Source organism: Pangasianodon hypophthalmus, chromosome 10, assembly GCF_027358585.1.
Source record: "Pangasianodon hypophthalmus isolate fPanHyp1 chromosome 10, fPanHyp1.pri, whole genome shotgun sequence".
Lineage (NCBI taxonomy): Eukaryota > Metazoa > Chordata > Actinopteri > Siluriformes > Pangasiidae > Pangasianodon > Pangasianodon hypophthalmus.
Window position 1 is genome coordinate 8851534 of NC_069719.1, and position 72089 is coordinate 8923622.

General features: G+C 36.4%; 5 gene segments (V, D, J or C); all 5 read left to right on the forward strand.

Moving 5' to 3' along the window:
• The first annotated feature begins 31139 nt into the window (after positions 1–31139).
• On the forward strand, positions 31140–31907 carry LOC128319124 (T cell receptor beta variable 19-like). The segment is given in 2 exon segments: positions 31140–31450; positions 31536–31907. Coding segments are annotated over 2 exon segments (372 nt in total).
• Positions 31908–38543: 6636 nt separating this feature from the next.
• Positions 38544–39010, forward strand: LOC128317063 (immunoglobulin kappa variable 3D-11-like). The segment is given in 2 exon segments: positions 38544–38589; positions 38673–39010. Coding segments are annotated over 2 exon segments (384 nt in total).
• Positions 39011–44934: 5924 nt separating this feature from the next.
• LOC128319132 (T cell receptor beta variable 4-2-like) lies at positions 44935–45459 on the forward strand. The segment is given in 2 exon segments: positions 44935–45038; positions 45122–45459. Coding segments are annotated over 2 exon segments (423 nt in total).
• Positions 45460–49262: 3803 nt separating this feature from the next.
• Positions 49263–49786, forward strand: LOC117598363 (T cell receptor beta variable 4-2-like). The segment is given in 2 exon segments: positions 49263–49365; positions 49449–49786. Coding segments are annotated over 2 exon segments (423 nt in total).
• Positions 49787–58718: 8932 nt separating this feature from the next.
• On the forward strand, positions 58719–59718 carry LOC128319123 (T-cell receptor beta chain V region C5-like). The segment is given in 2 exon segments: positions 58719–58887; positions 58982–59718. Coding segments are annotated over 2 exon segments (402 nt in total).
• Positions 59719–72089: the final 12371 nt, after the last annotated feature.

Genomic DNA, 72089 nt, shown 5'->3' on the forward strand with positions numbered 1-72089 from the left:
TTAATGTGACTTGTGTAGTAAAGCTGTGCCTAACACTTTTTTCTAGGTTCTTTGATATGCAAAGATGTTCATCAAAGTCCTGCTGATGTGCTGTGTTTGCCTGAAGAGAATGTAACTCTAACCTGTAACCACAGCATCCCGAGCTATTACACAATATTGTGGTATCAGAGAACACATGGAGACACACACCTAAAACTCATTGCATATATTACTAATACCAGTCCAAAATATGAGGGAAATTATGAAGGTAATTTTACAGTGAGTGGAAATGGGAGATCATCAGCTTCTCTACAAATTCCCAAAGCAAAACAAGTGCTGCACAGCGCTCTGTACTTCTGTGCAGCTTATTACACACAGTGTCACACGCGTCCTCTCCTCAAAACAAAAACCTGTCTTTAATCAACTCTAATGTCTCAATGTCTCACACTAAACACCAAACTACTGACATCATTACAATATTAAACCACTCTGTCAATATGATAACAGTTTGTGATGTCATTTTTTCTTCATTTAACAAAAACATAATGTCTTGATCGGAGAAACCTTACATGACAGAAAAAAAATGGAGGAAAATGTAAATGTCTATAGAAAATAGCTCATGCCATATATTATTTATAATAAAATTGTTTCACAATATAATGCCCTTTTATATGTACATAGCTTAATTTTTTTTCCAGCCTAAGTTCTTTAAAGTTGGGATTAGCGGTTTTATGTCAAAACACATTGCAATGTTTGCTCTGTGAAAGGAAGAAAAACAAATGATGGGAATTACCAGTTAGAACCAGTCAGGACATCTCTCTCTCTCTCTTTCTCTCCCTCTCTTGCACTACACATAACTTCTGCTCTTGTCATAATAAAGATGTTGGCCGAAATCAGATGTACTGGTAAAGACTGTGCCAAAGAGAGAATATGGAGGTCATAGTGTACACGAGAGCTGGTAGTGAACCAGACATTAGTTGTGTTGACAAAAATTAATTTCCTACTTGTAAAGAACTGCTACAAATTTTTAAGTAAGAAGAATCTGGATACAGAGGACAGCACTGTATATTTCTGTGCATTGGAAAAGTAACTACTAAAACAGACAGGAGGATTCCTTGTTTATGTAATGAAGTACATGAAGGTCACCCAGTGTAATACTACCTTATGTGACATCATTTGTTTGTTCTCTCATCTGTTTTTTCAGCCATGCTGTTTCAGCCTCTCCCATATGGGGGGCGTTTTGCTCCATAATACACTGAAGAAACTCTGTAACAGACTCTCAGAACATACACATGTTGCCTTTGATTCAGATGAAGAGAGAAGATGAACATCGTTCTCATTACCTTAACTGCATTATTCCTTAGCCATACAGGTAAACACTGACCTTTCACAATTTAATGCATTGTGGGAAGCATGCGTACAATTCAGACAGAAAGCAGTGATTATTTCATATGTACAATAATTGATGAATTAATTCAATCTTTTATTTTCATACAGGAAGGTCTTCTGCAGGCAAAACTGTTCACCAGACTCCTTCTGATTTAATCAAGGATATAAAGGAATCCTCAACTCTTTCCTGTTCTCACTCCATACCTAACCATCAGTACATGCTGTGGTACAAACGATCTGAAAACAAACAGTTACAGCTTCTTGGATATCTAAATTCCAAGTTCTCATATCCTGAAGATTCCCTGAAAGCCAAAATCGAGTTGGATGGAGATGGAAGCAAAGAAGGGAAACTTACCATCAAAAATCTGCAGCCGGATGACAGTGCAGTTTATTTCTGTGCAGTGAGATTAGACACAGTGCTACAGGAGTCTGTGATCTCTGACAAAAACCTCCTCCTTCAGAGCAGCACAAATCTTCCACCTGCTGTAGGCTTCCACACTACATGTTCAACAACCACCATTAAACTACATTACAGACATGATTATTGGTTCTGCAGTTTGATTTTTGACATTTATTTACTGTTACATTACAAAAGTGCAATGAGGCCTGTGTTCATACTTGAATTTCAACACAAATATGCAATTAAGGCAGTTAAAGCTGTAAAACTCACTACAGCACTGAACAAAGAGTGATCACAATGTGTGGCTATTCATCTGGTCTTTAGGTGGTGCTGTAGTTTCACTCATTTATTTAGTGGGTGCAGGATGTGAGCTGTTGTTTCTCATGCCTCACAATAATCTTCTACATTTGGCTTGCAGTATTTTTGTTTTTCCCCCATGGTTAAAAAAACCCTTTGAGATCTGTTTATCATTCATTCATTCATTCATTTATTCATTTATTCATTTATTGATGTTGTTTACTTAATTTAATTTTAAAAGATCAACCCAAATCATTCACATTTTCATTGAAAGCGAATCCTCCAACATACATGTGAAGTTGTGTGATGGTCTAACATGTCCAGTGAATATCTGAACTTTCTCTAAATTAGAGTTTATAAGAAAATCTGCTTTGTACTGCATAATTAATAGGAAAGTAATTCATATTCATGATGTAGTGCTCTCCTATATGACATTTGAAACATTTCACAGTAGTGGGTATGATCATTGTGTTCATCTATATAATGACATCACATCCTGTATAACCAGTGCTAATGTCATACCAGATCCTGTGTCAAATTGTAAGAAGTTGCTGATTATAGTTTACCAGCTTAAATCAATTAATATGATCAGATTTTCCTATAAATTCATCATCGGTGTGTGCTTCCTCTTAATATATGAAATACATACAGTATATCAAGAATGTAATACATAACTGTTACCCTGTGTAATACATAAGTAGTGCTTTATCAGTGCGAATTGTCTACTAAAGCTGTGTCTAACACTTTTTCTAGGTTCTTTATTTTGCAAAGATGTTCATCAAAGTCCTGCTGATGTGCTGTGTTTGCCTGAAGAGAATGTAACTCTAACCTGTAACCACAGCATCCCGAGCTATTACACAATATTGTGGTATCAGAGAACACATGGAGACACAGACCTAAAACTCATCGCATATATTACTAATACCAGTCCAAAATATGAGGGAAATTATGAAGGTAATTTTACAGTGAGTGGAAATGGGAGATCATCAGCTTCTCTACAAATTCCCAAAGCAAGACAAGTGCTGCACAGCGCTCTGTACTTCTGTGCAGCTTCTTACACACAGTGTAACACACGTCCTCTCCTCAAAACAAAAACCTGTCTTTAATCAACTCTAAAGCCTAATACACCTGTTTAACCACATCACAAGTCACACTGAACACCAAACTACTGACATTATTCCAACATTCAGACTGTAAATTCAATTACACTTTTTGGTGGCTGATCATACTACTGAAATTTTACTAAAGGGTTGGCATTACATCCATTTCATTTAACTGTAGCATATGTGTATTATACATTCATTAATTGATTCATTCATTCATTTATCTTCAGTATCTGCTTGATCTTGTTCAGGGTGCTTACCTTACATGACAGGCAAAACATTTGGACATTAACCACATTAAACCACTGTTAATAATGATAACAGTTTGTGATGTCATTTTTTATTCATTTGACAGAAACATAATGACTTCATTATGATATTCTCAGCAGCAGTAAGCTGTTGTGTTGTTCTCTAAAGATGAACATTTTTTAAAATAAATAATCAAAAAGCTGACACTGATCATGAGCTGTCAATATTTCACAGAATAATCACATTTTTCACAAACACGATCACTATGTTTAAATGTGTGCTTACTGTCTGGTAATATCTGTGCTGTGATATTTATTTCATGTATGAGTTTCCTCTTGTTATTAAAAACACACATAGCTTTTGTGTTGTATGTCTGTGACTATGGACTCAGATGTGATGGCACTTAGGATCAGGAACAGATGAATCATTTGCTTAGTCAGAGAAACCTGGCACGACAGAAACAAAAATGGAAGAAAATGTAAATAAGTCTGTGTATGGAAAGAAATACTGGATTCAAAGGAACCAACCTGTGCCATATACTATTTATGATAAAAAAATAGCACAATATAATTAATTTCATATGTAAAAATAGATACTACAACTATTTAAATCTGTTTTTAAATTTTTTTCAACCCTCTTTCTTTAAAGGTGGGATTAGTGGGGTTTTCCTTTTACTTTTCTTTCTTTTTTTTTTTTAATCAAAGCACTTTGTAATGTTTGTTCTGTGACAGGAAGGAAAAAAAAGATGTGGACCACCAGTCACAACACAGTCTCTCTCTATCTCTCTCTCTCTCTCTATCTCTATCTACAAAGTAGACATCGTTACTCCTGCTGACTGATTAGATGTTGGTGATCCTGACTCTTTTTGCCCTACAAACCTGCCTGACCCATCCTAATGCTCTAGAGCCTAAAGATATTCCTTACTTAATTCATTTAACATCTCTATCATCTTCGTATTGCATTTTCAATGTTTAAGAAGACGTCTTAATTACAGGAAAGGAGCTAAAACAAAATTCAGCATGTGACAGGAAGACTTGAAATGGGTTTGATGTCATTTCCTCCAGTCTGTGGTCTTCATCTCTTGCCACTTCTCTTGCCACTACTAACCAGTATGATCAGTGTTACAATCAGTCTGACTTTGCTGCTTTACTGGACTCCAGGTACTGTATGGTAATTTACAAACTGAAAAGAAATTGTGAATACCAATGAAGTCATTATTTTAAATCACTTGTTGTCCTTTAGTTTTAGCAGAAGAGAATGGAGTCATTCAAAACCCCAGTGTTGCCTGGCATCTGAAAGGAAAATCTGCTGAAATGAACTGCAGTCATAATAAAGATTTTAGATATAATCAGATGGATTGGTACAGACAGCGCCAAGGAGAGAGTATGGAGCTCATCGTGTACACATCAACCAGCAGTAAACCAGAGTTTGGCTCTGTTGATAAAAAGAAATTTTCTGCTGTTAAAGAAATTGCTGCAAATGGATCTTTAACTGTGAAGGATGTGGATACAGAGGACAGCGCTGTATATTTCTGTGCAGTAAGAGAACACAGTGTTACAGAGCTACTGCACTGCTGAACAAAAACACCTGCACTGATGTTACTGCACTAACTAATAAAACAGACAGAGGGAGTCCTAATGTAATAAATAATCAGAGGAATCTCTTTTCCTTTTTTCAAAACTGGGTAGTGGAACTCAAAACATGTCTCACTATTCCAGACTATTATCATATAGACTGTCCACTGGAGATGGAACAATAACATTAATAACTCAGTTAAATATTATTGGAGTGCAGTGGAATCCATGTGTACTTTTCAGCTGAATACATGCCAGGACATGACTGTATAATACTTTATAATAATTCAGTACAGAATGGTTATAAACCTTTACTATCATCCAGAGAAATAGCATTTTATAAACATTGCAGCCAGCTTAAGCTCATCCTATAATATGCAATTGACTTCTGCCCTCATTTGTTTGATCACTCATTCGACTTTGCAGTGATATCATTTAGCTCTGTTTCAAAAGGAGGGATTTTGTACAACATTACTGCATCAGTCATACCATAGCATAGCACACCAGTAATCCTACATTTTCTGTTAATCTTAAGTTATGAAAAATAACATGATAAAGCTGTTATGGAAAATGCTAAATAAACGTTTCACAGAAACCTTCATGATATCAAAAATTACACATTTTTAACATGTTTATATGGAGCATCTTCCATACAAGTCCCTGTGTAAGCTGTTACTAAAGTAATGATAATATATTTGAATAACATTCAGAATTTAGAATTACTTTCATATAAACCTTGTAGCTGGCACTACTATCAATACCTTCTGACTAATCAAAATCAAGCATTAAATAATGCTGAGGTAATTTTTAATGCATTGTTAGAACCTTTTTTTTTTTTTTTTTGGACAACCACCATTGAGCTAATCTGTACAAGTATTGTACATCAGACACTGACATTAAGCAAACTTAAGCAAGGACAATGTTCTTTCCACTTTGGCCTAATTTCTGTACTTCTCAACACAGATGCAGTTCTTATTTTCCTCATATGTGGCGCTGTGCTGTTAAATTGTGGGAGGAAACCTGATCACATGTTTTACTACATCAGACACTTGTGCAATATCAGCTCAGTTTAAAACAGACATTCAGACTTTCAACATGATCCTAGCTGCCAGTGTTATATGGGTTTTAATGATATGTCCCGGAGGTATATTTTTGTGTATATTGATGTTATTTAAGCAGTGTCATATTAATTTCATTTGATATCATTCCAATCAATATTCTCTCTCATTACAGGGTTAATAAGAGTAATCGTGTCATCCAGAAACCTCCTGATCTCTTTGGAAACCATAAAGATTCTGTTATAATCCAGTGTGAGCACAGTGTACCAACTTATAATCAAATCAACTGGTACAGACAAAGTCAAGACCAGGGACTGACCTTTATTGGATATCAATATCGAAAGTCATCACAACAAATAGAAGATGATTTTAAGCTTAAAGTGGAAATGGAGGGGGATGGAAACAAAAATGTCTCTTTGACCATCAAAAATCTTTTATCCAGTGACAGTATGGTGTACTTCTGTGCTGCGTATTACACAGTGCTGCATATCTGCTTTCTTCGGTACAAAAACCACTGTGTAAAAATTTTCAACAGCTCATTAACACCTGCTCCTGTGGCCTGGATCTGACACATTGCCAGTGTTTTTTACAGAAAAATCACACTTACATATTTAGAAACAATTCTATACGCATCTAAACTATGAGCAGCTCTATTAAGCTCAAACATGCCTTAAACAATGAAGTAACACCTGTAAATATAAATGTGATAATTTATCACATTTCCTTTTATCCAAAGTAATTAGCAGGTAAGCAGAGACCAGTCTAAGCACAGAGCTGAGCAGTTAAGGGTTAAGGACTGTTCTTAAGGCCAAACAGCAATTCTCTGGCTAACAGTCACAAGGGCAGAACCTTAACTGATGAGCTACTATGTTTCTAGATCACTTAAATATGAGCATTCAAGCCCTAGGATAAGATCAGTCATCTGTACTCCTCACAGCAGTTTTAAAACAAATCATTTCCTGAAAAATAGTCTTTAATCAGTGATGGCTGGATGTGATATTAGATGGGAGCTAATATTAATGGGCTAATATCTAATATCTATCAACAGCTTGACAATGAATCTAACATGGTTGAGCAGTTTTCCTTTATTCTTTTTCTAGAAAAACTTACATACTTACATTTTTAATCGATTAGAAACATATGTTCATTCTAGTATTAAAAAAAACTACTTCTGTTATTGAGAAGTTAGTATAACGAATTTCAAGACAAATATGCAGTTAATTCTGTAAAACTCCCTACAGCACTGAACAAAGAGTGATCACAATGTGTGGATATTCTTCTGGTCTTTAGGTGGTGCTGTAGTTTCATTCATTTATTGAAGTGGGTGGAGAATGTGAGCTGTTATTTCTCATGTCTAACTACGATCTACACCTGACTTATGGCTTTTGTTGATTAAAAAACTACTTTGAGATCTGTGATATATAAGCATTATCATGATAAACATATGTGTTTCCTTGTGCTGTCATGTTCTTGTTTTTTTTTTGTTGTTTGTTTTCTTAGTGCTCATCTATGTTGTGTTAATGCCACGTGTTAGTATATAATGCCATTAAGTCATGTATCTCCACTGCTAATGTCATACAAGTTCCTGAGTCTAATTCAAATTTTGTTAATATATGAAATAGATACAGTATATCGACAATTGCTTTATTAATGTGATTTGGCTAGTAAAGCTGTGTCTAACACTTTTTCTAGGTTCTTTGATTTGCAAAGATGTTCATGAAAGTCTTGCTGATGTGTTGTTTGCCTGAAGAGAATGTAACTCTAACCTGTAACCACAGCATCACTGCTGTCATAATTATTATATAAGTTGTATTTTCTTTCCCTTTTGTTGTTAAAAACATTCACATTGCTTTTGTGTTGTATGTTTTTGACTATTGACTGATTTGTGATGGCACTTAATAAAAATGCTTAAAATAAGCATTTATTTGATCAGAGAAACCTCACATGAGGAGCTAAATGTAAATAAGGTTGGAAAGAAATCTCTCAAGAAAAACAAGAAAACAACTTATGGCATATACTATTTATATTAAAATATAAAATAATATAATTAATTTTATATTTAAAAATAGATACCAAAATGTAATCTGTTTTAACCTTTATTTTTCAATCTGCTTTCTTTAAAGGTGGTATTAGCAGTTTTTAAGTGAAAAGTCTTTGTAATGCTTGCTCTTTGAAAGGAAGAAGAAAAAAAATGATGTGGATTACCAATCTCTCTCTCTCTCTCTCTCTCTCTCTCTCTCTCTCTCGCTCGCTCTCTCCATGTTACTCCTGCTGACTGATTAGATGTTGGTGATTCTGACTTGTACCCTACAAACCTGCCTGACCCATCCTAATGCTTTACTTCTGCTTGGAGTTTCCTTCACCTGAGAATCACTAGCTGCTGGTGAGGATGCCCCCACATATTTCCTTATTTAATTCATATTATTACTATCACCTCTTCATAACCTCTTTTATTATTTTTTTAATGTTTGAAAATATGGTTTAATTACAAGAAAGCACGCTAATTCAGTATTCAGCATGTGACAGGAAGACTTGGTTTTGATGTCATTTCCTCCAGTTGATCCTCAACAGGATGTATTTGCTCCAGTCTGTGGTCACATCTTGCTACTTCTCTTGCCACCAGTATGATCAGTGTTATAACCAGTCTGACTTTCCTGCTTTACTGGACTCCAGGTACAATATACATAATCTAGAAACTGATAAGGACTTGGGAATCCAAATGAAGTCATTATTTTAAATCTTTTGTTGTCGTTTAGTTTTAGCAGGAAAGAATGGAGTCACCCAAAACCCCAGTGTTGCCTGGCATCTGAAGGGAAAATCTGCTGAAATGAACTGCAGTCATAATAAAGGCATTAGATATAATCAGATGTACTGGTACAGACAGCGCCAAGGAGAGAGTATGGAGTTCATCGTGTACACCACAGCCAGTAGTGAACCAGAGTTTGGCTCTGTTGATAAAAATAAATTTTCTACTGTTAAAGAAATTGCTGCAAATGGATCTTTAACTGTGAAGGATGTGGATACAGGGGACAGTGCTGTATATTTCTGTGCAGTAAGAGAACACAGTGTTACAGAGCTACTGCACTGCTGAACAAAAACACATGCACTGATGTTACTGCACTAACTAATAAAACAGACAGGAGCAGTTTCAATGTATTACAAAAAAAATAAATAAAAAATTCAAAATCAAAATAATTTCTTTTACTTTTTCTAATCCTGGCAGTGGAGCTCAACACATGTCTCACTATATCAGAACATTACACAAGATTATCATATCAGCTGATCAGCTGTCAATCTAAATAACAGAATATTGATCTCATTGCAATGCAAACCACTTTTAGTTTCTACTATGTTTCAATGAAACTATACATCGTGACTTTTTTTTTTTTTTTTAACATTTTTTCTAAAAATTTGGTTTATTTATCATAATTTTCATCACTAAGTGACAGAAGAAAATATGGTCATTTTTCTAAATATCTGAGAAATAATAGTAAACATGTGTGTGTGCAATACTGCACTGCAGATTTCTTAACCTAGGTCAACTTTTGCCCAATTTTCATACTTAAAATATGGAATGTTTTATGTTTTTTCTTTATTTTTTTAAGTTACAGTAATAAAAAACAACATATTTTTCACTACTAAACTGTGTCAGCTATAAGAGGAAAAAGTTTTGCAATCAGCTCTCTGCAAGACACAATTTAAAGTAATTTAAAATAATTTGTAAATTATCAAGTAATATGTACATTATTTTAAATTATTGAGAAGTATGTAAATTACTGCAGACGACAGAACAATATGTAATCTTCAATCTCAGGGGCAATGTTGCAGACCTCAGTGGGTTAAATATCAAGATTACTATTCACTGGATGTAGTACTCATGTTCCACTAATTCATTGACTACATGTCTTTTTTTTAGTGATGCAGTTTGTGTCTCCCTCTTATGGGGGCGTTTTGCACCACTGTAACTTTACTCTGACAGTCTAGCAGCAGGTTCACACTCAGAAAAAGAATCAAGATGATCACTGCTCTTGTGACTTTTACTGCATCATTCATTTGCCATATTGGTAATCACATACCTTACACATTTTTATTTCACATTGTGGCAACCATGCTATACAATATAGGTGGAAAGTGGTGAGTTAATGTTGGGTGAGTTCATATGTACAATAATTGATGAATTAATTCAATCTTTTATTTTCATACAGGAAGGTCTTCTGCAGCTAACAATGTTCAACAGACTCCTCCTGATTTAATCAAGGATATACAGAAATCTACAAATCTTTCCTGTTCTCACTCCATACCTAGCCATCTGGTTATGCTGTGGTACAAACAATCCGAAAACAAACAGTTACAGCTTCTTGGATATCTAAATATGAATTTAAAATACCCTGAAACATCCCTGAAAAACAAAATCGAGTTGGATGGAGATGGAAGCAAAGAAGGGAAACTTACCATCAAAAACCTGCAGCCAGATGACAGTGCAGTTTATTTCTGTGCAGTGAGATTAGACACAGTGCTACAGGAGTCTGTGATCTCTGACAAAAACCTCCTCCTTCAGAGCAGCACAAATCTTCTACCTGCTGTAGGCTTCCACACTACATGTTCACTGCAGACATGATCATATATATAATCGTTCTGTAGAGGTTCTGCAATTTGGTTCATGACATTTATTATATGTTACATTTAAAAAAGTGCAATGAGGCCTGTGGTCAAGAGGATATGTTTGAATTGTGGAAAAACATGTTGGTCTCCCTCAGGCATCTATGTGAAATCCAACATATGATTGGATGTCAATGTATAACAGTATGATTAATTAAATTCTGTAGATACTTAATTATGTGCACATGTACACAATTTCTCTAAAATACAATCGATTAATTTGGTACCTTTTTTAAATTATATTATTACCAAAATCTATCTCATTAACATAGTTATTTTATGTTAATTAATACATTCATGCATTTTCATTGTAAACTTCATATGTACATTACATGTACATTATATCTTAGCTTGTAAAGATGCCTTAATGATTAAAAAGATGGCTTAAGTAGAAGAAAGTGTGCTAAATCAAAATTCAGCATGTGACAAGAAGACTTGAATTGCTTTTGATGTCATTTCCTCCAGCTGATCCTCAACAGGATGCATTTACGGTCCTCATCTCTTGCCACTTCTTTTGCCACTACGAACCAGTATGATCAGTGTTATAATCAGTCTAACTTTCCTGCTTTACTGGACTCCAGGTACTGTATGATAATTTACAAACTGATAATCAATTGTAATTCCAAATGAAGTCATTATTTTAAATCATTTGTTGTCCTTCAGTTTTAGCAGAAGAGAATGGAGTCACCCAAAACCCCAGTGTTGCCTGGCATCTTAAAGGAGAAGATGCTGAAATGAACTGCAGTCATAATAAAGGCATTAGATATAATCAGATGTACTGGTACAGACAGCGCCAAGGAGAGAGTATGGAGCTCATCGTGTACACATCGACCAGCAGTGAACCAGAATTTGGCTCTGTTGATAAAAATAAATTTTCTACTGTTAAAAAAATTGCTGCAAATGGATCTTTAACTGTGAAGGATGTGGATACAGAGGACAGCGCTGTATATTTCTGTGCAGTAAGAGAACACAGTGTTACAGAGCTACTGCACTGCTGAACAAAAACACCTGCACTGATGTTACTGCACTAACTAATAAAACAGACAGGAGCAGTTTGAATGTATATAAAAAAAAAAAGATTACTTTTTCTAATCCTGGCAGTGGAGCTCAACACATGTCTCACTATATCAGAACATTACACAAGATTATCATATCAGCTGATCGGCTGTCAAACTAATTAACAGAATATTGATCTCATTGCAATGCAAACCACTTTTAGTTTCTAAAAACTTTTAGTTTTTTTTTTTTTACCTTTTTTTCTAAACATTTGTTTTATTTATCATAATTTTCATCACTAAGTGACAGAAGAAAATATGGTCATTTTTCTAAATATCTGAGAAATAATAGTAAACCCCAACTCATAATGCTTGAGTGCTAAAGAGAACCCACTGGTACTTCTTAGCTAGATACACGTGTGTGTGCAATACTGCACTGCAGATTTCTTAACCTAGGTCAATGTTACGTTCTGGGGTATGTTCGCGTGTTTTTTGTGTTTTGTTTTTTCTCTCTCTCTCTCTCTCTCTCTCTCTCTCTCTCTCTCTCTCTCTCTCTCTCTGCGGCGGTCGCCCCATTGGATAACGTTCCTGTCTGTCTCAATTAACCCCGCTGATGTCATCGACCGTGACATCCAATCAACCTCTGACCCCGCCTATTTAAACCCCGCTGCCATTCACTCAAAAAAAGTCGTTGTCCTGGTTATGTTAAACTAAAACGCTGTTGTGTCTCTGTTTGTTCTGTGTAAAGTTACGCTGCCTTACTGTGTTTGTCCTTGTATGTCATTTGTTCCATGTTCACCCGCTTTGTTCTAGTCACTTGTTTGTATGGTTAATTAGTTGTTTGTTACCGTGTTTGTGACTCTGTTAGTGTTGGGGAAAAGGGGACAGGTAAGTACGTCACGTGACATACATGGTGCAACACGCAGGAGGTCCGTTTGTATTAGACACACTAGGTTAGGAGCGAGCACCACCCTCTGTACTTTTGGTTTGGCTAGTTAGTGTAGGTAGTTAGAGCGCCCTGGACGCTGAAGATTTACTTTCTATCTTTGTCTGTAGTTAGGTTAGAGGGCTAAATAGGTAGACTTGTTTTGTTTTGTTCATTTCTTTGCTTTGGTGCCGCTCGCGTCCCTTTTTCCCCTTTGGTGTCCTTTTCTGTCTTACTGTAAATAGTTTGTAAATATAACCACTCTCACCCGACACTACACACTTCACTACTTGTATATTGATAAATAAATCACGTGGATTGTTTTGCACTACTCGTTACTGGTCCGTGATTACCCACACACCACTCATATTTTAATAATCAAATAAGTGTTATTCCCCACATACCTCCTAGTCTAATTGGGGTTGTAACAGTCAACTTTTGCCTAATTTTCATGCCTAAAATATGGAGTGTTTTATGTTTTTTCTTTATTTTTTTAAGTTACAGTAATAAAAAAACATATTTTTCACTACTAAACCGTCAGCTATAAGAGGAGAAAGCTTTGCAATCACCTCTCTGCAACAAGACACAATTTAAAGTAAAGTAAGACTCTATGCCAGTTTGTAAATTATCAAGCAATATGTACATTATTGTAAATTATTGTGCAATATGTAAATTATTGTAGATGATAGAACAATATATAATCTTCAATCGCAGGGGCAATGTTGCAGACCTCAGTGGGTTAAATATCAAGATAAATATTAACTGGATGTAGTACTCTTGTCTTGTACTTAAAGTTTTTACATTTTATTCGAAAGAGAATATCTATAATATGCAGAAAAATATGTTGGCCAACCTCAGGTATGTATCCTGAGTTATATTAAACATTTTGTGTCATAAGCCATGAAACTTATCAATGTCAATAATGCAATTTGCACAATTATGATATTTAAAGTAATTTGTTTATTGTAATTTTTTTTACAAATACCGTGCCACATATTGATTACTCACACTATGATTAATTACAATAAGTAAAAAAAAGTATGCATTTTTACACAAATAAAACTGTCAAAATCATGCTGATATTTTGATTTCCTTTTATGACTGTTGTACGGCAGCAAGGTACTAAAAAAGAGTCGGTTCAAACAAACAAACAAAAAAACAAACAAACTAACTAACGAAAATAAAAAGTGAACATTAAATAACAAAATTAACTTAGGTCTTAATTACAATAAAAGGTGCTAATTCAGCATGTGACAGGAAGCCTTGATCACAGAGAAATGGTTTTGATGTCATTTCCTCCAACTGATCCTCAACAGGATGTATTTGCAGCAGTCTGTGGTCCTCATCTCTTGATACCTCTCTTGCCACTAGGAACCAGTATGATCAGTGTTATAATCAGTCTGACTTTGCTGCTTTACTGGACTCCAGGTACAATATATGTAGTCTAGAAACTGAATATGACTTGTGAATCCCAATGAAGTCATTATTTTAAATCATTTGTTGTTCTTTAGTTTTAGCAGGAGAGAATGTAGTCACCCAAAACCCCAGTGTTGCCTGGCATCTGAAAGGAAAATCTGCTGAAATGAACTGCAGTCATAATAAAGATGCTACATATAATCAGATGTACTGGTACAGACAGCGCCAAGGAGAGAGTATGGAATTCATCGTGTACACCACAGCCAGTAGTGAACCAGAGTTTGGCTCTGTTGATAAAAATAAATTTTCTGCTGTTAAAAAATTAGCTACAAATGGATCTTTAACTGTGAAGAATCTGGATACAGAGGACAGCGCTGTATATTTCTGTGCAGTAAGAGAACACAGTGTTACAGAGCTACTGCACTGCTGAACAAAAACACCTGCACTGATGTTACTGCACTAACTAATAAAACAGACAGAGGGAGTCCTAATGTAATACATGTTTAGAATAATTCTTTTTTTCTTTTTCAAAACTGGGCAGTGGAGCGCAACACATATTTCACTATTCCACACTATTACACAATATTATCATATAGGTTGTTGACTGGAGATGGAGCAAAAACTTTCTTAAATACCCAGTTAAATTTTACTGGAATACATGTCAGGACATTAATGTGTAATACTTATGTAATACTGCATAAACATTGCAGCTGAATTAAGCTGTGATTTATGATTTGTACCCTCATTTGTCTGATCACTTATTTGACTTTGCAGTGACGTCAGTTAGCTCTCTGTTTCAAAAGGAGGAATTATGTACAACATTAGGGTAACAGACTACAGATTCTGCCATTGAATCAGAGTGAGCTTGCTTTTGTCACATTTACTGCATTTATCATGTAGCATACCAGAAATCCTACACTTCTTGTAATTTAAGGAAAAATAACATGATGGTGTTATAGGAAAATAATGAATGATGTGATTGCCTGATGCAGCCATTACCACCCTAAATTTGATTATTTTGTAATAATCCCTTACACGCCAACAACAATTACAACTCTTTCTTAATTCAAGAACATCATCATACCTTTCATTTGTTTATACTTATATTTAATGTTGTGGAATGTGATCACAGCAAGTTAGTTACTGTAATCACTTACTGTACAGCAGCTATAAACAGTCATCCCCTCACCAGCCTCTTTTTTCTTATGTTGTCTTATGCTGTGTCTTTGTCTTAAGTTATTATACCAAAAAAAAAAAAAAAAAAGAGCTTGTTATGATACAATTACATGTTTTTAACCTGTTTATGTGGAAAGTCTGCCATACAATTCCCCATGATAATGATATGATGTAATGATAATGATAATATATTAGAATGATAATGATAGAATGATAGTAATGATAATATATTAGAATAACTGCATTCATATAAACCTTGTAGCTGGCACTACTGTCAATACCTTCTGACTAATCAAAATCAATGCTGGGATTTAATCATTTTTAATGCATTGTTGGAACCACCATTTGGAAAAGGACTACCGCTGTTATTTAATAATGTGTATTTTACATCAGACTGTGATGTGCATCATTAAATTTGAAAAACTTAAGCAAAAGCAGTGTTCTTTCCACTTTGGCCTAATTTCTGTACTTCTCAACACAGATGCAGTTCTTATTTTCCTCATATGTGGCGCTGTGCTGTTAAAGTGTGGGAGGAAACCTGATCACATGTTTTACTACATCAGACACTTAAGTGCAATATCAGCTCAGTTTAAAACATTCAGACTTTCAGCATGATCCGAGCTGCCAGTGTTATATGGGTTTTACTGATATGTCCCAGAGGTATATTTTTATTTATATTGGTGTCGTTTAAGCACTTTTATACCAATTCCATTTGATATCATTCCAATTAATATTCTCTCTCATTGCAGGGTTTTCTCAGAGTAATCGTGTCATCCAGAAACCTCCTGATCTCTTTGGAAACCATAAAGATTCTGTTATAATCCAGTGTGAACACAGTGTACCAAATTATAATCAACTGGTACAGACAAAGTCAAGACCAGGGACTGACCTTAATTGGATATCAAATAGGAAAGTCATCACCACAAATCGAAAAGGATTTTGAGCTTAAAGTGGAAATGGCTGGGGATGGAAACAAAAATGGCTCTTTGACCATCAAAAATCTGTTATCCAGTGACAGTGTGGTGTACTTCTGTGCTGCATATTACACAGTGCTGCATATCTGCTTTATTCAGTACAAAAACCTCTGTGTAAATATTTTCAACACCTCATTAACACCTGCTCCTGTGGCCTGGAACTGACACACTGCTGGAGGTTTTTTTTTTTACAGAAAAGCTTACATAATTAGAGGCAACTGTCTATGTCTTCTAGGCATCCAAAAAATGAGCAGCTCTATTAACTTCAAATTTGCCTTTAATAATGGACCAACACTTGTAAATATAAATTTAATGATTTATCACATTTCATGATACCCAAACTGACTTACAGGTCAAGCAGAGACCAGTCTAAGCGCAGAGCTGAGCAGTTCATAACGCCAAACTATAGTTCTCCGCATAAAACCAAGATGAATCATCTGAGCTCTTCACAGATGTTTTAAAAAAAAAGCATTTCCTCAAAAAGTGATGGCTAATCATTGACAAAAATGTAATAATAATAATAATAATAATAATAATAATAATAATAATAATAATAATATCTACCTTGACAATGAAACTTCCAGGGATGACATAATATTTGATACACAGATACAAGTTAAAGGCAAATAGATATCTGCATTCATGATTACTATTTTTCGGGGGGAGGGGGGCGGGGTTGTTGGGAGCCTGCAGTTCTCTACTGGGTTCATGTTATGTTTCCTCTGAATATCACATTTGGTAACAGAAACAGAAACGTTTATTGAACAATGTGTGCTTAGTCTCTCTACTTTTAGTTACTCCTGTACAGGCCTTTCGGGAAAATTTTTTTTAATACATTAAATAATTCACCTCAGTCAGGTTCTTTACACTTGTGACTGTATTTCATGTGCATTTCACCTTTGCAGACAGCACCCACTTGCAGATGGAATTGCACAGGCCTAAACTATTCAGCTTCCTGACCAGTGCCCTCTGTCCTGATAGTCTGCATAAATCTGCACTCTGGGCTAGAAAGAAATCAGTCCCAAAGTTGCTTCTTCAGACCATTCTGTGGATTTTTCTTATTAGCATTGGGGGTGCACCTGCAAAAGAACAAAATAATCCAGTTTAAAATTTTAGACTTTGACAGTGGTGGGTCAGAGATCAGGGCTCTGGACTACTGACCAGGAGGATCAGTTGTGAGTTCAAATCCTGGTACTGCCTAGCTGCTGTTTTTGAGTCCTTGAGCAAGGTGCTTGACCCATATGTGCTCAGCTAAATTGGTTTGTACAGTATAAAAGTGTCTGCCAAATGAATAAATATAAATGCAGTTAACCTCAGTTCCTTGTTCACTGTATTCTCGTGTTGATGGTGAACCAGACTATGGGAATTGTGGTTCGACAAAAAAGCGTTTGCCCTATTATCTGTAAATCGTGGGTTTGAACCCTGATGATGCCACAGCCATCTGTGGACACTAGCCAATCATGGTCAGCTGTGAGCTCATACATGCGGAAGGGGATGGATAGCGCTTATATATTTCTTTCCTCTGCATGTGTTGGGCCATCCCCAGTGAGCCATTACATGAGCAGCAGTTTGAAAAGATGTGGTTGGCTGGCTTGGAGGAAACATCTGATAGCCTTCACCCTCCCTGGTTGGTAGCTATCATGTGACAGGGGAGAGATGCCTGATGGTGGTAATTGACCTTGACTAAATTATGGAGATAATCAGGAAAAAAAAGAAACATATTGTCATTCTAGTATAAATAGGTCAGTGTCTAAGAATTTTCTCAAGTTAACACCCTGTAGTGAGGAGTTAGAATATTGAATTTTATTCGTCTGGTCCTTAGGTGGTGCTGCAGTTTCACGTATTTATTTAAATCTCTAATTTCAGAGTAATGGGTGTGATCATAGTGTTCATCAGTGTAATGATGTCACATCCTGTCTCCTCACTGACATTATGAGGTCTGATCATGTGTCACATTTTACTGTTTTGAATTAAATGTAGATCATTTGTGTCTTTCACTGGTTTGAATAAATGAATATGATTATATTTCCATTTAAATTAATAATCTCTCTGAGCTGCCTCTCAGGTAATATTAGAGTTGATATGTATCTATACAAAAAGTATTACAATAAATGTTTTTTACTGTTTTACAAATGTTTTACTGCAATTTATATAATTTCCATATAGGATTAGATACATAAGATAAATCAATGTTTAACCCTCTTTTTTCAATGTAGGTTTTTTCTTTTGCAAAGATGTCCATCAAAGTCCTGCTGATGTGCTGTGTTTGGCTACTGAGAATGTAACTCTAACCTGTAACCACAGCATCCCAAGCTATTACACAATATTGTGGTATCAGAGAACACATGGAGATGCCAGTCTGAAACTCATTGCATATGTTTATCGTAGCGTTACTAAACAAGTTGAGAAAGATTATGAAGGTAATTTTACAGTGAGTGGAGATGGGGAGTCATCAGCTTCTCTACACATTCCCGAAGCAAGACAAGTGCTGCACAGCGCTCTGTACTTCTGTGCAGCTTCTTACACACAGTGTCGCACACGTCCTCTTGTTAAAACAAAAAACTGTCTTCAGTAAACTACACAACCCCATATACCTGTTTAACCACATCACAAGTCTCATTACACACCAAACTGTTGACATTATTTCAATATTAAACCACTCTCTCAATATGATAACACTTTGTGATGCCATTATTTCTTAATTCAAGAGAAACACAATGTTCTAATTATAATATTCTCCTCATGAGTGAGATATTTTCTTCTTCTAAAGAGCTTCTTAAATGAAAATTAAAAAAAAAAAGAACACTGATCAAGATCTGTTTTTATGTTTAATTGTGTGTTGCCTGTCTGGTATCTATCTATCTATCTATCTATTTAGCAAAAGTTGATTTTTAGAAGATCAGAGAAACCTCACATGACAGACGAAAACTAGAGGAAAATGTAAATAAGGCTGTGGAAGGAATAAAGTGAAGTGAAGTGAAGTGACTTGTGGCCACTTATGGTGACCCATACTTGGAATTTGTGCTCTGCATTTAACCCATCCAAGTGCACACACACACACACACACACACACACACACACACACACACACACACACGCGCACATGCGCACGCACACACACACACGCGCACATGCGCACGCACACACACACACACCCGGAGCAGTGGGCAGCCTTTTTTTGCTGCGGCGCCCGGGGAGCAGCTGGGGGTTCGGTGCCTTGCTCAAGGGTCTCACCTCAGTCGTAGTACTGAGGGTGGGAGAGAGCGCTGGTCATTCACTCCCCCCACCTACAATCCCTGCCGGACCCGAGACTCGAACCCACAACCTTCAGGTTCACCTTCGGGTTGCAAGTCCGACTCTCTATCCATTAGGCCACAACTGCCCCCGATATTGGATACTCAATATTGGAGATATAAAATATTGGAGACTCAAAAAAACCTACCTTCTGATTATAACTTACCTGCTTGATTTCATATTTATATTCTCCAGTAATCCAGATTGTATGAAAATTTGGTGGATTTACAGATTGCAGAACTCAACCTGCCAGTGCTACGATTTTTCAGTGCCGCAAACTAACAAACTAAAAACCATCTATCCTCCTTTGGCCTGTGAATGATATAATGTTGCAAATATTATGAATAAAAATTCGGAATAGACCCAGGTTTCTTATTTATATTCTCTTTGAAATCTGAGTTCTTCCAGATTGCAGAACTCAATCTGCCAGTGTTATATGTTTCAGAGTCATCTGTCTTCTTCTGGCCTGTGAATGTTATAGTGTTGCACATAATAGATTCTGTATTACAAACCCATCCCTCAGAGCTCTCCTAATTGATATTTAAATGAGCAGCCTTATATTTCAGCAGGTTTTAAATCATAACACTTTGTAATATTTGCTCTGTGAAAGGAAAGAAAACAAATGTTGTGGACCACCAATCACAACCAATCTGCACAAGAGCTATGTCTTGATTAGTACAAGAGTTTAAAGTTCAACCTCTCGTACCAGCATTAAGGCGGTCTGGCCTAGGCATGTCCTTTGGGTACTTGTCTTTAGATTAAGTATTACAGTGAGACGGTTATAATTATTGTAATTTTGAGTATCAAAAACAGCTCACGTCTGCCAGAATGAGTGATTATGCCTTTAATTTGCAAAGATGGAGATGTATGTTTGTCTGAGGAGTGTGTAACACTTACCTGTAGGTGGTGCTGTAGTTTTAATAATTTGTCTTTTCCTGAAGCACCTTCCAACTGTGGCAGAATAAAATTTGAGCCTGCATATGAACAGGTTTTGGATAAAGAGCCTTATTCAGTGCAGTCATATGATTTTAACTCACAACCTTCTGGTCATAAGCACAAAACTTAATCTGCGTCATTTTAAGTGTGCAGCAAATATGAGCATATATTTCTCTTGGTGTCACAATGAACTGTTCATTCAGTGTGCATTAATTTCTTCAGTGACAACCAATGGAAAGTAATGTAGAAGCATCGTAAATCAGCATGACAGTACAAAAAAAAGTCTTTGGCTCTCTCTTCTGGATGATATAATATGTGATATGGTAACATTCCACTTCACAAACTCTGTACTATATGTTTCATTAAGTGGTTTCCCATTTGTTATTTGTAACAGCAGACACAAATTTCAGAGTAATGGGTGTGATCATAGTGTTCACGAGTATAATGATGTCACATCCTCTCTCCTCACTGACACTATAAGGCCTGATTCATGTGTCACATTTTACTGATTTGGGTCAAATGTAGATCATTAATCTCTTTCACCGATCCTAATAAAGCAATATGATTACATTTCCACTGAAACTCATCATCTGTGTGAGCTGCCTCTCAGGTAATAACAGCATTGATACAAACACTTGCAAAAATCTAATATACCTAATATTTACTAAAATGCATTCTACAGTATATTAGTGAGCATGTACTGCAATTTATTAAATTTCCATACATTAGACATATTAAAAACTCTCCTATAAGAGAAATCCATGTTTAACTTTTCTTTTCCAATCTAGGTTCTTTAATTTGCAAAGATGTCCGTCAAAGTCCTGCTGATGTGCTGTGTTTGCCTGAAGCAAATGTAACTCTTACCTGTGACCACAGCATCTCGAGCTATAACACAATATTGTGGTATCAGAGAACACACAAAGACACCAGTCTGAAACTCATTGGATATGTACGATTCACTACTACTCTAGAAATAGAGAAAGATTATGAAGGTAATTTTACAGTGAGTGGAGATGGAGAGTCATCAGCTTCTCTACAAATTCCCAAAGCAAGACAAGTGCCACACAGCGCTCTGTACTTCTTTGCAGCTTATTACACACAGTGTCACACACGTCCTCTCCTCAAAACAAAAACATCTCTTTAATCAACTGTACACCTGTTTAACCACATCACAAATCACACTGGAGAACAAACTGCTAACATTATTCCAATATTAAACCACTGAGCAGTGAGGTCTATTCTTTTTCTTCTAAAGACCAAAATATTTTAAAATTATTTTATTAAGCTAGAAAACTGTTCTTCTTCTTCTGAAATTTGGAGGGTTTCCAGATTGCAGAACTCAGTCTGCCAGTGCTATGAGTTTCAGAGCTGTAGACTAAACTCTGAAAAAATCTATCTGTCCTACGGCATGTGAATGTTATAGTGTTGCAAATAATAGATTCTTTATTACAAATCCATCCCCCAGAGCTCTCCTAATAGATATTTCAACCAGCAGCTTTATGTTTGACATTAAATGTGTGATAACAGGGCTTTGTCACATAATGATGTCGCATTCTACTTATAATAAGAATGCATCACAATATAAATAATTTTTATAGGCAGAAACTTAACTACTGTTAAAACTATTTAAATCTCTTAACACTTTTTTTTTCAACCTGAATTCTTTAAAGGTGGAATCAGTTTTTAAGTCATAACACTTTAATACATAACACTGTAATGTTTGCTCTGCGATAGGAAGAAAAAATAAATTGAAGGAAGAAAAATAAACTGAAATTAGAATGTCAATAGATTGAGTGCAACATGCATTCTGCTAAGTGATTTATTCATGTTATTTGCTTAGTTTCCTTTATAAGATAAACCCAATTCATTTACCTTTTCAGCTTTACACACACAGTGAATGGAAATAATATTTTTAGTGAATTTTTATCTTTTTATAGCTTTCAGTCTACAAGAAACACTGCCTTGTACTGCATAATTAATAGGGAAGCCATTCATACTCGTGATGTAGTGCTCTCCTATATGACATTTAAAACAATTCACAGTAGTGGGTGTGATCATTGCATTCATCTATATAATGACATCACATCCTGTATCACCAGTGCTAATGTCATACCAGATCCTGTGTCAAATTGTAAGAACTTGCTGATTAGAGTTTACCAGCTTAAATCAATTAATATGATCAGATTTTCCTGTAAATTCATCATCAGTGTGTGTTTCCTCTCAGGTAATTTTGTTAATATATCAAATATATACAGTATATCAACAATGTACTCTGTGTAATACATAAATAGTGCTTTAATAATGTGACTTGTCTAGTAAAGCTGTGTCTAACACTTTTTTCTAGGTTCTTTGATATGCAAAGATGTTCATCAAAGTCCTGCTGATGTGCTGATTTTGCCTGAAGAGAATGTAACTCTAACCTGTAACCACAGCATCCCGAGCTATAACATGATATTGTGGTATCAGAGAACACATGGAGACACAGGCCTAAAACTCATAGCATATGTTTATGGTACCAATCCAAAATACGAAGGAAATTATAAAGGTAATTTTACAGTGAGTGGAGATGGAGAGTCATCAGCTTCTCTACAAATTCCCAAAGCAAAACAAGTGCTGCACAGCGCTCTGTACTTCTGTGCAGCTTATTACACACAGTGTCACACACGTCCTCTCCTCAAAACAAAAACCTGTCTTTAATCAACTCTAAAGCCTCATACACCTGTTTAACCACATCACAAGTAACACTAAACACCAAACTACTGACATCATTACAATATTAAATCACTCTGTCAATATGATAACAGTGTGTGATGTCATTTTTTCTTCTTTTAACAGAAATATAATGTCTTCATTATGATATTCTTGGCAGCAGTAAGCTTTTGAGTTGTTCTTCTAAAGATGGACATTTCTTAAAATAAATAATGAAAAAGCTGACACTGATCATGAGCTGTCAATATTTCACAGAAAGATCACATTTGACACAAGCTAGGATACTATGTTTAATTGTGTGCTGCCTGGCTGTAGTGAATAAGAGTTTATTTGCCGTTTGTTTTTGATTTTGTGTTGTATGTCTGACTTGACTGAGCTGTAACGGTACTTAGGACCAGGAACGGATAAAAAATAAGCAAAAACCTCAAATGACAGAAAAGAATGGAGGAAAATGTAAATGTGGCTGTGGACATAAAGAAAATTGCAGCCTCAAGAAAAGAACTTACCTTCTGATTATAAATAGACCCAGGTTTCTTATTTATATTCTCTTTGAAATCTGAGTTCTTCCAGATTGCAGAACTCAATCTGCCAGTGTTTTATGTTTCAGGGTCATCTGTCTTCTTCTGGCCTGTGAATGTTAAAGTGTTGCAAATAATAGATTCTGTATTACAAACCCATCCCTCAGAGCTCTCCTAATTGATATGCGAACCAGCAGCCTTATATTTAACATTAAATGGTGTGATAATAGGGCTTATGTACTACAGTTTATGCCCAGGTCTCCTTCATTATTCAGTGAATAACTTCACTTGGATACTATAGTTTTATAGCTGAAAACGAATAAAATCTAAAGGACCCTGGTGCTCGTACAGAAGATCCTTTCAACATACTCAGTACTGTTTGACCTTAGAGCATATAGTTGTGGAAGAAACTTACAATGACCCAGAAGAGGATGGGTTCCCTTTTGAGTCTGGTTCCTCTCAAGGTTTCTTCCTCATGTCATCACAGAGAGATTTTCCTTGCTACTGTTGCCTCTGGCTTGCTCATTGGGTGTCTAAATCTATATATGGATTTCTGTAAAGCTGCTTTGTGACAATGTCCATTGTTAAAAGTGTTACATAAATAAAACTGAATTGAAAAGTGTCTGACAAATGAATAAATATAAATTCAGTAAACCACAATAAAGGTTTGTTCCCAGTATTCATGTGCTGTTGCTCAACCAAACTAAGGACTTTCAGACTATTTATATTTGTAGCATTTGGCAGACTCCTTTATCCAGAGCAATTTACAGAAGTGCTTTGTAGACTCCATCAGAAACATATTCACATTCTAGTATAAACAAGTCAGGGTCTAAGAAAAGGCCTACTGTCAAGCTTAAACCCTGTTAGTGAGTATTTAGTTTACTGAATTTCAAGACAGGTATGAGGCAGTTAAAATTGTTGCTGAGAATGGCTCTGTAACGGTGAAGAAATTGGATCCAAGAGACACTGCTCTGTATTTCTGTGCTGTCAGTCAATACTGTGGTGAAAACTCACTACACTCAGTATTCACTACTGAACAAAGAATGACAATGTGTGGATATTCATCTGGTCTTTAGGTGGTGCTGCAGTTTCATTCATTTATTTAAGTGGGCGGAGTATGTGAGGTGTTATTTCTAATGATCTACATCTGACTTATGGCTTTTCATTTTTTGTTTATGGTTAAAAAAAAATAAGGAAAACCTTTGAGGTCTTTAATATATATTTATGAAAATGTGTTTTCTTGTGTTGTCATGTGTTATTTATTTTGTTGTGATTGCTCTAAAAAAAATGTTAAGTAAAAAGCGATTGAGTGCAACTTGCATTCTGATAAGTGATTTATTAATGGTATTTGCTTAATTCCCAAGTCATTTGCCTTTTCAGCTTTACACCTTTACACACAAAGTGAATGGAATATGTTCTGTGAATTTCTGAAGTACAGTGGGTGTGATATTGTGTTCATTTACATAATGACATCACATCCTGTATCACCACTGCTAATGTCATATCAGATCCTGTGTCAAACTGTAAAAACTTGTTTATCCTAATTTTCTTTTACCAGCTTAAATAAATTAATATGATCAGATTTTCCTATAAATTCATCATCAGTGTGTGCTTCCTCTCAGGTAATATCATTAATATATGAAATGCAAACAGTATATCGATAATGTACTATGCGAAATACATAAATAGTGCTTTATTAATGTGACTTGTCTAGTAATGCTGTGCCTAACACTTTTTTAGGTTCTTTGATATGTAAAGATGTTCATCAAAAGTCCTGCTGATGTGCTGTGTTTGGCTGAAGAGAATGTAACTCTAACCTGTAACCACAGCATCTCGAGCTATAACACAATATTGTGGTATCAAAGAACACATGGAGACACAGGCCTAAAACTCATTGCATATATTACTTATATCAATCCAAAATATGAGGGAAATTATGAAGGTAATTTTACAGTGAGTGGAAATGGGAGATCATCAGCTTCTCTACAAATTTCCAAAGCAAAACAAGTGCTGCACAGTGCTCTGTACTTCTGCGCAGCTTATTACACACAGTGTCACACACGTCCTCTCCTCAAAACAAAAAAACCTGTCTTTAATCAACTCTACTGCCTCATACACCTGTTTAACCACAAGTAACAATAAACACCAAATTGCTGACATTATTCCAATATTAAAACATTCTGTGAGAAGAGCAACAATATGTGATGTCATTTCCTTCATCATATATAGAGAGAGAGCAGTTCAGTTGAATTTATTCTCCTCCCACTGACAGATGAGTTCATTTCAGGTCACTGTGTCCCTCTTTAACAGCAGGGAATTACACTCCTCGTATTCACATCGGTTGGTGCTGAACCAGATTATGGGGAATTCAGTAAAGACAAGTATGAAGCAGTTAAGACTGTAGCTGAGAGTGGCTCTTTAACAGTGAAGAAGTTGGATCCAGGAGACCATGCTCTGTATTTCTGTGCTGTGAGTCAACACTGTGGTGCAAAGTCACTACAGCACTGAACAAATACTGAAAGCACTAATGAGAATGTGTAGATATTCATCTGGTCTCTAGGAGGTGCTCTAGTTTCATGGATTCACTAATTTAAAAGATGTTTTATATGAATACCTTATGGTTGCAGTGGAATAAATCTCAGGCATTCATCTGATCAGTTTAGAGAGCCTTGCTTAGGACAGCACTATGTTTTGAACTCACAGAACTTAGACAGACCTGAAACACTGAGTTCCACTGTGTCATATAAAGTGGATGGAGACTATAAGTTGGCATATCTTTTTCCTTAAGTCATACAGACAATTAAATTTAGATACTGAGGATTTATATATATATAGTTAATCCTGTGCTATTTTGTGATAGGCAAGCTCTCTGTGCAATGTTCAGTGATGGTGCCATGCTAGTATATCATACTCTAACTATCTAAAAAAAAAGGTGAATTTCCCTCTGGGATGAATAGTGATCTGTCTGTCTGTCTGTCTGTCTTCTGTATAGGCTTAAACATTTTCATAAAGATCCAAGAAGAGAAATACTGTTTGTGGACACATTTTATTTGACTTGTTTTGTGATGATTCTCGCATTTTGTTTTCTGTCTTGTCTGGTTCATCAAAATTCAACTGACAAATAAATGAAAAAGGGTATGACATGAGATCCAATCCATTTATTTCTATTATTTATTTAACTGATGGCACTGATCAATACTGAGCTCAGGTTAATGTCTGTGGCAAGTCTCGTATGTTCCCCCCATGTCTGTGTGAGTTTCCTCAGGGTTCTCTAGTTTCCTCCCACTTCAAAAAAACAAAACTTCACTGGTCTCACAGAAGTTCAAACTGTAATATAGTAGTATAGTACTTTTAGAAACAGTTTAAACTAAGCACCCAACTTTTAGGCTATCACATGCAGAAATTAGAAAAACAAAAACAGAAAATATAGAAAAATGGAGAATGTAGAAAAATAGAAAATAGAAAATGTAAATCTTCCTGGGGAAGGAGCAAAATCTGAAGCCAGGAGATCAGCGTTTAGCCTGACAGTGCAGTGAATTTACACTCTGGAAAAAAAAAAACAACAAAAAAAAAAAAACACTGTCTTGCTCTTATGATAATCCTGCAATAAACAGATTATGTGCTATGTGCTTCCTTTAGGGCTTCCCCATGTGATTTTGAAAACAGCAGTCTCTAATTTCAGAGTAATGGGTGTGATCATAATGTTCATCAGTGAAATGATGTCACATCCTGTCTCCTCACTGACACTATGAGGTCTGATCATGTGTCATATTTTACTGATTTACAGATGTAGATCGTTTGCTCCTTACACCAGTTTAAATAAATCAATATGATTAGATTTCCATTTAAACTCATCATCTGTGTGAGCTGCCTCTCAGGTAATATTAAAGTTGATGTAACACTAAGGAGAATGTGCTACACTGAATATTTATTATAATGTACTCTACATACTTTGCTAAGGATGTATTGCAATTTTCATGTTGGATTAGATATATTAGATAAAAGTACCCATTTAAGAGAAATCTGGATTTAACACTTTTCTTTCAATCTAGGTTCTTTATTTTGCAAAGATGTTCATCAGACTCCTGCTGATGTGCTGTGTTTGCCTGAAGAGAGTGTAACTCTTACCTGTAGCCACAGCATCCCGAGCTATAACGTAATACTGTGGTATCAGAGAACACATGGAGACACCAGTCTGAAACTCATCGGATGTGTTTTTGTTAGCAGTCTAAAATATGAGGAAAATTATGAAGGTAATTTTACAATGAGTGGCAATGTGAAATCATCAGTTTCTCTACAAATTCCCAAAGCAAAACAAGTGCTGCACAGCGCTCTGTACTTCTGTGCAGCTTATTACACACAGTGTCACACACGTCCTCTCCTTAAAACAAAAACCTGTCTTTAATCAACTCTACAGCCTCATACACCTGTTTAACCACATCACAAGTCACAATAAACACCAAACTGTTGACATTATTCCAATATTAGGACTGGAAATGGAATTACACTTGGTGGTGGAACAGTCTATTGAAATTTTTGTAAAGGGGTGGCATTACATCCATGTTATTTTATCTCTGTGGTGATTCTTCCGCAATGAGTTTTCTGTTTGAACATGGGTGTGACCATAATGCTTGTCAGTCTAATGATGTCACATCCTGTCTCTCTGCTCACAATATGAGGTCTGGCTAAATGTCACAAGGTATATTTGATTATCTGTAGATCATCTGTTTCTTACACTAGTTTGAATTATTCAATATGATTAGATTTCCATTTAAACTCATCATCTGTGTGAGCTGCCTCTCAGGTAATATTAGTGTTCATATGAAACATAAAGTGATTAATTAAAAGTATATAAAATAATTAATCCATGTTATATTATTATGAAATTTAAGAATCTATTTTTTCCTAGGTTCTTTATTTTGCAAAGATGTTTATCAAAGTCCTGCTGATGTGTTGTGTTTGCCTGAAGAGAACGTAACTCTAACCTGCAACCACAGCATCAAAAACTATGACACTATACTCTGGTATCAGAGAACACATGGAGACACCAGCCTGAAACTCATCGGATATGCGAGATATAGCCATACAAAAAAAATCGAGGACAATTATAAAGGAAACTTTACTCTGACTGGAAATGGAGAGTCTTCAGTTTCTCTACAAATTCCTAAAGCAAGTCAAGTGCTGCACAGTGCACTTTACTTCTGTGCAGCTTATTACACACAGTGTCACACACGTCCTCTCCTCAAAACAAAAACCTCTCTTTAATCAACTGTACAGTCTCATACACCTGTTTAACCACATCACATGTCGCAGCAACCACACTGCTCACATTATTCCAATATTGTGTAACGCGGAGTCAACAGAATGGGGATCCATTAGCAGCGTTTTAATAAAAGGCAGACACAGTCGTACAGGCGTGGTCGAGCAACAGCGAAACAGGGTAATCAGAGGCGAAACAAAGGCAGAGTGATCAAACAGGCAGATGGTCAGGGCAGGCAGCAAAGAATCCAGAAACGAGAAGAAACAGTCCAAGTTCAAACACGGTAATCCAACAAAGAAGATATAAACGCTCAGAAATGCCAGCCGGGGCAAAACAAGACTTCGCAATGAGTGAGCGAGAGGCGGAGGCTTAAGTAGTCCCGGTAATAGGCTGCAGGTGAGCTCATAATCAGTGCTGGGTGCGGGATGATGGGAAATGTAGTTTTGAGGGGAAAGTCAATACTCGGGTGATGGTGACCTCTGGTGACGATCAGGGGGAACCACAGAGGCCGGATTCGTTACATTCTGTCAGTAGAGCAACAATATCTGACAATATCTGTCATTTCCTTCATTATATACAAAGGGAGATTAGCTCTGTTTAATTTATGCTCCTCCCACAGCAGGAATCCATGATCACAGCTCTCCTTATTCTGACACTTTGTCTTTTTTTTCTGGCTAGGCTTCACAACTACAAACACGCTGTTTTAGCTTTAACTTATTTCAGCACTTGAATTAATTCTGTCTATGTCTCACTCACGTCAAGTGAATGGAAGTGGTGTTTTCCAGATGCCTGAGATGATCTGGGGTTCTCCAGGAATTTCTGCAGAAATGAACTGCAGTCACAATAAAGATATCACTTACAGACAGATGAATTGGTTTAAGCAGCTTCCAGGGGAGGGAATTACACTCCTCGTATTACCGTAATCATCAACATAATATGAAACAGTATCTAAAATCTCATATAATTTGTTCTGTCACTCCTCTCTTTTCCTCCTAACACTTTTTTTTATTATTTCACTTTTGTTATTGATTGAAAATTTGTCATTTTAAATGAGTAGAGGATGTGAGCTGGTATTTCTTTTGCCTCACAGCTGCCTCAAGCTTTAACGTTTACATTTAGATCATGTAGATCATAGGACTTATATATCGATAATCTTGTCTGTGCTGTTTTTTTTTTTTTTTGATAAGCAAGCTCAGTGAGCTGTCTTCAGTGAATGATTCTCTAGACTCAAACATCTTCATAATGATTTCTTTCTGTACTATGTGCTTTTTTAGCGCTTTCCCCATTTTATTTTCGAAACAGCAGTCTCTAATTTCAGAGTAATGGGTGTGATCATAGTGTTCATCAGTGTAATGATGTCACATCCTGTCTCCTTATTGACACCATGAGGTCTGATCATGTGTCACATTTTTTCTGTATGAAACCAAATGTGGATTCTTTGTTTCTTACACATAAATCAGTATGATTAAATTTTCATTTAAACTCATCATCTGTGTGAGCTGCCTCTCAGGTAATATTAGAGTTGATATGACTCCATGGAAAATGGTTTAAACTGAATATTTATTATAATGCATTCTATATACATTACTGAGGATGTATTGCAATTTATTTTAGTTCTATATGGGATTAGATATAGTAAAACACCCATATAAGAGAAATTAGCATTTAATATTTTTCTTTCAATCTAGGTTCTTTGTTTTGCAAAGATGTTTCTTTTACAAGCCTAAATGAATCAATATGATTAGATTTCCATTTAAACTCATCATCTGTGTGAGCTGCCTCTCAGGTAATATTAGCGCTGATATGAGACCTTAGAAATATACTATATATTATACTGAATATTTGATGTAATATATTTTGTAGTATGAAGAAGAATTCATTCATTTAGATATATGAGATGTATGATTTTTTTAAAATTCTGTTTTGTTTTCAATCTAGGTTCTTTATTTTGCAAAGATGTTAATCAAAGTCCTGCTGATGTGTTGTGTTTGGCTGATGAAAGTGTAACTCTAACCTGTAACCACAGCATCAGTAGCTATGACACTATACTCTGGTATCAGAGAACACATGGAGACACCAGCCTGAAACTCATCGGGTACTTGAGATCTGAACACACAAAAAAATTTGAGGAAAATTATGAAGGAAATTTTACCCTCACTGGAAATGGAAAGTCTTCAGTGTCTCTAGAAATTTCTAAAGCAAGACAAGTGCCACACAGCACTCTGTACTTCTGCGCAGCTTATTACACACAGTGTCACACACGTCCTCTCCTCAAAACAAAAACCTGTCTTTAATTAACGGTACAGTCTCATACACCTGTTTAACCACATCACAAGTCACAGCAACTACACTGCTCACATTATTCCAATATTAAAACATTCTATCAGCAGAGCGAAAATATGTGATGTCATTTCCTGCATTATATAGAGAGGGAGATCAGTTCAGTTTAATTGAACCTCCTCCCACTGTACTAACTCCTAACAGCAGGAGTCCAACATGATCACAGCTCTCCTTATTCTGGCACTCTGTCTTTTTTCTGGTGAGGCTTTACAACTACAAACACAGCGTTTCACCTTTAAGTTGTTTCAGCACTTGAATTAATTTGATCTATTTCTCTCTCATAGGTCAAGTGGATGGAAGTGGTGTTTTCCAGATGCCTGATATGATCTGGGGTTCTCCAGGGAACTCTGTAGAAATGAACTGCAGTCACAATAAGGGTTTCAACTACAGGCAGATGTACTGGTTTAAGCAGCTTCCAGGGGAGGGAATTACACTCATCGTATTCACATCGGTTGGTGCTGAACCAGATTATGGGGAATTCAGTAAAGACAAGTATGAAGCAGTTAAGACTGTAGCTGAGAGTGGCTCTTTAACAGTGAAGAATCCAGGAGACCATGCTCTGTATTTCTGTGCTGTGAGTCAACACTGTGGTGCAAAGTCACAACAGCACTGAACAAATACTGAAAGAACTAAAGTGGATATTAATTGGGTCTGTAGGTGGTGCTGTAGTTTCATGGATTCACTCATTAAAAAGATGTTTTATATGAAGCACCTTACACTTGCAGCAGAATTAAGTCCTGACATTTATCTGAGCAGCTTAAGAGTAAAGAGCCTTGCTCAAGGCAATGCTTTTCTTTGAACTCACAGAACACAGACCTCAAACACTGAGCTACAACACTGGCGTATGAATAGGATGGAGACTATGAGTTTGTATTTCTTTTGCCACAAGTCATCCTAACAAGGCCATCTGTGCTATTTTATTATAGGCAAGCTCTGTGAACAGCCTTCAGTGATATATTTTCTATATAGACTTAAACATCTTCTTAATCCTACAAGAGGAATATAATTTGTGGAACACTTCCTCATTCTTGCAAATATCCAATCATGTGGCAGCAGCACAATGTATCAAATCCTGCAGATACAGGTCAAGAGCTTCAGTTAATGTTCAAATCAAACATCCATCCATCCATCTATTTTCCATCCTGCTTATCTTACAAAGGGTCGCAAGGGAGCCTGGAACTTGGGGCACAAGGCAGGGCAAACCTTGGACAGGGTGCCTACCCATCGCAGGGCACAATCGCACACACATTCACACACCCATTCACAATTTGGACAATTGGAAATGCCAATCAGCCTACAACGCATGTCTTTGGACTGGAGGAGGGAAACCCCAAAGCATGGGAGAACGTGCATACAAAGTAAAAAATTACTTTGACCATGACATGGTTGTTGGTGCCAGATGGACTGGTTTAAATATTTTAGAAACTGCTGATCTGAATTCTGGGGTTTTCCACATACAACAAGTATGAGTGGCATTTCTGTGGACCGAAATGCTTTGTTAATAAGAGAGATCAGAGGAGAATTACCAGGTTGAGCTCACAATAAGGCTACAGTAACTAAAATAATTAATTATTAATATATGAAACAGCAGTTTTAATGGGTGTGGTTGTAGTGTTCACCAGTTTACTGATGTCATATCCTGTCTCTCCATACACAATATGAGACGTGTCACATACAGATCATGTATTACTTAGACTAGTTATAATAACTCGATATGATTCAATTTTTACTTAAACTCATATGTGTGAGCTGCCTCTCAGGTAATATTAGACTTGATATGACTACACTGAATATTTATTAAATATATTATGAAATATATACATTAAAATACTCATGTTTTTTTTAATGTAGGTTCTTTATTTTGCAAAGAAGTTCATAAACATCCTGCTGATGTGCTGTGTTTGCCTGACAAGAGTGTAACTCTAATCTGCAAACACAACATCACTCTCTATAACACTATAATGTGTATCAGAGAACACATGGAGACACCAGCCTGAAACTCATCAGATATGCCTATATGGCCATAGCCATAAAAGAGAATTTGAGGAAAATAATGAAGGAAACTTTACCATGACTGGAGATGGACAGTCTTCAGTTTCTCTACAAATTCCTAAATCAAGACACGTGCCCACAGTGCTCTTTACTTCTATGCAGCTTTTAGCACACAATGTCACACGCATCCTCTCCTTAAAAAAAACCCCATAACCACATCACAAGTCACAGCAACTACACTGCTGATTATATTAAACCACATATTAAACCACTCTGTCAGTACAGCAGTGACATGTGATGTCATTTTATTCATTATACAAAGAGTAGAGATCAGCTCAGTTTAATTTATGCTAAATGATTTATGTTAAATAAACTCATCCCCAAATTAATTCAGATCAGGACACTGTATCCACTCATCTCACTTCAGCAGCAGGAGTTCACCTGTGGATGAGGACAGTGTGTGGCTCATCACCTGGTCACTAGATGGTGCTGTAGTTTAGTTCATTTACGATGTGAATGCAGATGATGGAAGATCTAAAGTTGTGCTTTGACATGCTATATGAGTGGGGTTATTTTAGTGATAGAGCTGCAATGTAGGCATGAGCATATTTCTCTTCATCACAATCATTTAATAATGTTCTAGATAATATACTCTGTAATACATGCTCTACTTAGTGCTCAGCAGCATCAGATTTCATATCATGGGCGTGTTCATAGTCTGCAGCTCGTCACATAGTGTAATGATGTCATATCCTGTCTCTTCAGTTGTCATGTGTCAAATTTTACTGATTTGGATCACTTTTTAGATCATTTCTTTCTCACACCAGTTTAAAGAATCAATATGATTACATTTACGTTTAAACTCATCATCTGTCTGAGCCGCCTCACAGGTAATAGAAATGTGGATACAACATCATGAATATTTATTACATTGTGCTCTGCATATATGGATCATACTGAGGGTGTATTTTCCTAGATACATGTTTAGATACATTTCCTAGATAATCTTTAATTTGCAAAGATGTTCAACAGACCCCTGCTAATGTGTTGTGTTTGCCTGAAGAAAGTGTAACTCTTACCTGCAAACACAGCATCCCGAGCTATGACACAATACTGTGGTATCAGAGAACACATAAACACACCCACCTGAAACTCATCGGATATGTTTATTATAGCAATCCAAAATATGAGGAAAACGAAGGTAATTTTACTGTGACGGGAGATGGGCAGTCATCAGCTTCTCTCCAGATTTCTGAAGCAAGACAATCGCTGCACAGCGCTCTGTACTTCTGTGCAGCTTATTACACACTGTATCACACACATCCTTTCCTTTAAACAAAAACTTTAATCAACTGTACAGTCTCATACACCTGTTTAACCATATCACAAGTCACAACAGCCACACTGCTGGGATGGCGAAAACATTATGTCTCTTCAACTTCTCCAAGCAAATCAGAGTGAGTACAGTGCTGTGTATTTCTGTGCAGCCTCTATCACAGCCTGCTGTGAAATGAATGTCCTCACATACACCAACCCAGAATATTATAAGAAGCTGCAACAGTTGGCATGGCACTGCTGCGATTTCCTGGTCATTGCAGTACCAGGAATACTTTTGCCATTTTCAGAGCTAATAAATTATATAATTATTATATAAAACATAATCAGCAACATGGCTGCATGGTGAAGTAGCTGGTAGCATTGCCGCCTTACAGCTCCAGGGACCTCTGTTGAAACCTGAGCTTCAGTTATTGTCTGTGCAATGTTCTGCATTTACTCCCCATGTCAGCATGGGTTTCCTCCAGGTTAGCTGAGGAAAACCCAAAAATTTGCTGATAGGTGAATGGGCTACACTAAATTGGCCTTAGGTGTGAATGAGGGTGTCCATCCAGGGTAAAGCGCTTAATGAAGATGAATGGATGAATAATCAGAAAGGTGTTTTTAAAAGGGAAAAAAATGTACGATGAATGTCATGCAAAATTAAGTCTGATGAAAACTGTAAAAAAATTCTGCTTGCACACTACTGAAATGCAATGTGCACAGATGTACATTGCTAAGATGTTCAGCTAAATCAAAAAAGCAGGAAATAAAGTGAGATATAAATGTTGGGAGTGATATGCTAAGAAAATATTTCTATTTTGGGGGGAAGAGTAGCTACCAGCATGACTATTATGTAAAAGTGACTATGATGAACTCATTACAGTATTAACCATATGTTATTTACAATATGGCTGAAAGACATTGATTATAGTGATAATATAAAATAAGACATTTTACATTAGCTATGATTCCTCCTCCTGAATGTAGGTTGTGCACTTTTATTTTAGAAAGCACACAGGCTGACAGCTTGTAGAGTTATATTTATGCAGCTGTATCTTAGATGTTTCCTCTAAGGTGACATATTAATAAAGAAAATATAAGGGTTCACTTCAACTTAAGCATAAATCCACTGAAAAGTACGTGAGTCAGATATGTCTTGTCTCTGTGCTCCACCCTTCGTCATGGACCCTGTAATGAACTTTATGATCACATGATTACAGCATCACTGCTGATGTAATGATCCTCTCCCTTTTCAGAAGGCCCCAAAAGTGTTTAGTGTTAGTACTTGTAGCATTTTTAAGCCTGATGTTGACACGTGAAGACGGAATTTCAACATGATTGATTTTAAACGCCTTATTCTCTCTCTGGTGCTGACTGGTGCGTTGTGTGTCATTTTTAGATCACACTGATCATGATCATTTGTTGTGAAATTTTATTAGTTGTGAAATAATGTTAATATGCAACATGCTGTCTGTGTGATTCCCTTTAACAGGCTTGTCTATGGCTATACATGTTAATCAATCTCCATCACACATAACGAAGACGACCAAGGATTCTGCTGAAATAAATTGCTCACATGATGATCCAGCGTATGATCGCATCCTCTGGTACAAACATTCTGACCAGGGGTTTGAATTGATGGGAAATCTTTATGCCACATTCCCCACTATTGAGTCTATTTATGAAGGCAAAATTAAAGTTGATGTTGATGCAGTCAAAAAATGTTCATTAACTATAAGGAATCTTTCCTCTGCGGACACTGCGTTGTATTTTTGCGCTGTCAGAAGAGCACACTGGTGCACACATCGCCACTGTCTAACAAATACCTCATCTCACCTGCTGATAGCAATCAACTCTGAAACCACAGCCACATGCTACAGAAAAGTCATCAGCAACAAGCCTACGATGTGATTTCCTGCCTTGCATATTTTGGATCCATAACTGAGAAGAATAATATGCTCTCTCACGCCAGATGCAGAACCATGATCAGAAGCATCATTGTCACCATTATTGCCTTTGTGGTTTTTTTTTGACAGGTATGAAAATATCTTTTAAAGGGCAGTATATGTATATATTACATATATACATACATTTTAGTCAAGCAGTGATTATTTTGAAACATGGTTAACTTGTGGAAAGAAATTAAATAAACCTTTAAATTTTGTTGGTTTAACAGGAATGTCATTAAGCTTCACTGTCCTTCAAAAGCCTCCTGATTTGCTGATGAAAGAGCATGATGTTGTGAGGCTTGAGTGTTCTCAGCGTGTCCCAAGCTACAATGTTATCCTCTGGTACAAACAGTCTGGGGACCAAAGATCTACAACTACTTGGATATCTCTACAGAAACAATAAATATATAGAATCTGGTTTGACTAGAGAAATTAAACTGGATGGAGATGGAGCAAGTGATGCCTTTCTGATTATAGAAAATGTGTTAACAAATGACAGTGCTGTGTATTACTGTGCAGCTCGAACACACACAGCGTACAAGATCCCTGGTTAGCTCTACAAAAAGCTCACACTGAATCACTATCATATGCATGCAGTATGGTATGGTGAGTTATGGTATAAATATATGTGTATTGGTTTGGGATAACCTGTTTAATGTCAATGTGGCTGAATTCTGGCCAAAATTACATGCATAAATAAATAACAACAAAGAATAGGTTTTGGGCAAACTTGTTCTTTTTCTGCCTTTAACATATTTTGACACCTCAACTTTAATTGACTTTAAATAAATTTCACTGAAATGACATGGAAAAGTTTATTTACTTTCTTATCTTGTCTACACTATTTTCATGAAAAAGGAGCCAATTTAACAGATATGGTGGTAAAAAAAAATCTGCTAAAGATGTCTAAATTCTTGCTAGCTATGTGTGATCTCACACAGTGAATGTCACAGTTTGATCATGTTTTTTGGATAGCTACATGCCATAGTGCAATGGACATGAGCTTGATCAGTTCAGTTTGTGATCAGATGCTGCCTGTTAAAAGATCCCTGATCCTCCTGCACTACAGTTGAACTGGAATATTTAAATACAATTTTCTCCCTTTTCACTTTTGAGGAAGCTTAAAATGCTAGAAATTTAGTTGCGGTGGGATACATGCCAAAGAGAAACATTTTCAAATCTATATACTGTACAGATCTACATACTGTTAAGTTACATTATGTGCTCAGTGACATCCAAAACATGGGGTATCAGATGAAGAGGCCCATAAGAGGGCAGTAGTGATGCATAAAACATCAAGCAGCACAAAGCTTCATCCAGATACTTCCACAGCACAGTATTCAGACCAACATAATATTCTTAATATGCCACTACGCATGATGTTTAGAGCTACAGCTACATATTTTATATTACACTGGTTTATAGGTGAGTGAAAATGTGATATCTCATGCTTCTTTGAAATCTAACTTTTTTAAATTCGTGACTGTTTCTAATTGTTTTTTTCCCCTAAAATCCCTCTAGGGAGCTGCATGTGTTTATCTGTTTCACAGTTCCCTGCTGTCCTATTCCTGCAACCTGGCGAATCATTAAATATCACATGCAGTCACCATGACAAAAATTACGACAAAATATACTGGTATCAGCAGGTTAACCAGCAAAGTCTTGAGCTCATCGGGTTTCTCAACTTCAAAAAGCCCCAGATGGAAAAGAAGGGGTTTAACATTTCAGGGGATGCAGAGAAGGAAGGTTATCTCACAGCACAGTCTGTGACAGCAGACTACAGCACTTTGTATTTCTGTGCAGTAAGTGCCACAGTGCTGTATACACACTAAACCATGCACTGAAATCCCCTCCTGTGTCACGTGACACCTTCTTGCGTCACATCATGATGCATTTGCACCTGTACTGAGAGCCAGTGGATATAAAATCAAAAGGCAGGCAGAGTCACTGATATTTTATCATTTAAGATAACATGTAATAAGTTAAAAATATGAGTATATCCTGGAAAGACTATAGTTGAGAATACTTGACAAGATGACTAAAATTATTATCTCAAGTATATTTCTTATCAGTCTTAAAGGTAAGCATGATTACAAAAACTAATAATATAATAGCTTTGTTTTGACTTATTATAATGAATCTGCACATCCCTTTTCTTTATAGCTGCAGTGATCTCTTCCCTCAACATCCAGCAATCACCACCACATCTAATAATGACACCTGAGCAGAAAGAAGCGAAGCTCAACTGCCGGCATGGTGATGCTAGCTATGCCTACATGTACTGGTATCAACAAAAGACAGTCGGTGGCTCAATTGAGCTCATTGGAATGCTCTATTATGAAAAACCCACTCCTGAGGAGAAGTTTAAAGCACGATTCAACATTTCAGGACACTCCACAGGGAATGCGTTTCTGCTCATATCCAGTATAACTCCTGAGGACAGTGCAGTATATTTCTGTGCTGCTAGTAAGCACAGCCACACACCTTCCCTCTCTGTTTAACAAAAAGCTTCACACCAAACACCTGCAAATAAGATCTGTTCTCTGATTAGTACAATCTGTAATAGAAGGCAATACGTGAAGTGTACAGTAGAGGTCACTGATAAAACTGGTAGCATGTTGAAGACGTGAAGCTCATTTCAGGTGTACTCTTTTATTATATACTATATTATATATTCTATAGATTATTGTATAGTCTGTGGTATTTATTGACTTTTCACTGTTTGTCACTGTGTTTCTACGGTTCTTGTTAGTCACTGTTTCATATTCAGTGCAGCAGGATGATTCCAGGAGAACTAGATTTTGTTCCTAACAATGAAGCTTACTGGACTTGATTTGACTTGACTAGTTCCGTTAGCTAACATTTAAGCAACATTCTAGTTATTCCAGTAGAGGGCAGTAAAGAGAAATGAAACTGTATAAACAGTGTTGACTGTCGCTTTTCAAAATGATGCATGCAATTAGGTTAGGTCAGGTTAGGCTCAACATTATTGTCATTGTCAGAGTACAAGTACAGAGACAACGAAATGCAGTTAGCATCCAACCGGTAGGGCAAATAGCAAATAAGTTAAAATGAGGCACCAAGGTTATGGTGCAATAAGTTGACAGTGTACAGGTAAACGTAAACAATATGATGCATACCAGTATTGCAAATAACAATTAAGTTACATGAAATAAATAAGAATTTCGGTGTAGTTAGTTGAGAGAAACAGGATACAGGTAGTGGTAAGCAGCATGATGCATGCAATATGATGCAGTGGATACATGATTATGCTCATAATTCAATTCCTGATCCTTAAAACAATCTTACTGATGTTATTTACAGGTGAGATATTGTGTTAATTTCATTCTAAGATATGCTAATCATCCACTTTATTAGGAAAACATGTACACCTGCATGTTCATGAAGTTATCTAATCAGCCAATCATTATGGCAGCAGCACAATGCAAAAATCATGCAGATACAGGTCAAGAGCTTCAGTTAATGTTCACATCAAACATCAGAATGGAGAAAAAAAGTGATCTCAGTGACATTAACTGTGGCATGGTGGTTGTGCCAGATGGACTGGTTTGAGTATTTCAGAAATATGTTATGAAGGAAGATTATCTCACGGCACAGTCTGGGACAGCAGACTACAGCACTTTGTATTCCTGTGCAGTGAGTGCCACAGTGCTATATACACACAAACCCATGCGCTGAAATCCCCTCCTGTGTCATGTGACACCTTCCTGCATCACATCATGATGCATTTGCACCTACACTGAGAGCCAGAGGATATAAAATCAATAGGCAGGTGGAGTCACTGATATGTGATATATCTGATACACTGATTGTATATTTAGGATAATATACAATAAGTTAAAAAAACATGAGGATAGCCTTGAAAGACTGGAGAATAATTGACAAGATGACTAAAATTATTATCTCAAGTTTAATTCTAATCAGTCTTAAAGGTAAGCATGATTTAAAAAATTACTGATATAATAGCTTGGTTTTAACTTCATATAATGAATTTACACATCACTTTTCTTTATAGCAACAGTGATATCTTCTCTCAACATCCAGCAATCACCACAACGACTACTAATTTCACCTGAGCAGAGTGAAGCAAAGCTCAACTGCCGGCATGGTGATACCAACTATAACTACATGTACTGGTATCAACAAAAGACATCAGTGACTCGATGGAGCTCATTGGAATGCTCCAGATTAAAAGATTCACTCCAGAGGAGAAGTTTAAAGCAAGATTCAACATTTCAGGACACTCTAAAGAGGATGCGTTTCTGCTCATATCCAGTATAACTCCTGAGGACAGTGCAGTATATTTCTGTGCTGCTAGTAAGCACAGCCACACACCTTCCCTCTCTGTTTAACAAAAAGCTTCACACCAAACACCTGCAAATAAGATCTGTTCTCTAATTAGTACAGTCTGTAATAGAAGGCAATATAGAAAGTGTACAGTAGAGGTCACTGATAAAACTGGTAGCATGTTGAAGATGTGAAGCTCATTGCAGGTGTAACACACACATGATCTTCACTTGTGAGAATTTATATGAAATTCAATTAAATTATTTTCACTAACAAGTCACTTTATTTCCTAGTGTGTTTAGGACTATTATTAGAGTTAATATGTCATCAATACTACTGAGTTTTTATAGTGTTTACTGTATAGTTTGCTTACCCTATTGTTATATATTTATTGTATTTATTCATTTATTTATTTATTGTATTTATTGACTTTGCACTTTCTGTCACTGTGTTTCTACGCCTCTTGTTAGTCACTCTTTCATATGAAGTGTAGCAGCATGATTCTGGAAGAAATATATTTCATTCCTAACAGTAAAGCATACTGGACTTGTTTTGACTTGAGTAGTACCATTAGCTAACATTTAAACAACATTCTATTTGTTCCAATAGAGGGCAGTAAAGAGAAATGAAACTGTATAAACAGTGTTGATTGTCAGTCTTGTGCATGCTGTTTATGGAGTGGAAGATCACTCTGAGTACTGAAATGCTTTTCAAATTAATGATGCAATTATGCTCATAATTAGATTCCTGATCCTTAAAACAATCTTACTGATGTTATTAACAGGTGAAATATTGTGCTAAATATTTATATATATATATATATATATATATATATATATATATATATATATATACACACACACACACACACACACACACACACAAAGGAAAAAAAAAGATATGTTCACTTCAGAAATCATATATCTTTATACTTCATTTTTTACTATCTCTCAATAGCATCAGTTCTGAGTAAAGATGTTGTCCAGACTCCACCAGATCTACTGAAAAATCTAGAGGAAACTGCCTTGCCCCATTGCTCTCATAATGAATCCGGCTCTGGGGGTGAGATGAAATATCTTGGAAATCCTGTCCTGGAAACTCCAAACCCTGAGGATTTGACTTGACTAGTCCTGTTACCTAACATTTAAGCAACATTCTAGTTATTCCAATAGAGGGCAGTAAAGAGAAATGAAACTGTATAAACAGTGTTGATTGTCAGTCTTATGCACACTCTTTACAGAGTGGAAGATCACACTGAGCACTGAAACGCCTTTTCAAAATGATGCATGTAATTATGCTCTTAATTAGATTTCTGATCCTTAAAACAATCTTACTGATGTTATTAACAGGTGAGATTTTGTGCTGTTATATAACAAGGAAACAGATATGTTCACTTCAAAGATCGTGTACCTTTACACTACACTACTCTTTTTACTGTCTCTCAGTAGCATCAGTTCTGAGTAAAGATGTTGTCCAGACTCCACCAGATCTGCTGAGAAATCTAGAAGATACTGCTGTGCTCTACTGCTCTCATAGCGTATCAAGCTATAACACTATACTTTGGTACAAGATGAACAGCTCTGGGAGTGAGATGAAATATCTTGGGAATCTATTCCTGGAAACTCCAAACCCTGAGGAGCCAAGGTTTAACCTGAGTGGGGATGGAAGGTCTAAAGGATCGCTGAGCATTCCCAGCCTCTCTCTACAAGATAGTGCAGTTTATTTCTGTGCAGCATATATACACAGAGCTTCTCCTCTGCTGTGACCACAGTGCAAAAACCCCTCCTCACACTCCACCACAAAAGAGAGGGCATTTCTTGAACAAGAAGGGGAAAAAAAGGATTTGGGTGGGTCATTGCACCTACTCCTGTTACTGATTGCAACAGAAATTTAATTAGGTTTTCTTTTTACTATATACTCTATCATTTTTTTAACCTGAATTTATATCTCTAGATTCTACATCTAATATTAGTTTATGACAAAGGATGGTGCTTCATGTGCTGATTTTTCATATTCTGTTGCTCTGGTTCACAGGTAATTATTTACAAATTTTCCAGAGTACACCAAGATTCAGTAATACATATGAAGACTATTTGTAATGTATATTCTTTTTAACATAACATGCTATTCATTTTCAAGTTCAACTTCAAGTTCAAGTAGAGCTTATTCTCATTTCAGCTATATACAAGTACATAGTGAAACGAAACAACGTTTCTCCAGGACCAAGGTGCTACATAAGACAAACACAGAACAACACAGAGCTACAGGGACTGCATAATTTATACATAAAGTGCACAAGTGCAAACCTGTGCAGACAGCACAAGACTCAACAGGACAGTACAATGACTACAGCACCGACCAGTACGCAGTTCTGTTTAAAAGTGACCTAGTGACAATAGTGCAAATATTACAAGAGTAGGATATAAGTAGCTGAAATAGTGTAAACATAAGAGTAGCAGCAGCATAAACATGTGCAAAAACTTGCAGAGAGGATGGAGGATGCTCAGTTGTGTGTGCGTACATATGTATGTGTGTGTGTGTGTGTGTGTTCCTTCAGTCCAGTTTCTAAGTATTGAGGAGTCTGATGGCATGAAGGAAGAAACTATTGCACAGTCTGGTTGTGAGGGCCCGAATGCTTCGGTACCGTTTACCAGACGGCAGGAGGGTGAAGAGTGTGTGAGAGGGGTGTGTGGGGTCGACCACAATGCTGGTAGCTTTGCAGATGCAGCGTGAGGTGTAAATGTCTGTGATGGAGGGAAGAGAGACCCCGATGATCTTCTCAGCTGTCCTCACTATCCGCTGCAGGGTCTTGCGATCCGAGACAGTGCAATTCCCAAACCAATCAGTGATGCAGCAAAACCCTTTTTGCCTCTCCCATTCCACTATAAATACATCTTATCTTGGAGTAAAATCATTAAAGTACTAAATTGGATTATCTTTAGTTAATGTGTGAATCCATTTAACGTCTGACACCTGAATCATCCTTTTCCATGAGTCATCCATCATATGGAATTAAACATTTACATTTTTGTGTCCAACAACAATTATTCAATTCTGGTACCTGAACATGTTCCCATGTTCAATATTTGGAAAATTCCACAAGTTAATGTTCAGCAAGAAGTTGCATCAGCTGAATTTCCTGAAAGATCATGGGAAGAAAAAAACATTTCTTTATTTTCAATTACTGTAACATTGACTTATGAGGTCACTTTGAGAGTACACAAGTGTGATACACATATTATAAATTGAAAGGAAATTATTAAATAAAAAAGTAAATCATTAGAATGTCCTTAATGTCCTCAATCCATTAGCATGGATGCTAATTATCTACATATAGTGTATTTGCTTCATCTATCTTATTTCGTAAATGGCATCCCAAACATGGAACCATTTGTCCAGTCTTTACCTTTGATATTTCTGCTGTTTAACATTATGTTAGCTCTTTGTTCGGCTAATTCCTATCAATAAACTATTAGTTGCTTCTAGGTTCTAGACGTTTTCCACCTGGTTAATGCTAAAATAAAAATACTTCACTCAACTGAAATCACAGATAAATATTCAAACACAGGGTCACACTGCTCAACATTGCCTGGTTTAAGAAATCTTGCTGCAAAACAAGAGCATATAAATAATATTTTCATTAAGCACATACAGGTGTAAACACTCACTCATTACCTGTATGTCCTTCGCCACTCTTCCTCCCATCATAACCAGCACTTGACCACGCCCCCTCTGTCAAATGTGTGCAGTTGTTTCAGGTTATTTTGCCTTGGTTTCCTTAATTAGTTCATCGAGTTTGTTTGTAAGGTTTTTTTAGTGTATAATTGTTTAGTTTATTTTTGAGATTTTCCTGCTAATAATGAAAATAATCTTACAAAGAATTTCATTTTATGTATAAAAATAAGATTACTTATTTATACTTATTTTGTACATTTCTATTTCTGTGCAGTGAGTGCCACAGTGCTATATACACACTAAACCGTGGACTGAAATCCCCCCCTGTGTCATGTGACACCTTCCTGCGTCACATCATGATGCATTTGCATATGTACTGAGAGCCAGAGGATATAAAATCAAAATGCAGGTGGAGTCACTGATATTTTATCATTTAAGATAACATACAATAAGTTAAAAATATGAGTACAGCCTGGAAAGACTGGAGAATACTTGACAAGATGACTAAAATTATTGTCTCGAGTATAATTCTTATCAGTCTTAAAGGTAAGCATGATTACAAAAATTACTGATATAATAGCTTTGTTCTAACTTCTTATAATGAATTTCCACATCTCTTTTCTTTACAGCTGCAGTGATCTCTTCCCTCAACATCCAGCAATCACCACCACATCTAATAATGACACCTGAGCAGAAAGAAGCAAGGCTCAACTGCTGGCATGGTGATACCAGCTATCCCTACATGTACTGGTATCAACAAAAGACAGTCAGTGACTCTATTGAGCTCATTGGAATGCTTGTGTATGAAAAACCCACTCCTGAGGAGAAGTTTAAATCACGATTCAACATTTCAGGACACACTAAAGAGGATGTGTTTCTGCTCATATCCAGTATAACTCCTGAGGACAGTGCAGTATATTTCTGTGCTGCTAGTAAGCACAGCCACACACCTTCCCTCTCTGTTTAACAAAAAGCTTCACACCAAACACCTGCAAATAAGATCTGTTCTCTGATTAGTACAATCTGTAATAGAAGGCAATATAGGAAGTGTACAGTAGAGGTCACTGATAAAACTGGTAGCATGTTGAAGATGTGAAGCTCATTTCAGGTGTAACACCCACATGATCTTCACTTGTGAGAATTCATATGAAATTCAGTTAAATCATTTTCCCTCAAAAGTCACATTACATTTTCTAGTGTGCTTAAGACTATTAATAGAGTTAATATGCAATTAATACTACTGGGTTTTTATAGTGTTTAGTGCTTACTGTACAGTTTGCTTATCTATTGTTAGATATTATATAGTTTATAGGTTATTGTATAGTGTATAACCTGGATTTATCGTATTCATTGACTTTTCACTGTTTCGCACTGTGTTACTATGCCTCTTGTTAGTCACTCTTTCATATTCAGTGCAGCAGGATGATTCAAGGAGAACTAGATTTTGTTTCTAACAATAAAACCTACTGGACTTGATTTGACTTGGCTAGTTCTGTTACCTAACATTTAAGCAACATTCTAGTTATTCCAATAGAGGGCAGTAAAGAGAAATGAAACTGTATAAACAGTGTTGATTGTCAGTCTTATGCACACTCTTTACAGAGTGGAAGATCACACTGAGCACTGAAACACCTTTTCAAAATGATGCATGTAATTATGCTCTTAATTAGATTTCTGATCCTTAAAACAATCTTACTGATGTTATTAACAGGTGAGATTTTGTGCTGTTATATAACAAGGAAACAGATATGTTCACTTCAAAGATCGTGTACCTTTACACTACACTACTCTTTTTTACTGTCTCTCAATAGCATCAGTTCTGAGTAAAGATGTTGTCCAGACTCCACCAGATCTGCTGAGAAATCTAGAAGATACTGCTGTGCTCTACTGCTCTCATAGCGTATCAAGCTATAACACTATACTTTGGTACAAGATGAACAGCTCTGGGAGTGAGATGAAATATCTTGGGAATCTTTTCCTGGAAACTCCAAACCCTGAGGAGCCAAGGTTTAACCTGAGTGGGGATGGAAGGTCTAAAGGATCGCTGAGCATTCCCAGCCTCTCTCTACAAGATAGTGCAGTTTATTTCTGTGCAGCATATATACACAGTGCGTCTCCTCTGCTGTGGCCACAGTGCAAAAACCCCTCCTCACACTCCACCTCAAAAGAGAAAGCATTTCATGAACAAGAAGGGGAAAAAAAGGATTTGGGTGGGTCATTGCACCTACTCCTGTTACTGATTGCAACAGAAATTTAATTAGGTTTTCTTTTTACTATATACTCTATCATTTTTTAAACCTGAATTTATATCACTAGATTCTACATCTAATATTAGTTTATGAAAAAGGATGGTGCTTCATGTGCTGATTTTTCATATTCTGTTGCTCTGGTTCACAGGTAATTATTTACAAATTTTCCAGAGTACACCAAGATTCAGTAATACATATGAAGACTATTTGTAATGTATATTCTTTTTAACATAACATGCTATTCATTTTGTTCTTCTCTTCAGATCCTTCATTAAGCAGCAAAATCATTCAGACTACTGATGTGATCGAGAATCCAGGAAATAATGTGAACCTCAGTTGCACACATACTTACAAGGACTTATTACCTTTTCTGGTACCAACAAACAAGAGAAGATAAATCAATCAAGCTTACTGGATATCTCTACACAACTACTTTCTATAAGGAGATGGACTATGAGAAGCGCTTTCAACAAACAAGAGAAGATAAATCACTCAAGCTTACTGGATATCTCTACAAAACTACTTTCTATAAAGAGATGGACTATGAGAAGCGCTTTCAACAAACAAGAGAAGATAAATCACTAAAGCTTACTGGATATCTCTACAAAACTACTTTCTATAAGGAGACTGACTATGAGAAGCGCTTTCATATTTATGGAAATGCAAAAAGTGAAGGGATCCTGCAGATCTCCAACCTTAATTCACATGATAGTGCAGTGTATTTCTGTGCTGTGAGAGAAAGCACAGTGTCACGGTTATCTGCTACCTACTTCAAAAACTCACTGTATTATAGTTATGTATGCTATTGTAATGTGGGGTGTGAGTTTTGTTAGTGTTTCATGTTCATTGTTCTCATGTCTTTTATGTTGGAGTTTAGTCATGGTTCCTGTCTAGTTATGTGGTTCCTTTGCCCTCTTGTATTCCTGCTATTGGTTCCTTTGTTCTTTGTGTCATGTTCTGATTGGTTGGTTAAGTCACGTGTCTTGTTCCTCATTGGTTGGATTGTGTCATGTCCTTGATTGATTGTTGTATATATAGCCCTCATGTAGCCCTTGTCTCTTGTCGTGTATTGATGTTGTAACCTGCTGTCTGTCCAAGTTAAGTCAGTCCAAGTTAAGTCAAGTCTTTATTTGTATTTTGGTTTTCACTTTGTTAAATGAAGCTGCACTTGGGTTCATCACCTCGCTTGCCTCAGTGGAATAATGTTACAGCTATCTGCACATCTCCAGCTGCTCCTGCAGTGATGTCTTATGCAGAAAGCAGCAGCAACATTTGATCTTATTCAAAATGTAGTGTTTCCCGAAGTATTACGCTATGTTTAATATTACATTTGTAGTTTTTGATATACTGTATGTGAGCTAGAGATGCTTCATATGGCAAAAGTATAATATTGCAATACATAAAATACATTTACTTTTTATCAGAGCTCGATCCCATGTTTCTCATTGCGCAGACTTCCAAGAACCTTACATTTCTGCCATGTTTTTCCTATGTTATAGCTTTATTTATTTAGTCTTGCCTATTATAATAAAGTCTTGTTATGCTAGTATCTCTTGCCTTGCCTAGTCTAGACTTGTGGCTTGTGATTCTACAGTTGGGGTGCCTTTTGTGTTCCGCTGTTATGTTTACAAATACGTATGTAAAAGAAAGGTAAAATGCATATACAAAAGTAAAGTGTCTTTCACAACAACCTATGTGCATGTTTCAGGTACAAAATTTGAAACATTAATAAACCTACTGTATCTAGAGCACTTTTTAACAAAAGCCTTTTTGCCTGTCCCATTCCACTGTAACTACATTTTATCTTGAAGCAAAGTCAATAAAGTACTAAATCAGATTATCTTTAGCTAATGTGTGAATCCATTTAACATCTCATACCCTGAAACATCCTTTTCCATGAGTCATCCATTATATGGAATTAAACCTTTACATTTTTGTGTCCAACAACAATTATTCAATCCTGGTACCTGAACATGTTCCCATGTTCAATATTTGGAAAATTTGGAAGTTAATGTTCAGCAAGAAGTTGCATCAGCTGAATTTCCTGAAAGACCCTGGGAAGAAAAAACATTTCTTTCAATTACTGTAACATTGACTTATGAGGTCACGTTCAAAGTACACAACACATACTATAAATTGAAAGCAAATAATTTTAAAACAGTAAGTCATTAGAATGTCCTTAATGTCCTCAATCTATTAGCATGGGCTCTAATTACCCACACATTATGTATTTGCTTCATCTATCTTAATTCATCTCTGTTACTCATTTAAGAGCAAAATGCCAAGGAACATTGTAAAAATGAGATACTGTTGCCTGAGTACTTATTTTGTAGATTTTGTATTTCTGTGCAGTGAGCGCCACAGTGCTGTATACACACTAAACTGTGCACTGAAATCCCCTCCTGTGTCACGTGACACCTTCCTGCATCACATCATGATGTATTTGCATATGTACTGAAAGCCAGAGGATATAAAATCAAAATGCAGGTGGAGTCACTGATATTTTATCATTTAAGATAATATACAATAAGTTAAAGATATGAGCACAGCCTGGAAAGACTGGAGAATACTTGACAAGATGGCTAAAATCATTGTTTCTAGTATAATTTTTATCAGTCTTAAAGGTAAGCATGATTACAAAAATTACTAATATAATAGCTTTGTTTTGACTTCTTATAATGAATTTCCACATCCCTTTTCTTTACAGCTGCAGTGATCTCTTCCCTCAACATCCAGCAATTACCACCACATCTAATAATGACACCTGAGCAGAAAGAAGCGAAGCTCAACTGCCGGCATGGTGATACCAACTATCCCTACATGTACTGGTATCAACAAAAGGCAGCTGGTGGCTCAATTGAGCTCATTGGAATGATCTATTATGAAAAACCCACTCCTGAGGAGAAGTTTAAAGCAAGATTCAACATTTCAGGACACGCTAAAGGGGATGCGTTTCTTCTCATATCCAGTATAACTCCTGAGGACAGTGCAGTATATTTCTGTGCTGCTAGTAAGCACAGCCACACACCTTCCCTCTCTGTTTAACAAAAAGCTTCACACCAAACACCTGCAAATAAGATCTGTTCTCTGATTAGTACAATCTGTAATAGAATGCAATATAGGAAGTGTACAGTAGAGGTCACTGATAAAACTGGTAGCATGTTGAAGATGTGAAGCTCATTTCAGGTGTACTCTACTATTATTTACTATATTATATATTCTATAGATTATTGTATTGTCTGTGGTGTTTATTGACTTTTCACTGTTTGTCACTGTGTTTCTATGGTTCTTGTTAGTCACTGTTTCATATTCAGTGCAGCAGGATGATTCCAGGAGAACTAGATTTTGTTCCTAACAATGAAGCCTACTGGACTTGATTTGACTTGACCAGTTCCGTTAGCTAACATTTAAGCAACATTCTAGTTATTCCAATAGAGGGCAGTAAAGAGAAATGAAACTGTATAAACAGTGTTGATTGTCAGTCTTATGCACACTCTTTACAGAGTGGAAGATCACACTGAGTACTGAAACAGCTTTTCAAAATGATGCATGTAATTATGCTCAGATAATGTTCACTTCAAAGATCGTGTACCTTTACACTACACTACTCTTTTTTACTGTCTCTCAATAGCATCAGTTCTGAGTAAAGATGTTGTCCAGACTCCACCAGATCTGCTGAGAAATCTAGAAGATACTGCTGTGCTCTACTGCTCTCATAGCGTATCAAGCTATAACACTATACTTTGGTACAAGATGAACAGCTCTGGGAGTGAGATGAAATATCTTGGGAATCTTTTCCTGGAAAATCCAAACCCTGAGGAGCCAAGGTTTAACCTGAGTGGGGATGGAAGGTCTAAAGGATCGCTGAGCATTCCCAGCCTCTCTCTACAAGATAGTGCAGTTTATTTCTGTGCAGCATATATACACAGTGCGTCTCCTCTGCTGTGACCACAGTGCAAAAACCCCTCCTCACACTCCACCTCAAAAGAGAAAGCATTTCATGAACAAGAAGGGGATTTGGGTGGGTCATTGCACCTACTCCTGTTACTGATTACAACAGAAAATTAATTAGGTTTTCGTTTTCTATACACTCTATCATTTTTTTTTCTAACCCGATTTTATAACTTTAGATTCTACACCTTATTTTAACAAACAAATATTAGTTTATGACAAAGGATGGCTCTTCATGTGCTGATTTTTCATATTCTGTTGCTCTGGATCACAGGTAATTATTTACAAATTTTCCAGAGTACACCAAGATGCAGTAATACACATAAAGCTTTTTCAAAATCTTACAGGAAGGTTCAGATCACATTCAGAATATTTGTAATGTATAGTTTTTTTTTCAACATAACATGGTATTTGTTTTGTTCTCCTCTTCAGATCCTTCATTAAGCAGTAAAATCATTCAGACTACTGATGTGATCGAGAATCCAGGAAATAATGTGAACCTCAGTTGCACACATACTTACAAGAACTTTTTTTACCTTTACTGGTACCAACAAACAAGAGAAGATAAATCACTAAAGCTTACTGGATATCTCTACACAACAACCTTCAACAAGGAGACGGACTATGAGAAGCGCTTTCATATTTACGGAGATGCGAAAAGTGAAGGGATCCTGCAGATCTCCAACCTTAATTCACATGATAGTGCAGTGTATTTCTGTGCTGTGAGAGAAAGCACAGTGTCACGGTTATCTGCTACCTACTTCAAAAACTCACTGTATTATAGTTATGTTTGCTATCTGCACATCTCCAGCTGCTCCTGCAGTGATGTCTTGTGCAGAAAGCAGCAGCAACATTTGATCTTACTCAAAATGTAGTGTTCCCTGAAGGCATTACGCTTTGTTTATTACATTTTAGTTTCTGACATACTGTGTGTGTGAGCTAGAGGTGCTTCATATGGCAAAGGTATCATATTGCAATACATAAAGACACTTACTTTTTATCATAGTTCCATCCCATGAAAACTGTTTCTCATTGCGCAGACTTCCAATAACCTTGCATTTCTGCCATGTTATTCCTATATTCTAGCCTTTTTTTTTTTTTTTTTTACCTTGACTATTATTATAAAGTCTTGTTATGCTAGATTATGATATGCTAGTATCTCTTGCCTTGCCCAGTCTAGTCTGGTGGCTTGTGATTCCACAATTGGGGTGCCATTTGTGTCCCGCTGTTATACATGTAAAAGAAAGGTAAAATGCATATACAAAGGTAAAGTGTCTTTGACAATAACCTATGTGCATGTTTCATGCACAAATTTTGAAACATTAATAAACCTACCATATCTAAAGAACTTTTTAACTATAGCCTTTTTGCCTGTCCCATTCTACTGTAACTACATTTTAACTTGGAGTAAAATCATTAAAGTACTAAATCCGATTCTCTTTAGTTCATGTGTGAATCCATTTCACGTCTGACACCTGAAACATCCTTTTCCATGAGTCATCCATTATATGGAATTAAACATTTACATTTTTGTGTCAAACAACAATTATTCAATCCTGGTACCTGAACATGTTCCCATGTTCAATATTTGGAAAATTCCACAAGTTAATGTTCACCAAGAAGTTGCATCAACTGAATTTCCTGAAAGATCCTGGGAAGAAAAAACATTTCTTTATTTTTAATTACTGTAACATTGACTTATGAGGTCACGTTCAAAGTACACAACACATTATAAATTGAAAGCAAATAATTAATTTAAAACAGTAAGTCATTAGAATGTCCTTAAATGTCCTCAATCCATTAGCGTGGATGCTAATTAACCACATATTATGTATTTGCTTCATCTATCTTAATTCATCTCTGTTACTCATTTAAGAGCAAAATGCCAAGGAACATTGTAAAAATGAGATACTGTTGCCTGAGATGGGTTACAATGTTTGAATAGCTATAAACGCATGTTTTTCCAGATTTAATGTTGAAAAATATTTTTAAGAAATTAAAATAAATAAATAAATGAATACATTTAATTTTTATGAGGTATGGGTTAATGGCAACCCAAACGTGGAACCATTTGTCCAGTCTTTACCTTTGATATTTCTGCTGTTTAACTTTGTTAGCTCTTTGTTCTGCTTATTCCTATAAATAAATTATTAGTTGCTTCTAGATTCTCCTGATATTTTACTGTGACACCCTGTTGAGTGAGTAAGGAATGAGGACTAAGTAGCCGGGATTAAGACAGTGAGATGCTGAATACTGTTATTATGCTTGTCGATCTCAAACGTTTTAATGCTAAAATAAAAATACTTCACTCGACTGAAATCACTAATAAATACACAACCACGGGGTCACACTGCTCGACATTGCCTGGTTTAAGAAATTTCGCTACAAAACAAGAGCATATAAATAATCTTCTCATTAAGCACATACAGGTGTAAAAACTCACTCGTTACCTGTTTGTCTTTCGCCACTCCTCCTCCCATCATAACCAGCACTTGACCACGCCCCCTCTGTCAAATATATGCAATTGTTTCAGGTTATTTTGCCTTGGTTTCCTTAATTAGTTCATCAAGGTTTTTTTTTATTGCATAATTGTTTAGCTTATTTTGGAGATTTTCCTGCTAATAATGAAAAATTCATAGGATTAATAATTCAATTCAATTTTCAATTCAATTCAGTTTTATTTGTATAGCACTTTTAACAATGGACATTGTCACAAAACAGCTTTACAGAAATAAATGGATTCAAAAAATATATTGTAAATATGTGAATTTATCCCTAATCAGCAAGCCAGAGGCGACGATATGAGGAAGAAACCTTGAGAGGAACCAGACTCAAAAGGGAACCCATCCTCATCTGGGTGCAACCCTTCTATTATTGTGTACTATATGGACAAATAGTGCAAACGTGCAACCAGTAAATCCATCATAGTTTTCACAAGATGTCCGGTTGGTTAAAATCTATCCACTGTCCACTGATGGAGTCCTGAGTACGAAGGTGCTCATGGCAACTGCAGCCCCAAAGCCACTACAGCAATCACAGTCCCAAGCCATCACACTACAGCTCCCCATATGTGATCCCCAAGCCATCTCCACAGCCCCCAGGTGGCACCATCCCCAGCAATCCAAACGGTAAACGGTAATAATGTGCTTTAAAATAAACAACTGAATATAAAATAAATAACTGTCTAATAAAATCTGGAGATTTAATAGATTTATCTTTAGAAATAACAAAAACACTAGCTGTTTCTGTTAACTAGGATTTGCTGCTATCAAAGCAATCCTGGTTAAAGTATTTGTATACTAGTATTACAAAGAACTTTGCTTTAGGTTTAACAATAAGATCAATATGCTTTTAAGTTTAATTGACCATCTAACCTGGAGTGCACACTATTTCTGAGACATAGAAGGTGAGAGAGTAGACAAATACTTTAACCAGTATTGTGCTTACAACTGTAAATAATGTGGAAATAGTAGTGCTGAAAATGTTTCTTTGCATGGTGAGCCAACAGGGGGTGATATAACTCAACAGGTTTTGGTCAGATCTTGAGGTTTTGGAGAGAAAACTGTCTTTCTCTTTCTGCTTCCTACAGCTTCTGTCACTCTGTCTCATTCTGAACAGAAAAAGGATGTTTGATTTGCTTTATGGACTCGTCATTCTCCTCGATCTCTTATCCAGTATGGTACCAATACTTTCAAAATATGTAATATGTAGTATTTTATTTAGCTCTTAATACCTTTGTATATATTTTTGTTTACTTACAGGTCTGTCAGACTGTGTCCAGATTGAGCAACCAACAGACCTGATAACAAATCTCACAAATAATGCAAAAATCTCCTGTAAACATGATGACAACAAATTAGATGTCATGTTATGGTATCAGCGAAGGGGAGGGAGCACAACTCTGGCTTTAATCAGTTATAACTACGCCACAGCAACACCAAACTATGAGGCTGGATACACAAAGCGGTTCAAACATAACAGGATTGACACTCTAACCGGAGATCTGACCATCTCTAATCTCAGCCTGTCAGATTCTGCTGTGTATTACTGCGCTGTCAAACTGCACAGTGCTTCTGTTTCCTCACCTGCCTGACTTAAAACCCAAGCATACAGGAAATTCACACAACAGCACTGCAGCTCTGTAATACACATCACATGGTTCGGGTGAATTGAGTCACAGACACATCAGCAAGTCTCTTCTGAACCAATTCAAGATCAACATGACTGGAACTCTCATATACACATTGTTGTTCATTTTACTGAAAGGTATGCAACTCTAAATTACTTACAAGATATTAAACTAAATGTAAGTGGAATGTTACAGATATCTAATTAATCCCAAAATCATCCTGTGTCTCTTTTAGGTTCCTGTAAGGGTGTGTTGATCACTCAGTGGCCTAAATATATCTCCAGTTTTAAAAGCACCTCAGTGGACATGCACTGTTACCAGAATGACACAGACTATCAGTACACTTACTGGTACAGACAAATTGAAGGAAAAGAGCTAGTTCTTATAGCCACATATTTTGCTCGTAAACCCAGCTATGAGACAGGTTTTGGAAAAGGTTTCAAGGTTTGGGGATCAGAAACAAAGAAGTGGTCCCTGACAGTGGATGTTGAAGAGGACAGTGATGCAGTTTACCTGTGTGCTGCTAGTTTCCACAGTGCATAAATGCTGTTAATCTGTGGGACAAAAACATACTGGAAGGCAGCCAGTGCTCACAGCTGACTCAACCACATGATGTTCATTTCAGTGCAGTATTACTGAGTGTTGATATTTATTTATTTATTTATTTGTTTGTTTATTTATTTATTTATTTTGGTTTGCTTTAGTTTTTTTAACGTTTCTTACAGAATCTCTCCTAGGAAATGAGAATCTGAAAAAGACCTGTTATCAGGAAATTGCTCTCACATGACAGAATTTTAACAATTGACAAACCAGCTTAAACAGGATAGGGAAAATTATTAATATTTTTTCCCCTTTACATGTTGGCTGCTAAAGACCAGGTGAGACCAAAATAGAACTTTTTGTCCTTGGCACAAGGTACTACATTTGGTAGAAATCCAACACTGCTCATCATCAGAACTCCATCCTCACAGTGAAGCATAATTTTGGTAGAATCATGTTCTGATATGCTTTTCATCAGCAGGAACTGGGAAAGTGGCCAAAGTTGAGGGTAGGATGGATAAAGCCAAAGACAGGGCAATCGGAGAAGAAAATCTGTTCTACTTTGCAAGAGACCTGAGACTGGGATTGAGGTTCACCTGCCAACAGGACAACAACCCTAAGAACACTGACAAAGCTACACTGGAGTTGTTCAAAACTAAGAACTTGTTGAAATGGAGTTAAAGCCCGGCCTATAAGCCATTTGAGAATCTTTGGCAAGTATTGAAAACTGCTCACCAACGGTCCTCATTCAAGCGGACAGAGCTTGAGCAGTCACTGACATGGTAGTTTATGTAGCACTGGTACAAGCGTATCAGGTAGAGCAGACCATACCTCTAGCTTTGCGATCAGCTACAACTTCAACACCACTAAAAAGTGTATTATGTCAGACAAAGAAATTAAACAATTACAAATTTCTACATAAAGTTGAAAAGAAATTGAAATAAGCAGCCGTCACTCAATGAACCTCCCCAAAACCATTTAAGCCACAACCATTCACAAGTGTTTTGCCAATAGGGGGAGATGTCTACAGCTGTAAAGGTCCCAAAAATCCTTTGTGCTCTTTCAGTATTTGCTGACTCTGATGCTCAATCACTTCAAGTGTCTGTTTCTAATAGTGTAAAGGCACTTTTTATTTGAATGAGTCTCTCATTCAAGATGTGCATCAGAAGGATGTATGCAACTGTTTCTAAGTTGTGCCTTTTATTATATTTGTTTACAGGTAGTACCTTTTAAATACTATGTTATTTTCTGGATTTATTTTAGAGTTTGAGTGATTATTTTAAAACTGACAACATATAATTTTTCTTCTACAGGAAGAACAAACTGTGCTAATGTTCAGCAGAGCTCTTCACTCCTAGTGAAGGAAACACAAACTGTAACGATTCAGTGTAGCCATGATGACAATAACTTATATGTTATGTTATGGTATCAGCAAAAGATTGACAGTAGAATGGTGCTGATAGGATATAGCTCTGGCACGAGCAAGCCAAACAACGAAGATGATTTTAAAGATCGGTTCAAGCAGAGCAGACAGAAAACAACGGAAGGACAACTTACCATCTCTAATGTGCTGCAGTCAGACTCTGCTGTTTATTACTGTGCTGCACGTGAGCACAGTGCTGCAGATTCATATCATCTCCTTACTAAAACCCCAAACACTCAGGAGTACAAACAGTCTCTGCGTTAAAGTAAGCATTTGTCTGTCTGACTTGTTATCTTGAGATTATACTACTATTTGGTGTGTCCTATAAAAACACAGTATCAAACAGTTGTATTTTACAGGCTGCAATAATGAACCTGTTGGTTCCCTTTGCATGTTTTAAATCTTGGTGATACTTTGGTATTACCAGTAGACAGACAGCACAAATCTAACCCTGATCAACTTCGGCAAAATCTAGGAAACAGCATCCTATGGGCATGGAGCAGTTTGAACTGACCAGACAGGATGTGTTATCTGCTGAATTGTCCATTTCTAACCCTACCCTGTCAGGACTGACAAATTGTGCAATAAATGGGCTATGTCAGTAAATGTGTTCTTACAATTCACCTACAGCATATGGAGGTGTACTTGATAAAAAATGTTTTAGTGATTTTTTTCAGTGATTGTATCTATGGGGGGCACGGTGGTTTAGTGTTTAACACATTTGCCTCGCACCTCCAGGATTGGGTGGTCGATTCCCTCCTCTGCCCTGTGTGCATGGAGTTTGCATGTTTTCCCCGTGATTTGGGGGTTTCCTCCGGGTACTCCTGTTTCCTTCCTCAGTCCAAAGACATGTGTTGTAGGCTGACTGGCATCTCTAAATTGTCCATAGTGTGTGAATGGATGTGTGAGTGTGTGTGCGACTGTGCCCTGCGATGAGTTTGCACCCCATCCAGGGTGTCCCCGGCCTTATGCCCTGAGTCCCCTGGGCTAGGCTCCAGGCTCCCTGCGACCCTGTGTAGGTAGAGAAAATGGATGGATTGTATCTACATGGTAGATAATGGTAATTAATTCAGTCTATCCTTTTACTCATTGGATCTATTAAAGGGACCAATGTACTGTACATAGATAAAGAGAGCAACAGCATGCACACAAAGTCAGATTTGTATGCTTACAAACATTTACTCTGTATTTATGCAAGTATGAGTTTCAGTTCTCGTCACTGTATAATTTATAGCTCATACAATATGATGGAACTGCATATGATGCAGAAGGAAAAGGGCCAAAAACATTTCTTTGCATTAGGAGACAGTAGGGGGTGATATAACTCAAGAAGTTTTGTTGAGGCTATAAGATTGTCAGCAGAGAGACAGTTGGTGTTTCTCCTTCCTACAGCTCCTTTGCAATCACTCTGTCTCGTCAGAAAGATGTGGGTTTGGGCTTATGGGCTCTGCATTCTTCTCACTCTGTTATCCAGTATGATATCACTTTGACTTTCATTAAAATCTGTAGTCTTACTTTACTTTGCTTTTATTATTGCCATATATGTTCTACTTACTTATATGTATTTTTTCCCTACAGGTCTGTTCGACTGTGTCCAGTTTGACCAACCATTAGATCTGATTGCAAATCTCACGGATAATGTTAAAATATACTGTAAACATGATGGCAACAATTTAGATGTCATGTTATGGTATCAACAAAGGGGAGAGAGCACATCTATGGATTTGATTGGCTATAGTTATGCCACAATTCCACCAAACAATGAGGCTGGATACCCAGATACACGGTTCAAACAGACCAGGACTGACACTGTAACTGGAGATCTGACCATCTCTAATCTCAACCTGTCAGATTCTGCTGTGTATTACTGTGCTGCCAAGCTACACAGTGCTTCTGTTTCATCACCTTCCTGACTTAAAACCCATGCATACAGGAAATTCACGCAACAGCACTGCAGCTCCGTAATACATATCACGTGGCTTGTACAAATAGAAGTAAAGGTGAACATGTGTCAGAGACGCATCAGCAAGTTTGTTCTGAACCAAGTCAAGATCAACATGATTGGAACTCTCTTATACATAATCTCGTTCATTTTACTCAAAGGTGTGTAACTCTAAATACTTTGCAATATTTTAAATCAAATGTAAGTGTTATGATAGAGATACTTAATCCTATAACCTTCCCGTGTCTCTTTTAGGTTCCTGTAAGGGTGTGTTGATCACTCAGTGGCCTAAATATATCTCCAGTTTTAAAGGCACTTCAGTGGACATGCACTGTTACCAAAATGACACAGACTATGACTACACTTACTGGTACAGACAAATCAAAGACAAAGAGCCAGTACTTATAGCCAGATCTGTAGCTGGCAGGCCCAGTCAGGAGAAGGGTTTTGAAAATGGCTTCAAAGCCTGGGGACAAAAGAAGAAGTGGTCCCTGACAGTGGATGTTAAAGAGGACAGTGATGCAGTTTACCTGTGTGCTGCTAGTTTCCACAGTGCATAAATGCTGTTAATCTGTGGGACAAAAACATACTGGAAGGCAGCCAGTTCTCACAGCTGACTCAACCACATGAATCTTCATTTTGGTGCAGTATTACTGAATTCTCGACAGGAAATCAAAATCTGTAAGAATCTGTGCAAGTTAACTTTTCTTATTTCTGATATAAAACCAATAATTAAATGAAATTCTGCTTCAGTTTAGATTGAAATGCTGAGAAATATGCACCGACCATTTTATTAGGAAAACCTGTACACCTGCACATTCACGCAATTATCAAATCAATTATGGTCAATTATGCAGCAGCAACACAATTCATAAATTCATGCAGATACAGGTCGTGAGCTTCAGTTAATCTTCACATTAATTGTCAGACTGGGGAAAATGGTGATTTCTTTGACCTTGGCATGGTGCTGGTGCCAGACAGGCTAGTTTGAATATTTAAAAAAAAAAAATACTAAATGTAACTATAAACAGTTAAAAGTATGACTTGAAGTTCATGACCAAGAAGGGAAGGTACACAGTAGGTGTATCTATCAATGTAACACTCCGCTGAGTGTATTATCTCAGTCAGAGTAATGGTAAATTGCTCCACATAAACTAGAAAAGAAACTTTTTTATATCTGCAACTAACCTCCTTCCTAAAATTATTTAAGACACAACCACTCTTAAGTGTTTTGCCAATAGGGGGAGATGTCTACAGTAGAACATGTTCTGTACGGGTCCCAAAATGTTCCTATGCTCTTTCTTGTTATTGTGCTCACTTTCATTCTGAGTCTCTCACTCAAGCTGTGCATCAGAAGAATGTATACAACTGTTTGCATGTTGTGCCTGCTCTTACTTTTATTTATAGGTAGGACTTTAAATACTTAATTTACATCAATTTTTGTGCTGATTTTATTGCAGTGTTTTTCAAATTCGACGCATTATTTTTCTTCTGCAGGGAGGACAAACTGTGCTGATGTTCAACAGAGTTCTTCACTCCTAGTGAATGAAAAACAGAATGTAACAATTCATTGTAGCCATGATGACAATAACCTAGATATTATGTTATGGTATCAGCAAAAGATTGACAGTAGAATGGCACTGATTGGATATAGCTATGTCATGAGTGAGCCAAACAATGAAGATGATTTTAAAGATCGGTTCAAGCAGAGCAGAGAGAGAACAACAGAAGGAAAACTTACCATGTAAGTGGTAATGTACTGCAGTCAGACTCTGCTGTTTATTACTGTGCTGCACGTGAGCACAGTGCTGCAGATTCATATCATCTCCTTACTAAAACCCCAAACACACAAACACATCTGAACCCAAACGGTGCCTCTGCTTCAAACTGGTATTTTATGCTTCTGGTTTGTTATCAGATGTCATTTTTATTACAACAGTGGTAACTCTCAGCTGCATTTTACCAGGGTAGTGAAACTGTCAGTACCACTGGTGTCGCATGAATCCATATGAGGTATTTTTGAAACTATTTTGGGTCAATAGGGGGAGATGTTGCTCAATCTGGAGCATTGTCCATCTCTAACCCCAGCCTGTCAGACTCTGCTGTTTATTACTGTGCAGCCAGTATACACATTGCTACATTTCCAATCATTTGCTTACTAAAATACTCATAGAATTTGGTAAGTTACAGTTAGAGGCTGTTATCTGACAGTTTCAAGATGGTTAGCCACAACCAGGTGCTCTGTATTTATACTAGTAAGTACTTTCATTAAGTTCTCTTTGCCTTATATTTTTTTAGTATGATCAGAGTGCTTTAGAAGAGAAATAAAGCAAAATTTTTGCCATGTCACCACCCCCTTTAACCAGGCACTCCAACTTCCAGAATTCTATGCAATAACAAAACACTTCCACATCAGACCCCGTATCTCAGGAGCCCAACAAACTACAAACCTTGTCACATGTTTAATCACGATCATAATCACCAGACTCCCAACTGAACCTGCAATAAACCAATAAACCTGCATTTGTATTCAAACCCAAGCTAGCTCCCTGACAATTATATTAATATAATAATTTCAGAGAAGCATTACACGTAATATTCCACTCAAAAATGGTAAACATAGCAGAATGAGCAAAAATGAAAACCAATAAAGAAATGAAAGTACCAAACTGTACTGTTAATTTATCAGATCTTTTGTGCTTTTCATGGATGTTACATGTTTTTACATTCTTCTTCAGTTTAGAGATTATTTAAGGATGAGGTTTAGTTGATGAAGAGAGAAACAAGTAGAACTCAATGCCAACACTTTTGACTGGGATGCCTCTGCCAGCTCCAAGTCTAGTCTCCTTTTCACTAATTTCTATGCCTGAAATACCCACAAGATGGATTCTACTATTTCAGACATACGACCTTGCTGTGACCTTGACCCTGTTTGAATAAATTCCAAAATCTGATCAGTTCATCTGCTGGTTACAATAATAATTTCATTTAAATCCTACATTCAACCACCTGTTCTTGAGAAATTGCGTTAACAAAAATCTCAGACTGATACACGGACAACCAAAAACACAATGCCTCCACTACCTATCTGGAGGTTATGTTTATTTGAAAAGTTTACTGAAGCAGTACCGATAAAAATAACTATTATAAACGATGATTACATGGAGCCCTACAAATATTGTAAATGGTTTCACAGTGCTTTGTGGGAGCTCAACACACCCCTCCTACCTATAACTGTATAAATGCAGTGTGATTGTGCATCATAGGATGTGCGAGCTGTGCATCATAATGTTCAGGCTGCTTGAACTCTGTGTGTTCTTCAGTTTGTTTTTTGGTAGGACATTTTTAAAAACATATTGGGTATTTAAATATCATATTTGATTTGTCTTTGGCTTCTTTGACTTATTTGAATTGCAGTGTTTCTTAAGGTTGATATATATATATATATATATATATATATATATATATATATATATATATATATATATATATATTTTATTTTTTTTTTAACAGGGAGAGTAAGCTGTGTAAAAGTTCAACAGATCCCATCACTACTAGCCAAGGAAAGAGAAAGCATAACGATCCAGTGCAGCCATGATGACACTAACTTACTGCTTATGCTGTGGTATCAGCAAAAGAGTGACAGTACAGATTTTTCCCTCATCACTTATGGCTATGGTACAGGTCAACCAAGCAATGAAGATGGATTTAAAGATCGGTTCAAACTGAGCAAAGAGAGCGCACTGAAAGGAAACCTTACTATCTCTAAACTCCTCCAGTCAGATTCTGCTGTTTATTATTGTGCTGCCAGTAAACACAGTGCTGCACACTGATACACCAGCCTTACTAAAACATCAGACACACACACACAGACATGCACACACACAAACAGGAGCACAACCACAGCACATACATTTTGATGTACTCCAGTAGCTCATATAACACAATAAATTCAAAATAGGGAAAATGTACAGTATATATTGACATATATTAATAAAGTTATATAAAATATCACTGTGCCATAAGGGAAAACATAAATGCATTAAAATACAGCAGCAAGCTCAACATTTCATGCTTTATTGTGTCATATTGATTTATTTTGAGCTTTAACAGCACATACTTAACATATTGATCACACTACCAGTTACATACATAAATACATATAACTCAAAAACAGGTTTATTTTGTGATATTGCATCTTTCAACAAGAAGAAAAAAATGTGTTCCAAACATTTAAGCTAAAACCTCAAGGTCAAGTGCAGAACTATTTTGGGATTTATAGGTAGACTGATTATATCACGCAACCCAACTGTGAAAGAAAATAAAATCACTGGTAAGCTTTCTTGATCGTTGATAAGATTCTCAGTGGATTGAAGGGTATGCAGCATCTAAGGAATATTCAAATATATTTGGGTTTCGTTTGATACTTTGAGAGCATTGTCGTTTGCTTAAAGCTAAAGGTCTTCATCTGACTGGTTCCAGTTGTTTTCAGGAAAGTTTACCCCGAGGTCATCCTTGCAGCACTGATTACACTCAAACATCATGGCCTTGTGCTGGTTCAGCTCTACCTTGGTGAGCTTGTCGAGGTCTTCATCATGTGTATGGGAGCAACACTGTTTGCTCAGACTCTCCTCCACACTGAGGAGATTCTCGATAACCATGTGTAACCTCACCAGCTAATGACACTGACTCTAGGTAATGTCTATGGTGGGGATGATGTTTCAGTTTCACTGCAGGTATTTCAGGTAATTCCAAAGAGTTTACAAACCTTTTTCTTGCAACTGTTATTGGATATGGTGCAAGTAAGGAGAGGATGGTAGTGCAGGGGTAGGTGTGGTAAGGCTAACTAAGATCTAGGTAGCACACAGAAATTTTAGAAAGTGCATATTATAGGAACACACTATAAGCCCTATATCATTGGGCAAAGTGTACTGCGTAACATATTGGGAGACAGTGTAAAATTGTATTTTGGATCATAGACAGGACTCTATATGAGCTTTATATCCACAGTGGCTTATAAAATAGCATCTGTATAAAATATGAAGATTGGAAAGTCACTAGAATGTTATCATATGGAAATGTTGCAAGTGTTTTGACGTGAACATATTTAGGACTACTAAGCCTATATACTCTAACTGACCATAAGAGTGTGTTTATGTGAACGTCTGTGTGACACGTTTGACTTCTGGCTTGTTGTCAGATGAGGTTTTACTTGGTGGTTCTTATAAAACTCTTCCGTATGGATTATTGCAGTTATGGGGAGAGTTCTTGTGGTCTGAGTCCAAATCAGATATTCGGTAAGCAATGTATATGATGTCTTTGTTCACTTACATGTCTCTAAGGATAAATTTAGATTTGGATCAATAGGGGGAGATATTTCTCAATCAGAACAATTAGATGCTCTCTCTCTCTCTCTCTCTCTCTCTCTCTCTCTCTCACATTTTAATTAAATGCCTCATCCTAAAATATAAAATATTCACTAATTTAAAATAAATAATAATAATAATAGTAATAATAATAATAATAATAAATGTAAATTAACCATTTCCTTTCTTAAATAATGATTGCAAACATGTTTGGAGATTTAAAAAGAAATTGAGGGCTTCCTGGTTTAAATGAAGCTCATGACACCCCACCCACTTCCAATATTAGATATGCAATGTGAAAGCTTAAAAAAATGAGTCAGACTCACTCAAGCTGTGCATCAGAAGAATGTATGTTACTTGTGGATTGTGTGTGTTCTTCATTTTGTTTTTTGGTAGGACATTTTTAACAAGATAAAGCACTTCAACAAATATATAAATGAATGAATATTGATTCATATTGATTTTTGAAATTGATTCCATTGAAATTATAGCATGTTTTGGTTTCAATTTTGACAACTATTTTTTTTTCAACAGGGAAGGCAAACAGTGTAAAATTTCAACAGACGCCATCGCTCCTAGCCAATGAAAAAAGCAATGTAACAATCCAGTGTAGTCATGATGATAGTGGCTTAACACGTATGTTATGGTATCAGCAAAACAGTCGTACAGTAATGGGACTAATCGGATATACAGCTGGAGCGACGAGTGATCCAAACTATGAGGATGGATTTAAAGATCGGTTCAAACAGACTAGACAGGGCACACTTAATGGAAGTCTGATCATCTCTAATCTCCGCCAGTCAGATTCTGCTGTTTATTACTGTGCAGCCAGTATGCACAGTGCTGCACATTTACACAACAGCCTTACTAAAACATCACACACATGCACCAGAGGCTTGCTATCTGATGAGGTTTTATATGTTACATCTGGTATTTTATATAGATAAGGTGACTGAACTCCACTATGATTATTTGAGTTTTTATACCAGTGAAGTAACTGATGATCTTAACAGGTATTAGCATTTGTTCAAAAAGCTGTATGGATTCATTTGTGGGCATATTCTGTTACTCTTCCTTTAATTTGTGCAGGTTTTCTAAAAATGTTCTATTTGTATCATTCTCATGTTCAGCAGGATTGGTATGTACAGTATTGCAATGATTCAGTATCTCCACTCATGCACCATGTATTCATGCCATTCTCAGTCTTTCACTGAATTATGTTTTGCTGACGGACATTTGATATTTATTATGTGGTACATGTGAAAACTGGACAGCAGAAGGTTCTGGAAGACATATTCAATATTTTAGCTATAAAAGCCATAGGAAGCAGCATACAACTGCAGATTGTGCTCTTTCATTCTGACTTGGACATGTTTCCCAAAATTAAAGTCTATATTTAACATGGCATCCAGCTCACTGGCACCCGAGTATGAGACTCTTAACCTCAGGGTTAGAGTTAGAGTGCCAAACCCAGCCACTGGGGTTGCACGAGCTAGTGCACTCTCAGTGCCGGTCCCAAGCCCGGATAGGTTGCGTCAGGAAGGGCATCTGGTGTAAAACCTGTGCCAAATCAAATATGCAGATTATAAACTGAATTTCCATAATGTAGATGGAGGATCCACTGTGTCGACCCCTAACAGGACCAGGCATAATTAGAAGAACAGCAAAGTCTGTATTTAACATGCATTGCACAATGAAGGTTATAGTGATTGATGCCGTATTTCAGATAAGGGTTCACAATTTTTCTTCTTCAAACTATTAGTGGATGCAACTATATGAATATATGAAGTGTACTAAATATTATTAAATACATCATATTATATTCTGGATCACAGATAGTACTCAATATGAGCATCGCATTCATGCTGGCTTATAAAATAGTATCTATGTAGCATATGAAGATCCTATATCATTCAAAAATCATTGAAATGTCAACAGTGAGTTTGCTTCTGGTTTGTTAATGCAAAGGATCCCAACCCTGATCCTAGAGTACCCACTGTCCTTCACATTTTAGTGTCTTCCCTGCTCTCGACGCACATGATTTTACTAATCAGCTAATTAACACTCCTTCCTGAGTTGAAATGATTGAGCAGAGAAAACATTAAAAGGTGCAGGACCAGGGCTGGTAACCATGGTGTTTCAGTGTCATTTATAAAACTTTATTTGTTTCTTATAAGACTCAGCTCTATTTAACTAATTACTGCATGACACTGATTACTGAAGTTATTGGGAGAGTTGTTGTGGTCTGAGTACAAATCAAGTTTTAACAATGAATTTTCATATGATATCTTCAGGTTCAGTTACATAGGTATCTAAGGATCAATGTAGTTTTGGGTCAACAGGGGGAGATGTTTCTCAATCAGAACATTTCCATGTCCTGGTTGAAATGTGAAAGTTTAACATATCATCATACCCCACCCACCTCTATAGTGTAAATGAAATGCAGATTCTTTTAAATGAGTCAGTCTCACTCAAGATGTGCATCAGATGGATGTATGGTACTTGTGGACTCTGTGTGGTTTTTATATTGTTGTTTGGTAGGACATTTTTTTAAAAGCATATCACTATGACCCTGAACAAGATAAAGCATTTACTGAAGTTGAATGAATGAATATCAACTCACACCAACTTTAGTTTATTGAAATTATAGTGTGTTTTTTGACTATTTCTTTCTTGCTTCAACAGGGAGGACAAACTGTGTAAAAGTTCAACAGGATCCATCGATCCTTGCCACTGAAAGGAGCGACGTAACAATCCAGTGCAGTCATGATGATAGTAACTTATATTATATGTATTGGTATCAGCAAAACAGCCGTACAGAAATGGCACTGATAGGATACACCATTTCAGCTACGAGTGATCCAAAGTATGAGGACGAATTTAAAGATCGGTTCAAACTGAGCAGACAGGGCACACTCGCAGGAAGTCTCAACATCTCTAATCTGCACCAGTCAGATTCGGCTGTTTATTACTGTGCAGCCAGTAAGCACAGTGCTGCACACTTACACAACAGCCTTACTAAAACATCACACACCCACACATACACACACATACACTAGAGGTTTGTTATCTGATGAGGTTTTATATTATCATCTGGTATTTTATATGGATAAGGTGACTGAACTCCATTATGATTATTTTTATACAAATGAAGCTGCTGTTGATCTTAACAACTACTCGCATTCGTTCAAAAAGCTGTGTGGACTCATATGTGATTATTAATTTATTTAATGCATATTATGTTACTTATTTTATTCATTTGTGCCAGTTTTCAAATGTTCTATTTATATTATTCCCATGTTTCAATTGGAACAGTGCATAATGCAAGGTTTCTATATCTGCAAGTATTATTTAGCTGTACCCATGCTCTTTAAGACATTCTTAAACTTCCATTGAATTATTCTGTTGCAAGACATTTGCAGATGTGGTACAGGTAAAAAAAAAACCTGGCCATCAGAGGGCCCTGGAAGACATCTTCAATATTTTAGCTAAAAAGACACAAGAAGCAGCAGACACCAGCAGATTGCGTTCTGTTTTATTTTCTGACTTGGACATATTTCCCAAAATTAAAGTCTGAAAGAGAACTTCTTGAATAGTAAATTACATACATGATAAAAAAAAAAAAAAAAGATTTTTGGGATCATTAAATATAATACTCACAAACTGAATAACATTTACTTAAAATAATTAAGTCATCAACTTGCAGTCTGTGATTTTAGGTAATATCTACACAAGTTATGTAATTTTATTCAGTAATAAACACACTTTAGAGAAGCCATTAAAGAATACTTAACATTATATGCATATTATATACTACAGAATTTCAAGTAAAATCGACCAAATGCGAAAGCCTCATGAAATTTGCCCCATTAAAATCATGCAGACTTGCCCATTAATCACAACCCATGCTAAGAGAAGCCTGCAGGAAACTGGTTCTTTCTGGTTGTTCATTTGGATTTTTAGTGGGTTATCTTAGCAGCTAGCTTAGAGAGACTAATACAACAATCTCTTCTGGCACATTACTACTCATATTTATGCTAATTGTACACATACTTTTAAATAAATTGCTAATGATCCATTGTAAAAAAAAAAAAAAGTGAGCTGACATTAATTTTTGTGGCTAACCTAGTCATATTTAACTAATAAGCTACTGCTCCTTAACCTACTCATGTAATTAGCAATATTAGTAATAAAGCAGACATGCCTGTGTAAAAACTGACACAGTACAATATGTTTGATATGTATATTAATAATATAATATACATAGCATTGTTAAGTGTTTACTGGGTGCAGATATATTCAGCTATGTGCCACATAGCTTGCAAAAGTTTTAGCTGTTGCAGTACTTTGTGTACTGTGTTAGTCCGTTTTGACCACCGGCCATTTTGAATTCAGATCAGTTAAGCGCTGTGTAAAGTGAAGTTACTGTAGTATTAAACTTTTATCAGCTTAATAAGCATAAGTATTCAGTTTCACAACATGTTTTCAGTTCCGATTCAACACCAACACAGTAACCTGAAACATTATAAAGCATTTTCAAACCCAGTGAAATTTCTACACCAATGTTATATTATTGTCACAAATAATATGTGAATACTTAAGCGGTATGATTCTAAAAGTGTTTATCTCCTCCACAGCTGGATTTCTGCAACACTGGCCCCAACAAAAGACTTGTGAGGGAGACTTTCCTGTTTAATGTACAACTCCAAACATCATTAATATGATAGTTAAACCTTACTCAATAATACATGGGGTAAAATTTACCCAATAAAAGTGATGGAAAACTGCTATATATTATAGACCTGATGCAGGTAGAAATAACTGAACTGCAAAAACTTTTACCTTCAATGCTTTCAGAGGATTTCCTGGTTTATATGTAGAAGCTCAACACATCCCACCCCTCTGTAATGATATGAAGTCTCATGTCAATGTGTTCACTCAAGCTGTGCCTCATAAGGATGGATGTTTTTTATGGACTCTGTGTGGTCTTCATTTTGTTTTTCGGTAGGACATTTTTCAAGAACATGTTGCATCATATTAGCCTTTGTGCTTTAGAAATAAAAATATATTTTACTGATGTTTGACAACTATTTCCTTTTTTTCAACAGTGAGGACAAATTGCGTACAATTTCAACAGATCCCATCAGTACTAGCCAAAGAAGCAGGAGATGTAACAATCCAGTGTAGTCATGATGACAGTTACTTACAAGTAATGTTATGGTATCAGCAAAATATCAACACAGTTATGCATTTGATTGGATATAACTATGGAGCAACTGGTGAGCCAAACTACGAGGATGGATTTAAAGATCGGTTCAAACTGAGCAGACAGGGCACACTTGCAGGAAATCTGACCATCTCTAATCTCCTTCAGTCAGACTCTGCTGTTTATTACTGTGCAGCCAGTAAGCACAGTGCTGCACATTTACACAACAGCCTTACTAAAACATTACACATGTCAGAGGTTTGTTATCTGATGAAGTTTTATATTAACATCTGGTGTTTTATATGGTTATGGTGACTGAACTCCACTATGACTGTTTGAGTTTTTATACAAATAATAACTACTGATAGTCTTAAGAGCTATTTTTCTTTGTTTAAAAAAGTGGATTTATTTGTAGACCATTACTGATTACAGTTTGAATAATGCACTCATGCACCCATGCTCTTTATGAATGCCATTCTTAATCATTCATTGAATTATTCTGTTTTGTTGCAAGATATTTTGCAGATATGTCTTTAATATTTTAGCCCACAAGATTATCCACAGTTATGCAAGAATTTATGTTGTAAACATCATTTTTAACAACAATCAGTTTAGTTCTTTGACCTGGGCAGATCTCCAAAAATGTATGTCTGCAAACCTCCTAAACAAAAACTTTCATCAAATAGACATCAATTATACTGGAAGTAGTTTATAACATCCCAAAAGTTATCTTATATAATTTCTTAAATTTATTCTGATAGACATCACACTTTAAGGTGCACTGTTTCAAAAGTTCATTCTTAGAATTCGTACAAATTTTTACAATTTTTTACAATTTTAATATTAAGAGTTAGTTAGATACCTAAAAAGTTTTACTTTTAGGGGATTTCCTGGTTTATATGTGGAAGCTGAACACACCCCACCCCTCTGTAATGGTATAAAGGTTCATGTCAATGTGTTCACTGAAGTTGTGCCTCATAAGGATGGAAGGTTCTTGTGAACTCTTAGTGTTCTTCATTTTGTGTTTCGGTAGGACTTTTTTTTTTAATGTTGCATTATATTGTCTTAGGCATTTGATTTGGAATTAAAATATCTTATTGATGTTTGACAACTTCCTTTTTTCAGCAGGGAAGGCAATCTGTGTCAAATTTCAAAAGACAACATCGCTCCTAGTCAACGAAACAGGCGAAGTAACAATCCAGTGCAGTCACGATGGCAGTAACTTACCAGCAATGTTATGGTATCTTCAAAACAGTAGCACAATTATGGCACTGATTGGATATACCTATACCGCTACGGGTAAGCCAGAGTATGAGGACGGATTTAAAGATCGGTTCAGACTGAGCAGAAAGAGCATGACTGAAGGAAGTCTGACCATCTCTAATCTGCTTCAGTCAGACTCTGCTGTTTATTACTGTGCAGCCAGTAAGCACAGTGCTGTATATTCACACAAACCCATTACTAAAACCTCAAATACACTGAACCACAAATGCAGCATCTGTTTCAAACAGGGGTGTTTTTTTTTTTTTTTTTTTTTTTTTATCTGATGATGTTTCATATTACCACCTGGATTTTCACATGGAAATGATGAGAATGAGCTCCATTAAATATTACAGCAGTATTTAGACAACGACAGCTACAATTGTCTCAACAGCTATTATTGAAACATTTCCTTAGTTATGATGTCTCTACTCAAACTCTAAAGCACATCTGTCTAGAGTAAGGAAGTAACCGAATATAGACGCATTATTCAGGATGAACAGATAATGTGTTCAAAACAGGTACAAATACTGAATACATGAACATGAATGTTTTAATGTAACTTAATGTAAATGCCAGAAACATTCACAGGGCATCTGGGTATCAACACACTGCCCTCACTGCAAAAATAAAAATGCAGTAGCTCAAAAAATAAATAAATAAATTTAAAAAAAAACACTCAACACAACATCCTATTGCATATCTATAAATCTACATGATTCCACAGGTAGCTTATTACAAGCATATTCATGGGATATTTTACAAGTGGGGCAGTGCACTGTCATTTATTTAGGTTTGGATTTTAGATTTTATTTTATTTGATAGCTTTGGTTGGAAAAATGTATCCAACATAATAATAGAAATAATATCATTAACAGGGGGGAGACAGCCAGTTCATATGCACATTTAATGAATAGATATTTTTTAATTGTCTAGTGGTTCTGTGTTGTATAATTCTTATGTAAGTTATATTAACATCCAGTCTCATAGAATAAAATATTCACATTTGCCTTACTTGTGCCTAACCTCTATACAGTAAATATCAACTTTGCGTCACAAGCACACGATGTATATCTAAACTTACGTACAGTACATCCACACTTTTACTCTGTGGTTACCTGACCCGCGCCCCCTACTTGATGTGCACATGTGATACCAGTTTGCACATACAAAATTGCATGCTGCGAAACTTGAGTGCCACATTTATAACATACAAAACCAAACCTTGCAATATGAACTTTTATCATAGCATAAAAGACATAATGTTAAAAAGTACGTTATTATGAATAGTATTGAGTATGGTGGTTCTCCATTCTGCTTCCTTTTAAAATACATTTAAGATCCTTTCCACTAATTTTTGGAGCATGGCTATGGGGAGTCCCTTCAATTAACTCATAATGTTTTAGGCCTATTGCAGTCAGGAACAAGCATGCTTGATACAAACAGTGGTGATACAAACAGTGAAATTTCCCAATGCTGTTATGCTAAATATCAGCATTATCGGAATGCTGCTTGACCAATCAAATTAGTG